This window comes from Nicotiana sylvestris, chromosome 9, assembly GCF_000393655.2.
Source record: "Nicotiana sylvestris chromosome 9, ASM39365v2, whole genome shotgun sequence".
NCBI lineage: Eukaryota > Viridiplantae > Streptophyta > Magnoliopsida > Solanales > Solanaceae > Nicotiana > Nicotiana sylvestris.
Window position 1 is genome coordinate 17,516,451 of NC_091065.1, and position 60,948 is coordinate 17,577,398.

The following is a 60,948-nucleotide window of genomic DNA, read 5'->3' on the forward strand; positions in this document are numbered from 1 at the left end:
CCCCCAGCTCCTCGCATCTTGCTGCAGAAACCCCTTAAGTGGGCTACTGGGTCGTCGTGCCCATTGTATAGGTCAAATTTGGGCATCTTGAAGCCAACTGGTAATTGTACATTTGGGAACAAGCACAAATCCTTGTATGCTACATTGACTTGCCCACCTAACCCTCGCATGTCTCGGAACGATTGTTCTAGGCTATTGACCTTCCTGAACATCTCTTCTTGTTCAGCATTTTTGGCTGGCTTGTCAATTTCAGTTGGGAGGTCAAAACGAGGAGTAGTTGAATGGATTTCATAGGCTTTGAGGGTGGGTTCTGGGGGGGAATATTGGTTGTCCTGGGCCTGGAATGTAGGCTTACTAGGAGATTTGTGGAGTGTAGCTGTGGGAGGTGTCACAAAGATAGGAGTTACAGGTGGAGGAAAGTATGGAACTGGTTTAGGAGGGGGAAACTGCGGTGTCTGAGAGGTGGTGCCTCGGTAGTGTTGGTAGATGGGGAAATTTGGGGATAATTCAGTGGTAAGATTATCCTGAGTTTGGGCCATTGATGGAGCAGGGTTAGTTGGATAAGATGGGGGTGACTGCCCTGTAGACCAGGCCCGGTACATCTCAGCCATTTGCTGCTTGAGTTTAAACATCTCTTCTTTCATTTTCCCAACATCCATCTCCTCTAGCTCAATACCTGTGTCAACATCTGGGATAGACATACTTTCGGGTATTGGTCCTTTTGATCTCGTGTGATAATGATAATATGCCAGTATACTCTTTAGAGAAACTAACTGCTTGAATTCTGGAAATGAGCAAACTTGTTAGTTTTGAGAGTTTAACACATATATAATTACACGTTGAGATGCAATGCTCCTAGACAAATAACTCATTTCTATTATGCATTTGCTCGGCTGCTTGTGTCATCCCAGCTTTTCTTGGTCTTTTATTGTTGTTCACTCTTATTTTATTTTATTTTTTATATATTTTTTATTGTGGTCGAATCTTATAGAGATTGCCTACGTATCATGCCCCCGCATGAATCATACCTTGCGTAGTTCGGATGTAAGGAAAACACTTTTATTTATTCTTGAAAATAATACAACGATGGAACAGACATTACATTTGAAAACATTATAAGAAAATGGTCTGAAACACACACACCCAAATCAAAATAAAAGACACAACTCTTAACATCCCTCATCATGCTCCACTTTCCACTTTTGTTGTCAATCATTGGATTATCTGCTCAATGTGGGGCTTGACCTGGATGACCTCCCAGCATACGACACATCCTTTCTAACTCCATTGCCAGATGACGGGCAAAAATAGGTGCATGCTCTGTAAAACTTTCATAATCCATTCCTTGGCAGTTTACATAACTTTGAGAGGTGTAGAACGCCAGGTCGTGGATTTGTGCCCTGAAATCTTGGAGACGTTGGTCTTGGTTCTGCAATTGCTGCTGGCGAGTGGTGGCTATATCTCTAATACGGTCTTCGCGATCTAGAGCTGACTCTAATAGAGCTTGGAGTCTGGCCTGCTCTAGTCTTGCCTGTGCTCTTTCTCTGTCGATGTTCGCGTGTTGATGTTCCCTGTTGTACCTTCTTGCTTCTTCTAACTGTGCATGAAGTTGGGCTTCTGAATGCATCCAACGGTCTTTCTCCTTCTTGAATTGTGCCCTGTCTTCTTCGGATTGCTTACTTGGCGTTCCTTATTAGATCTGGCCTCTTCGTTTAATTGTTGGACTCTTTCTTCAGCTTTGCTCAATGCCTTTTCAGTTTTAGCCAAAATGGAATCACCATCTTGCATTTTTTCCAAAAGATTGGCGATGATTTTTTTATCCTTCCAACTCCTCATTGGTGTTTCAGAAGCTTTCTTTATTTTTTGAAATTGAGCGTGAAGGTTTTTATTCTCACAGGCCAGACTCTTCTTCTCGCCTTCGGCTTCTTGTGCTTGCAAATCTTTCTCCAGACTGAGGCTCCTCAGATTTTCCTTTAGGGCATGGATAGTTGCTTTGTACCCTTTTTCCTTTTCTCCCCAAATCAACCGCTCTTGGATTTTATCATTAAAGGTTTGAACATGGGGTCTTTTTGTTGGCCTTCTTAGCTCGGGTTCTGGTACATCATCCACGCGAGACCGTTTCTCAAACCACCTTGCATATCCTGGATTTATCTCGCCCCTTGTAGTGTCTGGGACTTGAGTATCACTTTTCAAGTATCGACATCCATTCCACATCTGCTGAATTAGAGCCTCGGGAATAGTGGCTTCAGGGTGTAATTCGATTACTTGCATACTCAAATCTTCATCATCAGGAACTACTTGGTATCTCCCTAGTTGTCTTAGAACTCTTAGTGGCGCATATGGCTGGATGCTTCTCAATCCCAATAGTAGCAAATAACTATTTGAGGTTGACATGTGTATCACTTCCCTCATCGGGAGCCATCCCAAAGTCCACTCAATTTGATTTGCCGTTAAAGCCCTTAGATGAGATACCCAGGCTTCTATCCCTTCTGGGGACTTATAATCTTTTATTCTTTCCTCATAACTCTCGATGAAATTATCATTGTTTGGCCCATACTGTATGATGTTGGGCTGATGTTGGAGATGTTCAATCACCCACATTTGCAACAAAATTTTGCATCCTTCGAAGACTTTTTCCCCTGATTTACATAAAGTTAAAGCCCGATAAATGTCTGAGAGAATGATCGGGACAAGGGTGTGATTTTCCTTGGTGGTGAGGACCTGTACAATTTTCGCTGTGCGAATATCAATTGTTCGCTCTTTGTTTGGGAAGACCATGATTCCTAGAAAAGTCACCATGAAGGCGAAGCGACGGTGAATCTGCCAGGTGTCTTTGTTTTGCTTGTTAGTAAGGCCTTTCTCATGAATTTCAAATCCATCTGGCTTTCCGAACCTTGAATACAAGAAGTTGAAAGAACAACATCCGTTGATGACATTGCTTTTCCTGATTTGATTACTGATGTTCAGAAGACCGAAGAATCGATGTACCGAGGGAGCCTTTGTGAATATCAGGTTTTGATTTCTTAGACTTCCGTCAAAACCAGCATATCCAGCTATCTCTTCTAATGTAGGAGTAAGCTCGAAATCAGAGAAACGAAAGACATTGTGAACAGGGTCCCAAAAAGTTACTAACGCCGCAATCAGATCATCACGTGGTTTAACTTTCATAATATCTGTGATATTTCCCAAATGCTTAATGACCCATTTTTGACCATCTTCGCCTAACTCATACCACCACATTTGAAGCTGAAATAGAAACTCGTCTGTATTCGTGGACGGGGGTTTTGTGTGGTGCTCATTTTGTATCTGAAATTTAATTTTAACAAAATCAAGACTCATTTTGAAAATATACACTCAAAAAAAAAATCATTTTTATTTATTTAACACTTTTTTTCAAGATTTAAAACTATTTTTGGGAATTTTCTAAAACAACCCATTTTATTCCTCGGTTCTCACAATGATTTCAATTAAGCTGGTCAACAAGCATGTTCGAGGCAAATGAATGCACAGGTAGCAAGTAGGATGCATCAGGATGGTCTTTTTATTTCGGGTTCACCTGTCCTAGACAGACCCAACCCCTGTGTTGAGTCTCCAAGGCCAAATGTACATGATGCAAATAGACGTTCCTACTAGGGATCCGGTACATGGCTGAGTTATTCTAGGTGAAAAACCTGAGGCATATTGTTCTAAACCTGGCTCACCCAAACGGATAGTTTGAGCCGAAGTGGGGGCAACGTACCGGGAGCACGAAAGTCTACCCGGCCTAGTTACTTGTCCCAACTTCGTCTTATTTAGTATGACCTTTAACAGAAAGGTGGGCCACGCGCACGTGTGCACCATAAATTCAGAAGACTCAGAAAGAAGGGGGTTTCGTAGCAGTTGTATATATTCACAATTCAAATAATATTAAAGCGGTAAAAGCAACATTTAGCATATTAAGCATAAACGTGTGAAAATCATATAATAAATAAATCCAACTATAACAGTTATTTTAAGCTCGAATTCTTTAAACCCTGAACCAATGGTTCTGGGTTACAGTTTTCACTTTAGTGTCCCCAGCAGAGTCGTCAGAGCTGTCACACCTCCTTTTTCCGCCCCCGCTGGGGGTGTAGGGAGTTTTTCCAATTAAAGGACAATCGAAACGGGATTTATTTATTTATTTCAGAGTCGCCACTTGGGAGATTTAGGGTGTCCCAAGTCACCTATTTTAATCCCGAATCGAGGAAAAGAATGACTCTGTATTACAGTCTGCGCACTAGAAATCCGGATAAGGAATTCTGTTAACCCGGGAGAAGGTGTTAGGCATTCCCGAGTTCCGTGGTTCTAGCACGGTCGCTCAACTGTCATATCTGGCTTAAATATATGATTTTTATACAATTATGAGCTCATGTGCAAATTTTATCTTTTTATCGCTTTTACTATTGTTATTATTATTTTTACAAGAATGTGAACATTGTTTAAAACATGTCTTTGGATTACGTCACATGAAATGCTCCCGCAATCCGGAACACATTTTTATTCAATGTTTTGGGATTTGGATTTGGGTTGCATGAAATACGCACCCGAGTTTAAGAAGATAATATTATTAAATACGCGCCTAAAGCGACTAGCGTATCATTATTTTGGGTAGGGCCGAGAAATTTGCTAAACGGCTCCTCCCGAATTCTAAGCAATTAAATGTACATTTATTGAGGGCCCCGCAATCTATGCATTTTATTAAGCGAGGCTCATCTCATTTATTTTAAATGGACAAATCTTAAAGCGACTACATTTTTCTATAAAAATTAGTCTCTAAAATAAAGGAAGAAAATCCTAATTAATTACTAGCTTTTATTTTATTTATTTAGGAAAACATGACATACAAATTGCTAGATTAATACAAATATTGATGAAAAGGAATTTTATTTAAAAAATTCGAAATTATAAATAAAAATAAAAATTTGACAACTAATATTCAAAAGAATCAAATACAGCTAGATAAAAACTCAGCGTTGTTATAAAAAAAACTATTGAGATTAATTATTCACATCCATTTGAAACTAGATTTTAACCATAATTACTAAATCTTTTTAGAAAGTCTTTTAGACTTAAACGAAGTTTCTAATCTTGCCTGAACTCAAATGCCTTAATGCCTAATTTTCGAAAATTAATTCAAATTCATGCCTTAACTAAATTTATCTACTTATTCATGATTAACCTACTGTTGATAATTTTGAAACCTTCATAACTAGTGAATTAACTTGTTTTGCCAAACCGATTCATTAAAGACTAACTTATGTTATTTTTTTTTCAATTATTATTCAATAATAGATGAAATAGTTTAAATACAATCGATAAAAGGAAATAAAAATGATATTAAAACTTCAAAATTTCATTCTTCATATGTATTCATGCTTCCACATTATTAGCTTTGCAATAGCTAGTATTACAGTCGTGTACCTGGTATTGGAAACAAAAGAAGATGAGAATCAACAGCAGTAATAACAATACAGCACAGCAACAACAGTCCAGCAGCAGTAACAACCCAGGAACAGAGTTTGCAAACCAGTGGAGCAGTAATCCCAAAAAACAAAAGCTTCAAGCTTTGATGAAACAACAATTAATTCTGATTTCAAACAATGAAAGAAAGCAAAAGATTTTTTTTTAGTTTTTTTTATTTTGAAAGTGTAAATATTTTTCGGAATTTTCTCTTTCCTAAATGTTCAGCCCTTGTTTCTCTCTCTTATTTTCTTTCTGTTCTTCTCTATATTCAGATTAGTTCCTCTCTCTGTATATGTTCTGTCTGTTTTTTTCTTCTTTTAAAATCAGTCCCAACTCCTCTCTTATATAACTCTTTCCCCTAATGCTGCCCGGACCCCTTCTTTCTTTAAAAATCAGAAAATCCCACTGAAATTCTGTTTTTATTACTTTAAGTTCCATTAAGTAAAACTTTTTCTGATTTTCAGCACTCCCATTATCTTTTGTTTCCCATTATTTCATTAAATAATAGCCATTATCAATCCACTATCAGCACACTACTATTATCACATTACCCTACTGTTTCTATCCCAGAAATACCCCTTGAAATCCCACTGTTATTACTGCCCCAGACCAAAACTGCCTAAACCTTATCAAATTTATCTGAATTAAACTGTTTAGTAGCTAATAACCAATTCCTAAATCAAACAAACATTCTGTCCTTACAGACAAACATATTAACAATACACAACTCAACAGAACAAAAGTTGAATCGAAATTGAAGTCGGCATGAATGCAGGGGCATTGTCAGTATTGACATTGCCTAAAACTAACTGCCCAGAAATCAATACATACACAACATCCATTTGACGGACTCATTAATTTACAAACAAGCATGATTTAAAAGACGAGTATTAGTCAACTGACTATCTATAACATTTGCCAACAATCAATTTATAAACAGATAAACAGATTATTTCAATCAGCATTTTCAGAAACAGGATTTTATAATATAATTAATCGACGAACTTAATCGAGTCGATTACACACATTGTAAACAAACATAACCAACAGAAACAATTCACTTATTTGATCAAATAGACGAGTATGAGATAGAATCACAGAATTAAATAAACAAGATATGAAAAATTACACAGGTTATTGAAACAAACAACAATACATGTAGGAAACAAAAAGAAATAGGAAAAATACCTCTGAATCTTTAAATTTACACGGACTCAGACTCAACTTGGATTCGGACCTTTTTGAGGCTGAACAGACTTTATTCGAAGTATTCTCAATTGAGAATACCTCGATTAAAGTCTCTTAGACCTCAATCCTTCACTTGAATTGGAACAAATCCACGATTGGAAATTTTTTAGGGTTTCAGATTCTTTGATTTAGGGTTCGACCAATTCTGGGCAGATTCGAAGGGAACCAAAGATGACACGAGGGTGAGAGAGGCCTAGGGGTCATTTGGTGTTAGTTTGGAACGAATCTGGGTGAGTTCATGTTTGGCTCGAACCTTCAAAAGAAGATTCGAGAAGTCTCAGGAAGATTCAAGACAAACTATTGTTAGATCCATGGTGAGGGTGGTCAGGGGATGCTGTGGTGTTGATTTGGTAGCTATTGGAGAAGATAAGGTTTTCAGGCCAACCTTCGATTTAATATTCGAAGAGTTGGGGCCTGATTCGAAGGAAACCGACACCAGATCCGTAAAGAGGGGTTTGTGAGGAGTCAAGGGTGTTAAGGTGGGGTTGTTTGGACCACCGAAACCGCCGTGAGGCGATTTCCGGTGGGCGGTGTATGGTGGTGGACGGTGGTGTTCATCAGATCTCTTGAAAGAGATGATGAACAGGACAGAGGGGGGGTATTTGGTTTGGGGGCTGGGGTATGGATTCGGAGTTATATACGAGTGGGGTGGATTGATCTCATTCGTTGGATCAATTAAGATGCACGGTTGAGATTAATTCATTTAACCAAACGATGTCGTTTGGTTAAATGTTGGGGTCAGGCTGGATCGGAGCAGAGGGTCGGGTAAGGGTTACGGGTAAGGTCAAAATTCTAAGAGCCCTTGGATCAAAAACACTGAACAGACCTGATTATATATGATCATACGTTGCCGTTTGGTTTAGTGAAAGAGCTGAACTGGACCGTTAGATTAACTTGATCAACGGTTCAGATAAACATACCAATACGGTGTCGTTGATTGTCTGGGAATCATCTGAATGGATACCATCAAAACGACGTAGCTTCTGCCCTATACTACGTCGTTTGATGTCTTTTGGGTTGACAGATCTGGGCTGGGTAAATGCTTTGCTTTGGGCCTGAATTTTTTGTTAATTAAAACGGCCCAATCCGTTTTTCTTTACACCTTAATTCCTAATTTTAATTTATAAAAAATCTAAATTACCCTTAAAAATATTAATTACCTTTTATTAATACATAGACAAAACATTAATCACACAATGACATAATTAAATGACCAAAATAAGATAAATGCCTATTTTTGTGATTTTCTTTAAATTAACTTTTAAATGCATAATTAAATCCTAGATATGCATGCAACATGTATTTTTATTTTATTTTCGTTTAATTATATCAAAGCAAACATTTACGGACAAACACAAACAATTAATAAACGCTACATAAATTCTAAAAATTACATACTAAGAGAATTTTGTTTTATTTTTTGATTTATTTTAGAGTATTTTTCGTGAGGTAAAAATTACGTGCTCACAATGCTATCTAATAATCATACATAAGTAGACATGAGATCATGCAAAATAATTTAGTCAAACAATCATGTTTTTGAATAATGTGCAAGTAGAGCAAGTTAAGCAAGATAGCACGTAGACAGTATAAGCATGTTCCCTACCCTTTATGCAAGAACAAAGCACACCCATTCCCTGATTTTACTAACACCCCAATTATTCGTTATTACAAATTACATGACAAAAACGAAATAATACAAACTTAAAGATGACAAAATACAGACTGAAATAAATACAGACCCCATCAAACAGTACCGTCCCACTATAAAATAACCCAATGAATTTCTAGGCCTTCAGCAGTCTCACCAACCAATAGACCTAAATCTTAGGCTCCCAAAGACAATAGAATCTCCCTGAATCCAATGCCCAGGTCCAACAATACATATGGCCCAACAAATAACTTAATTAATCAAATGGATGCCAAACTCAACCATACAAGTGACAAACTATTCATGGAATTAATTAAACAACTTTTCACGCTTCAACTCCTAAGTTATAACTAACAACAGTTCTAGCCAAAGCATATAGACAAGATCACATGAAATATGACAACTTCACAAGGTAGGTTCATGCTTGTATTCTCAAAAACAAGATAAAGTAACAAGATTGACCATCATAGGATAGTGAACTATTCCAAAAGCATTTCAAAAGTAAAATGATTCAGAATTAGCCTAAAAGGAATTTAGACATAAGATTTAAACATGAAAATCTAATAGAGTCATAGACAAGAACAAGCAAAACATGGCCTTTACAAGAAAGCCTTAACAAGATGGCTGAGTGAAAACAACATAACAGAACAGATTCATGATCGAGCAATTACTTAATTGAGGATAAGTAAACTTGAACATGCTGAATATCAGTTACAATACCAGCAAAACTTATAGACATGTCAATTTTCAAATCAATAGGACAGACAAGCATCAAACCTTGTACTAGTTGGCACATATGAGCGAAAAACGTTGATCATGAGATTTACTCTGAAGGTATTAACTAATACTGAAGAGCACATGATTGAGCAAGTCGAGACAAGCGCACAATAGAGTTACAAATAGCATGAGAACAGGTCATAACCAATAGTAGAGTCCCATAAAGATAAAAGTTAGTCATGAATGTCTCAATAGTGATTAGAACACATTCAGGGCATTACTCAACTCATCCTAAGAGTACAGAACAAGGCAATATAATAAGCTCGAACTAAACAACAGTGATAACATTCGAGCACACACATTGGAGCAAATAGACTTAAGCAAAACAGAACCAAAGCAACAAGTAGGCAAGTTTGATTACTAGAAGGTATAGAGCCTTAAAAATAGCTTCAAAGCAGACAATAACATGTTGGTTCATAAAAATCTCAAGACTATAGATATATAGAGTAGGAATTCAAACAAGAAGAAAATGAAATTGCAAGAGTCATAGCTACATTACCAGTTATAGATGAACAAGTAAACAAGATGAGTAATTTCAGCAACACTTCAATGTCAATAGCAAAACGAATAGTAGAACCCAGTAATCTTAGTGCGTCAGAGTTCCTAAGGGTTTCAAATAAACCCCGAGCAGTGCTCACACTGATAATGGTTCGTGAATCAAATTTTGGTGGCCTTGGCTTTTAGTTGGCCATAAGATTAAGTCTCAAAATAGTATAAGACAAAAAAGAATAAGAGAACGACAGTAGTTTTTTTTAGCGATTCCTCCTCTGTCCAAATGGGAAATTGGGGAGGGGTTATATAGTGGTAGAATTAAGAAGGTAAACAAGGAAAGAAATCAAGTAAACACGAACACAAAGAGTAAAATATCGCATGCAATCAGAAAAGTTACTGGAAAGGAAAGAAATCAAACTCTAAACCATAGTTAGGGTTTAATACTCAAATATCGGCCAACTGGTATGAAGAATCAAGCATTTATTCATGTATATGGATGAGATATTGTCCAAATCTCCAAGATTGAGGCTGATTCCAGTCTGACAAAGAGATGGTATTTGCCAAAATTGGTCAAATACCAAAGTAATACCATAAACGTATGACCATTAACGGAGAAACAGAGATATGGTAAGCAAATAATGGTTGAATCCCATTATCAACGGGATTAGAAGATGGATCTAAGGGATAGACGGCTAGGGTTCTTCAGAAGAGAGAAGGGGAGAGTTGAGGGGATTTGGGGCAGCTATTAGGGGGGAATGAAGTAGGGTTTCCGGATTTGGTTAGTTAAAAATGCTTGGGTGAGCGAGGGCTATAGATCTTGAGAGTTCAACGATCATGATTTAAAAGATGAACGGGGCTGGTCATTTTAAACGGTTACTGACCAAGTTAATTAAAGGGGTTGTTTGGTTTGGGTTAGGGGATTGATCTTAGAGGATTTGGATGTTTGCGCCATTAAATTCGTCCGGAATTGGCTCCAAATTGGGCTACAAATTAAATATACAAAAAGTATAAAAAAAATATTTATAAAAATAATTAACAAACAATAAAAGTATTATTTATGTAGTAAGATGCTTTAAAATAATATTTTACATTATAAAATATAAAAAATCTATTTGAGCAAAAATAATGCAATAAAATGTAATTATGCACAACATATAGGCTATTACTGCAAAATTATGTAAAAAGCTTTAAAACGCAAATATAATTATATTAAAAAAAAAGTAAAATATTTTGAAACATATATATGGATGAAAATAATAAATTTGGATGATTAAGTCATCACAAAATAATTTAAAGGGATAACTAATACATATATAAATAATTTAGATACAGGAAAATCAATTTTAAAGCTTTTAAAAATTATGAAAAATTATAGAAAATTTCTATATGACTCATGTGAATTAGGTAATAATGCAAAAGATGATATTTTGAAAGTATATATGATATTTATAAAATATGAGGGCAAAATAGGGTATTAAGAGTTGAAGTTCTGGTGCCTCCTAGTTCTGGTTTCCTTTTATGCGATCGCAGAAGAGGGGTTGCGATCGTGAAGCTATGAGATTTAGTAGGCATAGATTGGTTCTATGCGATCGAGAAGCTTGGTATATTAGTGTATTGCGAACGCGTGGGTGGTGCCGCATTCGCGATGAAGGAATGGGAGGTTTGGGAGGTGAGTGCATTGCTTTATGCGGTCGCGATTTGGTTCACACATTTGCATAGCCTTAGAAATGTTTCTCACCGCATTCGCGAACAGTCTTCTGCGTTCGCATATAAGGTTTTTGAACTGCCGGAAATTTTGTTCTGCACGATTGTGAGGAAATTTTCACGATCGCGTAGTGTAAATAACTTGGCAACAAACTTAAGTTTCAAAATCGAGGGTTTATTTAATATTTCACAATTTGGACTTAGAGAGCTCGTTTTGAGACAAACTTTCGAGGAATATTTTAGAGGGATTGTTGGGGTAAGAGTTCTTAACTCATATTTATTAAATTCCATTAATCTATCTTCGATTTCATCATTTAATTAGGGATTTAGTTGAAATATTGGGAAAAAATAAAGGAAACTTCTTAAGCCCAATTTTGGGATTTGAGTGAGATTTTGGTATCGGATTTGTGTAATTTTTATATGGTTGGACTCGATATCAAACGAGTAGTAGAATTTATAATTTTGGTGGACTTTCGAGACGCGGCCCTGGGTTGACTTTTGGGGCAATTTTTTTATTCTTTGATAAGATCATTATTTCATTATTTAAATTAGGTTTCTATTGTTATATTTATAATATAAAATTAATTTGGCTAAGTTTGAGCTGTTCGAAGTCAGAAAATCGAGAGAAAGGCCTTCTAGTTGATTGATTTAGCATTGTTTGAGGTAAGTGATTTGTATAACCTTGTGTGGGAGAAATTTTCCTTTGGATTTTGTACTGTTCTAATAATTTGTGATATGTGAAAGCCATATGCGCAAGATGACGAATGTGTATGCTGGCTAAATGTTAATGTCACGATCCGAACTTCCCACCATCGGGAATCGTGATGGCGCCTACTCATGAAAGCTAGGCAAGCCGAGTGTTATAGATCTTATTACCCTTTTTCCTTAACCTTTTAACAATTTAAAATTAACATGTGATCAACAACGGAATAGTAATAATAATAATAAAAGAAATACGGAAGACGAAATCTGATAATCTAACCAAATACTAGTGCGAGAAATCCAAAATATGACTCTATCCAGAACTGGTGTCACAATATCACAGACCATCTACGAATACTACATACAGTGGTCTAAAAAGAAAAATACAAGTCTGTCTCTTAAGTAAATGAAAACAGAATATAAAAGATAGAAAGGGATGCCAAGGCCTGCGGACGTCTGCATGACTACCTCGGATCTCCGTTGGACTGAAGGCAGCAACCTCGCTATGGTGCAAAAGCTCCGGTACCGAGATCTACACACAGTGCAGAGTGTAGTATCAGTACAACCGACCTCATGTGCTGGTAAGTGTAGCCTAACCTCGGCGAAGTAATGACGAGACTAGGACAAGACTACCAAATAAACCTATGTAGTTAAAGTATATATGGCAAATAATAATAATGGGAACTAGCAGTTAAAGATGGGAAGGGGAAACATGCTGCGGGGAATATCAAGTACCAACAGAATCTCAGGAGAAAAGAATAAAGAACATCTTAAATTTCGCATCAGTAAGAATAAGGAAAACAGTAACGAATCAATATCCACTTTTATTCTTTATTGTTGTAGCGCGTAACCCGATCCAAATCGTATAATACTGTTGTGGCGTGCAACCCGATCCAAATCATAGAATGTTGTTGCGACGTGCAACCCGATCCAAATCATATATCATTGTTGCGGCGTGCAACCCGACCCCACCTATCCTCCCTTAATACTCCTTATTGCGACGTGCAACCCAATCCCATATAATATTATTGCAGGGTGCAATCCGATCCCAATATACAAATCAACACCAATCACAATAGAATCCCGGCAAGGGAACAATAAGGAAACAACAATATCCCAGCAAGGGAACAATAATAAAACAACAATATCCTGACAAGGGAAATAATATCATAATAATAACATCCCGGCAAGGGAACCAACTACAACCAATCCAGTTTCGACTGTAAATTCACAAAATAAACCTCGACCTGAGCCAATATTTGACAATTTCGTATTACTAAGAACTCATCAAAATTCTTGTACCACGGTTTCTAACCATCAAGTTAAGCATGATCAGTACTAATAAAATCACAAGAAATCTGAATATAAGACTCACGGGCATGCTTGACACCAACGTATATATATTCGTCACCTCACCTATACGTTGTACCTGACACCAACACATAACAAATAAAACACAACACCTATTTCCTCAAGCTAAGGTTAGGCCAAACACTTACCTTGAACTTCCACGGCCAACTCAAGCCTCAAATACCACTTTTACTTAGACTTCACCTCCAATTTACTTGTATATAGCCCAAATTAATTTAACAACATCAATAAATGCTAAAGAATTCATACCCAATGCTTAATTATAGGTTTTCCATCATTTTCCCAAAAAGTCAAAAATCGACCCCGGGCCCGCTTGGTCAAAACTCGAGGTTTGGACCAAAACCCGATCACCCATTCACCTACAAGCCCGAATATGCAATTAGTTTCGAAATTCGACCCCAAAACGAGGTCTAAATTCCAATTATTCAAAAAGCCCTAACTCTACCTAAATTCTCAATTTCTACCATGGAAAAACAATAGTTAAGCATAGAAATCTAACGGGTGTTGATGGAAAATGAAGGAGACGGGTTTAGGAGCACATACCTATGATTTGGTGTGGAATTTGCTCTTCAAAAATCGCCTAGGGTCTGCTTTTGGGGAAGAAGATATGAAAATATGGCTAAATTTACATTCTTGTTCTGTTTTAAATCGCTGGACAGACCTTCTTCATGTTTGCGAAGGGTCTATCGCGTTCGTGAAACTTTAGCTAGAAGAGCCTTCGCGTTCGCGAAGGATTACCCCCCGACCTTCGCGTTCCCGAGCCAATTGTTGCATTCGCATAGAGCATTTTCCTTTCCCCCAGTTCCCTGCCAAATAACCTTCACGCTCGCGATAGCATGTCCGCATTCGCCGAAGGGTAACACCCGCAAGGTTTCGCGTTCGCGACCTGTGTCTCGTGTTCGCATAGAAGGAATTTTCCTTCAGTCCCACTTTGTTCTTCGCGTTCGCGAGAATTCCTTCGCGAATGCGAAGAAAGAATTACCTTAGCACCTGTAATAGCTATGACAACAAAATTTCTAAGTTTCAAAATATCCTGAACTCCATCCGAAACTCACCCGAGCCCTTGGGGCTCCAAAACAAACATGCATACTAATCTAAAAACATCATACAAACTTACTCGTGCGATCAAATCGCCAAAATAACATCTTTAACAATACATTTAGCATCAAAATCTAAGAAAACTTTCAAGAACTCTTAAGTTCCAAATTTCACAATCGAGGGTCCAATTCACGTCATATGAATTCCATTTTTAACCAAATTTTATAGGCACAATTCAAATACCATATAATACATGTACTGAGCTCCGGAACCAAAATACGGGCCCAATACCGTCAAATTCAAACATCGTTAAATTTTCAAAAACTCTTATAATTTTAGTTAAACAATTTTCTTCAGAAATTCATTTCTCGGGCTTGGGACCTCGGAATTCAATTCCGGGTATATGCTTAAGTCCCATATTTTTCTACGGACACTCCGGGTTCGTTTACCCAAAATGTTGACCAAAGTCAACTTAAATTTAATTTTAAAGGCCAAATTAGCATTTTTATCAATTTTCACATAAAAGCGTTCCGGATATATGCCCAGACCCCGCATGCAAATTGAGGTGAGATAAAAGGAGGCTTTTAAGGCCTCGAAACATAGAATTAACTTGTAAATCAAGTGATGACCTTTTGGGTCATCATATCCTCCACCTCTAAAATAATCGTTCCTCCTCGAATGGATGCAGAAAAGAAGTACCTGAGTCGAGGAAAAGATGGGGATATCGGCCGCATATCGGACTCGGACTCCTAGGTAGCTGCCTCGGCAGGCTGACCTCTCCAGTGAACACTAACAGAAGGGTAACTCTTCGATCTCAACTGACAAACTTGCCAGTCCATATTGGCCACCAGCTCCTCCTCATAGGTCAGATGCTTGTCCAACTGGACAGTGCTGAAGTCTAACACGTGGGATGGATCGTCGTGATACTTCCGAAGTATGGACACATGAAACACTGGGGGCACGATTGATAAACTCGGCGGCAATGTAATTCTGTAAGCCACCTCTCCCACTCGATCCAGAATCTCAAAATGACTAATGAACCTAGGGCTTAGATTGCCCTTCTTCCCAAATATCATCACGCCCTTCATGGGCGACACCCAGAGCAACACTCGCTCTCTGACCATGAATGCCACATCACGAACTTTACGGTCGGCATAACTCTTTTTCTTGGACTGAGCTGTACGAAGCCTATCCTGAATTATCTTAACCTTGTCCAAGGAATCCTGAACTACATCTGTTCCCAACAACCAAGTCTCTCCCAGCTCAAATCATCCAATTGGCGACCGATACCGCCTACCATATAATGCCTCATAGGGAGCCATCTGAATGCTCGATTAGTAGATGTTGTTGTAGGCAAACTCTTCTAATGGAAAGAACTGATCCCACGAACTTCCAAAGTCCATAACACAAGCTCAGAGCATATCCTCCAAAATCTGAATAGTACGCTCTAACTGTCCATCCGTCTAGGGATGAAATGTTGTTCTCAACTCGACCCATATGCCCAACTCACACTGAACTGCCCTCTAGAAATGTGAGGTAAACTACGTACCTCAGTCAAAAATGATAGACACGGGCACACCATGAAGATAAACAATCTCCTGGATATAGATCTCAGCCAACCACTCCAAGGAATAGGAAACTGCCACAAGAATGAAATGCTCTGACTTGGTTAGCCTATCAACAATAACACATACTGCATCGAACTTCCTTCGTGTCTGTGGGAGTCCAACAATGAAGTCCATAGTGATACGCCCCCACTTCCACTCAGGAATCTCAATCTTCTAGAACAAACCACCAGGTCTTTGATGCTTGTACTTCACTTGCTGACAATTCAAAACCTGGCTACATAGGCAACAATGTCCTTCTTCATTCTCCTCCACCAATAATGTTGCCGCAAGTCCTGATACATCTTAGCGGCACCCGGATGAATAGAGTACTAGGAACTATGGGCCTCATCCAGAATCAACTCACGAAGCCCATCCACTTTAGGCACACAAATACGACCCTGCATCCTCAAAACTCCATCATCTCCAACTGTAACCTTCTTGGCACCTCTGTGTCGTACTGTGTCTCTAAGGACAAGCAAATGAGGATCATCATACTACCGATCTTGGATACGCTCAAATAATGAAAAATGAGCGACTGTGCAAGCTAGAACACAGCAGGGCTCAAAAATATCCTACCTCACGAACTGATTGGCTAAAGCCTAAACATCCAAAGCAAGGGGCCTCTCACCGACCGGAATATACGCAAGACTACCCATACTGGTTGACTTCCTACTCAAAGCATCGGCCGCTACATTGGCCTTCCCCGAATGATACAAGATGGTGATATCATAGTCTTTCAACAGTTCCAACCACCTCATTTGCCTCAAATTTAGCTCCTTCTTCTTGAACGGGTATTGCAAACTCTTGTGATCCGTGAACACCTCACATGACACGCCATATAAATAATGCCTCCAAATCTTCAGCACGTGAACAATGGCTGCTAACTCCAAATCATGAACTGGATAATTCTCCTCGTGGATCTTAAACTATCGCGAAACATATGTAATAACCTTGCCATTCTGCATCAACACTGCACCAAGTCCAATACTCGATGCATCACAATACACTGTATATGGCCCTGAACCTGTGGGTAATACTAACACTGGCGCCATAGTCAAAACTGTCTTGAGCTTCTGAAAGCTCGCCTCATACTCGTCCGACCACTTGAACTGGGCACCCTACTGGGTCAACCTGGTCATCAGGGCTGCAATAGATGAATACCTCTCCATAAACCGACGATAATAGCCTGCCAAACCCAAGAAACTCCGAATCTCTGTGGCTGATGTGGGTCTAGGCCAGTCCTTGACTATCACAATCTTCTTAGGATCCACCTGAATACCCTCTACTGATACAACTTGACCCAAGAATGCAACCAAACTCAACCAAAAATCACACTTTGAAAACTTAGCATACAACTGACTATCCCTCAGAGTTTGAAGAACGACTCGAAGATGCTGCTGGTGCTCCTCCCAGCTGCGGGAATAGATCAAAATATCATCAATGAAGACAATCACGAATGAATCCAAATAAGGCTTGAACACTTGGTTCATCAAGTCCATGAAAGCTGCTGGGGCATTCATCAACCCAAATGACATCACTAAGAACTCATAATGCTCGACCGAGTACAAAAAGCTATCTTAGGGACATCGGATGACCTAATCCTCAACTGATAGTAGCCAGATCTCAAATCAATCTTCGAAAACACTTTGACACCTTGAAGTTGATCAAACAAATCATCGATCCTCGACAATAGGTACTTATTCTTGATTGTGACCTTGTTCAACTGCCGATAATCTATACGCATCCCCATCAATCCATCCTTTTTCTTAAAAAACAACACTGGTGCACCCCAAGGTGAAATACTAGGTCTTATGAAGCCCTTATCAAGCAAGTCTTGCAACTGTTCTTTCAATTCTTTCAACTCTGGTGGGGCCATACGATACGGCGATATAGAAATAGGCTGGGTGCCCGGAGCCAAATCAATGCAAAAGTCAATATCCCTATCGGGCGGTATACCCGGTAGGTCTGCAGGAAATACTTCTGGAAACTCACAAACAACAGGCACAGAATCCACAAAAGGAACCTCGGCACTAGAATCAAAAACATACGCCAAATAGGCTAAACATCCCTTCTCAACTATACGCTGAGCCTTTATATATGAGATAACTCTACGGGTGGAATAACCAGGAGTCCCCCTCCACTTTAAACAAGGTAAACCCAGCAAAGCTAAGGTCACAGTGTCAGTATGATAGTCCAAGATAGCGTGGTAAGGTGATAACCAGTCCATCCTCAATATGACATCGAAATCCACCATATCCAAAAGTAGCAGATCTACTCGGGTCTCAAAACCCCCAATCACAACTATACATGAACGATAGACACGATCCACTATAATAAAATCACCTACCGCTGTAGACTCATATATAGGAGCATTCAAAGAATCACTAGGCATAACTAGATATGGGGAAAAATAAGATGACACATAGGAGTATGTAATCCCTGGATCAAATAAAACTAAAACATCTCTACTATAGACCAGAACAATACCTGTGATAACTGCATCGGAGGCCTCAACCTCGAGCCTGGCTAGAAGAGCATAACATCGGGGCTGGGGCCCACCACTCTGAGCTACGTCCCTGGGATGGCCTCCTGCTAGCTGGCCTCCACCTCTAGCGGCCTGACCTCTACCTCTAATACCTCTACCTCTACCTTTGACACCTCTACTCCCACCCCTACCTAGCTGAGTGGGTGGTAGAACACTCGGTGCCTGAACTATGGCACGGGAACCCTGCTGCTACGATTGAACACCCATTAATCTCGCACAAGCCCTCCAAATATGACCATACTCATCGCACTCAAAGCATCTACCTGAGTGTTGCAACTGAGGAAACTGAGACTGACCCTTGGCGGGCCAGTTAACCATGAGAATAGCTCTGAAGAGGAGGTTCTCTAATAAGAGTTGATGGTGCATGGTAGGACTGCTGATCAGAATATTGCACATGAGAACCACGACCACTTGGAGCACCATGAGAAGTCTGAAGTGTTGAGTGAAACGACCTAGGAGGATGGCCCCTACCAAAAGAATCCTTGCCTCCAGATGAGGCACTGCTGAACCTTCCTGAATGACGGGGCCTCTTGTCAGACCCTTAACCACTCCCCTATGATAGAACCATCTCAACTCTTCTGGCCACATCAGCCGCATCCTGAAAATAAATCTCGCTCCTAGTCTCCTTAGCCATCTGTAATCGAATCAGCTGAGCAAGTCCCTCAATGAACCTCATCACCCTCTCTCTCGGTGGGAAGTATAATAATAGCATGATGGTCCAAAGCAATGAATCTGGTCTCGTACTGGGTGACGGTCATAGAACCATACTGGAGATGCTCAAATTGCCTCTGATAGTCCTCCTTGCGAGTGATATGAAGAAACTTCACTAGAAATAGCTTAGAGAACTGATCCCAAGTCAAGACAGGCAACCCAACTGGCCTAGCCAAACAATAATCCATCTACCAAGTCTTGGTAGTAGTTGACAGACAAAAAGCAACAAAGTCGACCCCATTGGTGTCCACTATCCCATGTTCCGAAGAACCTCATGACAACTGTCTAAATAATCCTGGGATCCTCTGAAGATGTACCACCATAAGTAGTAGTGAACAGCTTGATGAACCTATCCAATCTCCACAAAGCATTGGCATACATAGCTACTCCATCATCGGTCTGAGCTACTACACCCAGCTGAACTACTCCAACTGGATGAGCTGCTGGAGTCTGAAACTGGGGAGCTATCTACTCTGGAGTACTGGTAGTGGGAGTTTGTGCTCCTTTCCCAGCCTGGGAGATGGCTAGTGCTACAGGAAGTAAGCTTGCCCGGGTGGCACTCTCCATTAGGCCTACTAGATGACCAGAGCATCCTGGAGTACTGGGGTAGCAATTAACCCCTCTGGGACCTGAGCTGGGCCCACCAAGACCGTTTGGGCCAAAACCTCATCATCAAACTCTACCTGAGGCTCCACTGCTGGTGCTGCTGCTCTGGGCTGAGCTCTACCCCTATCTCAGCCCCTAGCACGGCCTCGGCTTCGTCCTCTGCCCCTTGTGGGAACTACTGCTGGGGGGTCGACTACTGGTCAGAGGATGAAGAAGCACGTGTTCTCGCCATCTGCGAAAGAACAGAGTAGAATTTCAATTATCATTGAGAAACCAAACCGCATGACAAAGATGAATAGAAATGAAACTGTTCCTAACTCTGTAGCCTTTGGGAATAAGCACAGACGTCTCCGTACTGATCCCTCAGACTCTACCAAGCTTGTCCGTGAATTGTTAGACCTAAGAAACCTAGATCTCTGATACCAACTTGTCACAACCCGGATTTCCCACCCTCGGGAGTCATGATGGCGCCTACTCATGAAAGCTAGGCAAGCCGAGTGTTATAGATCTTATTGTCACACCTCCTTTTCTACCCATGGAAGGGGGTATATGGGAGTTTTTTCCATTTTAAGTGACTACCGAAATGAGATTATTTATATTAAATTCAGAGTCGCCACTTGGGATAATTTATGGTGTCCCAAGTCACCGGTTCAAATTCCAAATCGAGGAAAGATTGACTCTGTTTTATAGTCCGCGAATACAAAAATTCGGGTAAGGAATTTTGTTAACCCGAGAGAAGGTGTTAGGAATTCCCGGATTTCTTGATTTTAGCACGATCGCTCAACTATTATTATTGGCCTATTTATCTAATTTTAAAATATTTTTGAAACCTATTTGCATTTTATCCCTTTTAAACCACTTTTAGTAATCCAATTTTTATACAACTAATTATTTGATTACATGTTGTGAATCATGTCACGGGAACCGTACCCACGATGCACAACATGTTTTATTCTATTAGTATTCGAAATTGTGGTCGGGTCACGTGAAATGCACACCCGGATGAGATTTTACGTATCGTGACCACGCCACGGGAACCGTACCCATAGCCACGATGATTCATTAATCTCACATTAATAATCATAAAGTAGACAATGACTAATTCTCTTAATCATCTATAACAATGGAGTACTATATTAATGATTCCTCATTTCTGGCATAAGAGACAAAAGATATTCTTTTCTATTTCCTAATTCTATATCTTAGTTAGATCTTGGTTGAAGTTTAGAATGAGCAACAACCGCATGGCTGGAGCGAAAGAGACAAAAGATATTATGGTGCGGCTGCGCGGCTGGAGCGAATGAGCAATAGCCGCTGCTTAGGGGTCCCTTTGTCTTGTGTTGTCCTCCATGTCCAGGTTTTTGGGTGGTCAAGATCAGGGAAAACAGCTGTGTTTGGTTAAAAGGGTGGTGTTGTTAGGCTGATGGTGGTTATAGGGTGGCGTTAGTTTACTGTTTAAGAAGGTGGAGAGCTAGGCTAGGGTTTTTTGGTATTATTTTTGTTAGGAAGATAAAGGGTCTCCTGAAGAAGAAGAAGAGTCCTTAGGGTTTTGTTTTTGGTCTCCCTTGAAAATCACAAAAGCGGTTGCCCTCAATTGTGTAGTCTAGAGTTGCTTTTAAGTCTAAGTCTAGGGTTTTAGGGGTATTAGGCTTGGGTTATTATGGGTTAGGTCCGATAAAAAATGGGTTGTTTGAGCCCAAATTTTATTCTTTCTCTGTGAACAAGACTAAAATACTACCTTATTTACTAATTAATCCTACTTAAATAAAATAACTATTAAAATAAGATTAGCCGTTAAAACAAACCTTTTTTTTGGTATTTTTCAAATATCATACTAAAAGATAAAAATGGAGTTAGATTAAAATTATTGCAAAAATTAAAATAATATTCCTAAAAACAAAGTGGAACTATTTTTTTATTTTTGAATTTTATGTAAAGTAGATAAATTAAAAGTAACTAGATAAAAATGTTAATTAGCTAAATAAAAGAAAATATTTTTATAATTTTTATTTTTGTGATAAAACAAAGTAAAAGAGCCAAAACTATATTAAAATAGCGATATTAAACATAAGCTAAATATTTACGCTAAAAATGTGTAAAATCTTGGGAAGGGTCAAAAATCGCATGTTTACACTTGTTACCCTTTTTCCTTAACCTTTTAACAATTTCAAATTAACATGTGATCAACATCGAAATAATAATAACAATAAAAGAAATGCAGAAGACGAAATCAGATAACCTAACCAAATACTAGTGAGAGAAATCCAAAATACAACTCTACCCAGACCTGGTGTCACAATATCACGGATCATCTACGAACACTACAAACAGTGGTCTAAAAAGAAAGATACAAGTATGTATCTGAAGTAAATGAAAACAGAATATAAAAGATAGAAGGGGACGCCAAGGCCTGCGGACGTCTGCAGGACTACCACAGGTCTCCACTGGACTGAAGGCAGCAACCTCCTTATGGTCCAAAAGCTCTGGTACCGGGATCTCACACAGTGCAGAGTATAGTATCAGCACAACCGACCCCATGTGCTGGTAAGTGTCAAGCCTAGCCTCGACGAAGTAGTGATGAGGCTAGGACAAGACTACCAAATAAACCTATGCAGTTAAAGCATATACGGCAAATAACAATAACGAGAAGTAGCAGTTAAAGATGGGAAGTGAAAACATGCTGCGGAGAATATCAAGTACCAACAGAATCTCAAGCGAAAAGCATAAAGAACATCTTAAATTTCGCATCAGTAAGAATAAGGAAAACAATAATGAATCAATATCCACTTTTATTCTTTATTGTTGCAGCGCATAACCCGATCCAAATCGTATAATACTGTTGTGGCGTGCAACCCGATCCAAATCATAGAATATTGTTGCGGCGTGCAACCCAACCCAAATCATAGAATACTATTGCGGCGCGCAACCCGATCCAAATCATATATCACGGTTGCGGCATGCAACCCGACCCCACCTGTCCTCCCTTATTACTTCTTGTTGCGGCGTGCAACCCGATCCCAATATACAAATCAACACCAATCACAAAAGAATCCCGGCAAGGGAACAATAAGGAAACAACAATATACCGGCAAGGGAACAATAATAAAATAACAATATCCCGTCAAGGGAAACAATATCATAACAATAACATCCCGGCAAGGGAACCAACTACAACCAATCCAATTTTAACAGTAAATTCACAAAATAAACCTCGACCTGAGCCAATATTTGACAATTTCCAATTACTAAGAACTCATCAAAATTCTTGTACCACGGTTGCTAACCATCAAGTTAAGCATGATCAATACATAATAAAATCACAACAAATCCGAATATAAGACTCACGGGCATGCTTGACACCAACGTATAGATACTCGTCACCTCACCTATATGTCGTACTCAACACCAACACTTAACAAATAAGACACAACACATATTCCCTCAAGCTAAGGTTAGGTCAAATACTTACCTCGAACTTCCACGGCCAACTCAAGCCTCAAACACCGCTTTTCGTTTAGAATTCGCCTCCAATTTACTTGTATCTGGCCCAAAGTAATTTAACAACATCAATAAATGCTAAAGAATTCATACTCAATGCTTAATTATAGGTTTTCTATCATTTTTCCCAAAATACAAAAATCGACCCCGGGTCTGCTTGGTCAAAACTTGAGGTTCGGACCAAAATCCGATCACCCATTCACCCATGAGCCCGAATATGCAATTAGTTTCAAAATCTGACCCCAAAATGAGGTTTAAATTCCAATTATTCAAAGCCCTAACTCTACCCAAATTCTCAATTTTTAACATGGAAGAACAATATTTAAGCCTAGAAATCTAATGGGTGTTGATGGAAAATAAAGGAGATGCGATTAAGAGTACATATCTATAATTTGCTGTGGAATTTTCTCTTAAACAAAACTCCTAGGGTCTGATTTTGGGGAAGAAGAAATGAAAATATGGCTAAATTTACGTTCTGGTTCTGTTTTAAATCGCTGGACAGACCTTCTTCGCGTTCGCGAATGTTCTATCGCGTTCGCGAAGCTTTATCTAGAAGATCCTTCATGTTCGCGAGCTACTCTACGCGTTCGCGAAGGTTCACCCCCCGACCTTCGTGTTCGCGTGCCAATTGTCGTGTTCGCGCAGAGTATTTTCCCTTCCCCCAGTTCCCTGCCAAATGGCCTTCGCGTTCGTGATAGCAGGTCAAATTCACGTCATATGAATTCTGTTTTTAACCAAATTTTATAGGCACAACTCAAATACCATATAAGACCTATAATAGGCTCTAGAACCAAAAAACGGGCCTGATACCATCAAATTCAAACATCTTTAGATTTTCAAAAACTCTTATAATTTCAATTAAACAATTTTCTTCAAAAATTTATTTCTCGGGCTTGGGACCTCCGAATTCAATTCCGGGCATACGCCCCAGTCCCATATTTTTCTATGAACCCTCCGAGACCGTCAAATCATGGGTCCGTGTCCGTTTACCCAAAAGGTTGACCGAAGTCAACTTAAATACAATTTTAAGGCCAAATTAGCATTTTTATCAAATTTTCACATAAAAGCATTCCAGATATACGTCTGGACTGTGCACGTAAATCGAGGTGAGATAAAAGGAGGCTTTTAAGGTCTCGAAACATAGAATTAACTTGTAAATCAAGTGATGACCTTTTGGGTCATCAAAGTTAAATTTTCGGTTTTAGCTATGTAATTTTGTTTTCATGCCTTAATTGAGTTACTACAGCATGCTATAGTCACCATGATTAGCCTAAATTCACATGTCTACTTGTCTTATCTCTTATTTGCTTTTTGTATTACATGTTTAGTTAAATTTCTTGCTTCCTTAATTCTGTATTCATTATTTAACTGTGAAAATTTTTTTCTTGGAGTTTTTCTATCCTTGAAATATCTTGTTGTTGAGTTTAATGTTAAGTTGCAAAGACTATGCTTTTCTATTAAGGCAAGATGTAAGTTGTGAGATGTTATTTTATTTAGTTGTTATGTTTTGTCGTCCGTGTTATTATTGAGGTGATTGTTTGGTTGCGTCCACGAGGTTTCTGATGTGTACATGAGGTTTCTGTCGTGCTGTCGTTATTGTTTGCACGATGTTTCTATCGTATTGTTGTTACTATTTGCACGAGGTTTCTGTCATGCTATTGTGATTATTGATATGCATGTGGTGGTATTATGTCTAGGTGTTGAAACGCATGTGTTGAGATAAGATAGGCTCGATATGCATGGCTAGTAGGGAAACTACTAGAAGCCATATGGTGTGATAAGGCGGGCTATAATGAAGGGTGCTATTTTAGGAAAATAATTTTCAAAACAAAAATGTCAGGGCTCCTGCGATGAAATAAAGAGATACTGTGAGTTACTTTTATCATTTAGGACGATGAGGTGGTACCTTGGGAGTGCCCCTATTGATCTTCTCTATTTGTTGTTTTATTTGGTTGGTATTTCCTTAACATGTAAAGTCCTTATTTTCATTTCGTGTTTTATTAGCTCCCTTGATTTCGTGTTGTTACTTCTGTAAAATTCTTTATTGTTTTACTTCCTTGTCATTTTCATTATATCATTATATCTCATGTCTTGATTCTTATATCTCTAGTAAGGCCTTGATCTGACCTCGTCACTACTCTATCGAGGTTAGGCTTGGCACTTACTAGGAACCGTTGTGGTGTACTCATACTACACTTCTGCACATGTTTTTTTGCAGATCCAGGTACATCCTATAAGCCTTGGTATTAGCGCGCTGAGTTGCTTGCTTTTGGAGACTTCAAGGTGTATCTGCCCGCGTCCTTAAGACTCAGATTTGTCACGACCCAAAAATCCCTCCGAAGGAGTCGTGATGGCACCTAGTCTCTAAGCTAGGTAAGCCTAACATAAACTGAAATAACATTGATATTTACTAACTTCAAATTAAATTACTCTGAATAAATTACAATTCCCAAAACTGGTGGTACAAGTCATAAGCCTTTCTAAGAGTAGTTATACAAAATAAATACAACACTATTCTAGAACGAGAAGGAATCAATGGAATGTAAATACACACGAAGGTGAATCTGAGGCCTGCGAACGCAGAAACAGGTTACCGTGTGTCTCCACCACGACGACCCGCACAGCTACTATTGGTCAATACCTGGATCTGTACACAAAAAATGTACAGAAGTGTAAGTGTAGTATAAGCACACCACGAGGGTGCCCAGTAAGTAACAAGACTAACTTCGGTGGGGTAGTGACGAGGAACAGTCAAGACACATACTAGTCAAATGAATTGAACAAGATATGATAATAAAATAGCAAGTAAAGATAACGAGGTACTATCAACAATGGAGAAAAATCAAGATACAAACAGTAGAGACAATAAAGGGAGAACACGGGCAGTAACGAACGATAACTACGTAACTTAGATAACCAAGTAAATCAGCACTGACATAACAAGGATAGAGACAAGTAAGAATATATTCAAATAAAAAAGGTAACGCCAACTCAATCAATCAAATCATGTCTAATACACAATCCCAACCATCTCAATCCTCGGTTTCTCATATCATAATCTCAACTTCCGAACCTTCAGCACATATGGCACCTTGTGCCCACATATTTTTCATCTCACTTTCAAAAACAAAATCCACATGCTATACAATACATAATGTCCATACAAATGCACTCAAGATGTTCAACACGTCTCATTTACATAATATAAAGTAAATTACATTTCTAAACTAATTAGAAAAATCAACGAGAAAAGATGAATTTGTTTTTAGAAATTATTTCAGCAAAGAAAGTACCCCTTTTAATTAAAATACAATATCGAATGAATTATTACCTTTAACATGGGAGTTAATAACTTAAAACTTAGTAGAAATTCCATTTTAAGTAAAATACAATAGCTGGTTTAAGGGAATATAATTGAGAAACTAATTGAATTTAAGATGAAACAATTATTGAAATTTGAAGTATTGAAAAAATATGTATATATATAAATACGGCGAGGTATTGAAAATACTATAGGTTCCAACACAAAGGATCACAACAATAAAAGAATTTAAACAGTTAAAACACTTGAATTGGTAACAATAAATAAACACAGCAAACAAAAAGTACACGGCGTTCTTTCTTGTTGCGTTGTGCAACCCGATCCCAAATCATATAATACCATTGCGGCGTGCAACCCGATCCCATTTCATATAATAACGTTGCAGCTTGCAACCCGATCCCATTTCATATAATACCATTACAGCGTGCAACCCGATCCCATTTCATATAATACCATTGCAACGTGCAACCCGATTCCATTTCATATAATACTGTTGTGGCGTGCAACCCGATCCCATTTCATATAATACCATTACGGCGTGCAACCCGATCCCATTTCATATAACACCATTGCGGTATGCAACCTGATCCCATTATACAATTCAACATCAAGCATAAAAGAATCCCGGCGAGGGAACAAGAGTATAACAACTACATCCCGGCAAGGGAGACAATATCATAATCATCATACTAAGCATGAATAGTACATAATAAGGGTTACGGAAAAACCAAGAAGCACACTAACCTTACCAAAATAACAAGACCTAATAAGCACATGATAACTACACCGGTAACTACAACAATTGGACATGTATCACATTTGCACAAAGTCATAGAAGAACTCACAATCAAGAAGTATCAAAACAATAAGGAAGGCAATCAATTCAATTAAGGTAATTAGGGGCCAAGTAACATGTAAAAATTAGAGGAAAGTTAACAACAACATATGGAGCATATAGAGGTAATTTAAGCAATTAGAAAACTCAAGCATGACAGAATACATTGCACATAATGAACATAAGGAACTAAGAACCCAAGAAGCAAGTTTCCCACTAATAAGTTCAAGCACACACTCGTCACCTAGCATGCATGAACTGCAATTAGCATAGAAGACGCAAATCCTAAGGCGAAGTCCCCCACACAAGGTTAGGCAAGATACTTATCTCAATCCGGCCATTTCAATACTCAATTTAGCTTTTCCTTAACCAATTCATCAATGCTCAGCTCAATCTAGCCAAAAACGACTTGAATACATCTAACAATGCAAGAGAAAATAATTCAATTAACAAAACTATGATTCTTATACAATTTGCAAAAAGTCAACAAAAGTTAACTCCCCGGGTCCGCACCTCGGAACCCAACAAAATTTACAAAAACCGAATTCCCATTCCGATATGAGTTCACATATACAAAAATTATTCAATTCTGATACCATTTGTTCCTTCAAATCATCATTTTATATTTTTGAAAGATTTCACAATTTTTTCCAAATTCCATCCCAAATCACGAATCAAATGATGAATTCAATGATAGATTCATGTATTCTAGCCAAATCCGAGTTAAAATCACTTACCCCGATGAATTTCTTTAAAAAACCTTCAAAATATTGCCAAAAACCGAGATCTATAGGTCAAAATATGAAATAAAACCCTAAACCTCGTATTTATAGTGCACCTTCAAGATTTCCATCACCGCTGACCGTCGAAAAACCACCGCTGACCGCGGTAAATCCACCGCTATAGCGGAAAATGTTGGCTGCAGTGACATGCTTTAGTATTTTGGCCATATCTTTCTCTACAGATGTCCAAATTGTGATTTCTTGACCTTTCCGGAAACTAGACACGAAGACTACAACTTTCGTTTTTGAATCATCTCAAAATTCCTTATAGATAAAAAGATATAGGCTTCCAAATCAAACTAGTGAACCTACAGATTCTTCCTTATCGCGGACCATTTTTTGCTATAGCGAAAATTCCACTGCTGCAGGAAACTATCACCACTAACAGCAGTCCTTTTGTCTGCTGGTGTGATGATTTACCTCTGTCCACGGCCCCCCACGATCCGTAACAACTTCCGAGTGCCGAAATATCCAAACTCGCTCAAAACTCACCCCGAAACTCATCCGAGGCCCCCGGAACCTCAACAAAATGTACCAATACCTCCCATAACATCATACCAACTTAGCCTCACTCTCAAATCACTTCAAACATAGCTAACACCACGAATCAGATGCCCAAATGCATGAAAATCACTATGAACTTCAAGAACTTCTAGAATTGCAACCAAGCATCTGAACCATATCAAATCAACTCCAAACGACACCAAATTTTGCAGGCAAGTCCAAAATGACATAACAGAGCTGTTCTTACTTTCGGAATTGTATTCTGACTCCGATAAAATAAAAGTCAACTATGGGTCAAACCTCTCCATTTTCCAAACTTCAACTTTTTTCAACTTTCACCAAAATGTCACAAATTACCCTACGGGCCTCCAAACCCAAATCTGAACACACGCCTGAGTCCAAAATCACATGTGATGACCTGACCTATCGTCTTAAGAATTAACGCCCCGATCCCCTATTAACTGCTTTCCCCGAGTTTATTTCTACCATTTTGATTTGCTGGGATGTTCGGTTTTGAGTTTCAGAGAGTTTTGGGACACTTAGTCCCCAAATGAGAGATTAAGTGTTGAAAAGTTGACCGTAGTTGGAACAGTATAAAGATGGCCTCGGAATGGAAATTTGATGGTTCAGTTAGCTCCTTTAGGTGATTTCGGGGTTAGGGGCGTGCTCGGATTGTGTTTTGGAGGTCCGTAGCAAATTTAGGCTTGAAATACCGAAAGTTAAATTTTTGAAGTTTTCGGTCCGATAGTGAGATTTTGATCCAAGGGTCGGAATGGAATTTTGGAAGTTGGAGTAGCTCTGTAGTGTTGAATGCGATGTGTGAGCAAAATTTTAGGTCATTCGAACGAGGTTTGATAGACTTTTTGATCAAAAGCGTATTTTTGGAGTTTTTGGGATTCTTAGGCTTGAATCCGATGAAAAATAGGTGTTTTGATGTTGTTTTGAGCGTTCTGAAGGTTGTAACAAGTTTGAAGGGTGTTTTAGGATTGGGTGGAAGATTTGGTTGAGGTCCCGGGGGCCTCGGGTGTGTTTCAGATGCTCAACGGACCATTTTCGGACTTGGAAAGGCATCAGATTTTGGTGGTATGGGTTGCAGACATTTTCTTCATCACAATCGCATGGAGAGTATCGCGATTACGAAGGCTTAGGCGAGGCTGAGGGAATTTTTCCCTTCGCGTTCGAGTGAAAGGGGATGCGAACAATTAGATATGAGGAATGTTGAATCGCGAACGAATGGGCTAGGCCGCATTCGCGAAGAAGAAATAAGGCAGCAGAGGTTTGTCAAATGTTTCTCTACGCGGTCGCGTGGAGTCAACCGCAATCGCGTAGGTTGGGGGAGTTAGAGCATCCCGTTCACGGACAGGGTTCCGCATTCACATAGAGTAACCTAAGGCGTGTGCTATTTTGTTCTTCGCGATCGCGACTGGGCTTCCGCGATCGCGATTAAGGGAAGACCTGGGCAGAATTTAAAGCCAAAATCGAGGGTTTAGACCATAATTCATATTTTGGATTTGGGAGCTCGGGATATTGCAATTTTTGAAGGGATTTTCACCTGGGCGTTTTGGGTAAGTGATTCTTACTCGGTTTAGACTAATTTCCATGAATCTACACTTAAATTCATCCTTTAATTTCGGAATTTTGGTAGAAATTGGGGAAAAAGTTCTTAGCCCAAGAGATTGGGTTTTGATTAGGTATTTGACATCGGAGTGAGATAATTTTGATATGGTTAGACTCATAAGAGTATGAGGATTCTGAAAATATAAATTTTACCCGATTCCGAGACGTGAGCCCGAGGGGCGTTTTGGTTATTTTACATAATTTCGCAGATTAGCTTAGAGTTTAATTGTAGAATTAGTTACCTGAAATGTTATTTACATAATGCAATTGAATTGAATAGATTTGGGCCATTTGGAGTTGAGTACTCGTGGCAAGAACATGGCCTCGGGTTAATTTTTAGCCGGTTCGAAGTAAGTGGCTTGTCTAAGCTTGTATGGGGGACCTTTCCCGTAAATTGAAATGCCTTGTACGTGAGGTGATGAGTGCGTACTTGTGCAAATTGTTGGAAATTCAATTTTCTTTAAGTACTTGTTAGTATGTTTTTTCTCTTGCTTTTATTACTTGTACTATTAAGCCTGTTGTTAGCTTAGGAAAGTATGTCTAAGTGATTTAATTGCTTTCATTATTCAATCTGTTTACCTGAACTCTGTGCAACATGCTAGACTAGAATTAGTTGTTGTCTTAATATGAAATTTCCCTTCTCTGAATATTTTCTTGTTGCTGCTGTGTATTTACATTGGGACTACGAATGTGGGATTCCATTAGGTCCCCCTTGATGTTTACTTTGGGACTACGGGTTAGATTCCCGGTAGATCCCCCTGCACATTTACTTTGGGGATACATGTTATATTCCCGTAGATCCCCCTGCATAGTTATATGGAACTAGGGTATGCACCCAGTAGATTCCCCCAGTACTGGGTATTTATATTTGGGGACTACGGATCGGGAATCCGGTAGATCCCCCATGCACTTATAGTTGGACTACGGGACGAGATCCCGGGAGATTCTTTGGATATATATATTATGGACTACGGAACGATATCACGGGAGATCCTCTGGATAGTGGTAATTGGGACTACAGGATGGTATCCTGAAAGATGCCCTGACTATTATCTCTGTGTTGAGCTGTATTTCTTTCCAGTGATTTATTTTGTCTCTGTTACAGTTGTTGTCGTTCTTTCAATCCTATGTTATTTCTTGTTATTGCTCTTATTTATACTATTTTATTCCACACTGCTAACCCTTATATCTTATTTAATATCAGTAAGGCCCTGACCTTCCTCGTCACTACCCGATCGAGGTTAGGCTTGGCACTTACTGAGTACCAGTATGGTATACTCATGCGCTTTCTGTGCATGTTTTTCATGTGCAGATCAAGTACTTTCACTCAGTTGTATCATCCTTGAGGCAACGCACTTCTGTAGTGACTTCGAGGTACATCTGCCGCATTCGCAGACCGAGGAGTCCCTTTCTATTCTAGCTTTTAAACATTTGCCCTTCTTTATTTATTTTCCTTGTTAGATATTCTAAAGTTAGACATTATTAGATATGCAAAGGCTTGTGTTTCCGTAAGTTTCCGGGTTTTGGGATAGTGTACTTGAATTTAAGAATGTTTTGTTGTATATGCCGAGCGGCATTACAACTATAGTTCCCATTCAGTTATTTTGGCTTTTAATTATTTCTTCTGCAAGTTTCATTATGTTCCACATTTGTTAGGCTTACTTAGTCGTAGAGACTAGGTGACATCATGACAGTTCATGGAGGGCGAACTGGGGTCGTGACAAGTTGGTATCAGAGATCTAGGTTCATAGGAGTCATGGATCACAAGATGGTTTATTAGAGTCTCGCTGATCGGTATAAAGACGTCTGTACTTATCTACAAGAGGCTATGTAATTGTTAGGAAAAAAATTCCACTTCATCTGATTTCCCTGTCGTGCGGGATTTTTGACCACAATCCTAAACTTTTGTCTTCTATTCTCACACAGATGGTGAGGACACGTGCTACCAGAGATGATCAGACACTCGCGCCCCTTACGAGAGCCATCAGAGGTCGGGGCCGGGGTAGAGGCCAAGGACATGCACGTGGTGCAGCCAGAGCACCCGCGCGATCTACCACCGAAGAGTCACCAGCAGTTCCAGCCAGAGACCAGGCATCGGATACGCCTACTACTACTACTCCTCCAGCACTTCAGGAGATATTAGCACAGTTCCTAAGCATGTTTGGTACATTAGTTCAGGCGGGGTTGATTCAGGTTGTATCAACTACTTCACAGATCGGGGGAGGGACCCAGACTCCTACATCCCCCTCTCCAGAGTAGTGAGTTCCCATTGGTCAGGTTCCAGGTGTCATAGCGACACATCCTGTGGTCCCAGTTCAGCGGGTGGTAAGGACCTCTCGCCGAGTAGAGGATAGGTAGGTATAGGAGAGAGAGGACAGACGAGGTCAGGAGGGAGAGTATAGGGGAGTGATTAGACCTCGTAAATTAGGGAGACTCACTGGTCCTTATTTTGGAGAAAGTGTACGGCATGGTAGAGGTTTTGTGGATTAGCTAGCTCAGTTTTCAATCTCAAAATTTACACAATATTTCAGGTGTTCAGGGGTCTTGGAGTACCCGTACCGCACAGTTCCCACTACCACATCAGCCACGAGGTTGCTTTGAGTGTGGTGACATACGCCATGTGGTAAGGTATTGCCCTAGACTTGGGAGGAGTGCACCTTCACAGACTTCTCAGCCACAGCGTGCCCGTCAGAGTTCTCAGGCTATGGTTACAGGCCCAATTGCTACTCCACCTACTCAGCCAGCTAGAGGTGGAGGTCGGGAAGGTAGAGGTCGCCCTCGAGGGGAAGGCCAGGCCAGATACTATGCCCCTCCTACCCGTACCGAGGCTGTTGCCTCTGATTATGTCATCACAGGTATTATACTGGTTTGTCACAGAGATGCATCGCTTCTATTCAATCCAGGCTCCACTTACCCTTATGTGTCTTCTTATTTTGGTGTACCGTGGGATTCTTTGAGTTTTCCCATTTATGTTTCTACTCCTACAGGAGATTTTCTTATTGTGGACCACATTTATTGGTCGTGTTTGGTTGCTCTTAGTGGTTTTGAGACTAGAGCCAATTTATTGTTACTCAGTCTAGTTGACTTTGATATTATCTTGGGCATGGACTGGTTGTCGCCCCATTAAGCTATTCTTGATTGTCACGCCAAAACCATGACACTGGCTATGCCAGGTGTACCGAGTGTTGAGTGGAGGGGTGCTTTAGGTCACACTCCCACTAGAGTTATTTTTTTTCTTAAAGCTTAGTGTATGGTTGAGAAGGGGTGTGACGCGTATTTAGCTTATGTGAGAGATGTCATTATTGATACCCCTTCAGTTGATTCAGTCCCAGTAGTACATGATTTTCCCGATGTGTTTCCAGCTGATCTTCCAGGTATGCCGCCTGATAGAGATATTGATTTTGGCATTGATCTATTTCCAGGCACTCAACCCATTTCTATTCCTCCGTATTGTATAGCCCCTCCTGAGTTGAAAGAGTTGAAGGATCAGTTACAGAAATTGCTTGATAAAGGTTTCATTAGGCCCAGTGTATCACCTTAGGGTGCTCCTGTCTTGTTTATGAAGAAAAAGGATGGTTCTATGCGTATGTGTATTGATTATCGCCAGTTGAACAAGGTTATAGTGAAGATCTATTATCCTTTGCCTCGTATTGATGATCTGTTTGACCAGCTTCAGGGTGCACGTTTTCTAAGATTGATTTGCGCTCAGGTTAACATCAGTTGAAGATTCAGGAGCCAGATATCCCAAATAGTGTTTTCAGGACTCAATATGGTCATTACGAGTTCCTTGTCATGTCATTTGGGTTGACCAATGCCCCAGCAGCAGTATAGTCACAGTATGTTCCGGCTGTATCTTGATTCATTCGTTATTGTCTTTATTGATGACATTCTAATGTATTCCTAGAGTTGGGAAGATCATGAACAGCACCTGAGGACTATGCTTCAGACTTTGAGAAAGAACAAGTTATATGCTAAGTTCTTGAAATATGAGTTTTGGTTGGATTCAGTGGCATTCTTAGGTCACATGATATTGAGTGAGGGTATTCTGGTGGATCCGAAGAGATAGAGGTCGTGTAGAGTTGGCCTATACCATCCTCAGCTACAGAGATCCGTAGTTTCCTTGGTTTGGTGGGTTACTACAGTCGTTTTGTGGAGGGGCTTTCACCGATTGCAGCCCCTATGACTAGATTGACCTAGAAGGGTGCTCCATTTAGTGGACAGAGGAGTGCGAGGCGAGCTTTTAGAAGCTCAAGACGGCTTTGACCACAGCCCCAATTCTGATACTACCTATAGCTTCGGGGTCTTATACGGTCTATTGTGATGCCTCAAGGATTGGCCTCAGAGTGGTGTTGATGTAGGACGGTAGGGTGATTGCCTATGCATCCAGACAGTTGAAGATTCATAAGAAGAACTACCTTGTCCACGACCTTGAGTTAGCTGCCATTGTTCACGCCCTGAAGATTTGGCGCCATTATTTATACGGGGTTCCCTGTGAGATTTATATTGAGCATCAGAGCTTGCAGCACTTGTTCAAGCAAAAGTATCTAATTTGCGCCAGAGAAGGTGGTTAGAGTTGCTGAAGGACTATGATATCACTATTTTGTATCACCCGGGCAAGGCCAATGTGGTGGCAGATGCCTTGAGTCGCCAGGCGGAGAGTTTGGGGAGTTTGGCATATTTACCAGCATCGAAGAGGCCTATGGCAATGGATGTTCATGCCTTAGCCAGCCAGTTTGTGAGATTGGACCTTTCAGAGCCCAGTTGAGTTCTAGCTTGCGTGGTTTCTCGTTCTTCCTTACTTGATCGTATCAGGGAGCGGCAGTATGATGACCCTCATTTGCTTGTACTCAAGGATAAGGTTCAGCACAGTGATGCTAGAGATGTGACTATTGGTGATGATGGGGTATTGAGGATGCAGGGTCAGATTTGTGTACCCAATGTTGATGGGGTGCATGAGTTGATTCTAGAGGAGGCCTATAGTTTGCGGTATTCCATCCATCCGGGTGCCGCGAAGATGTATCAAGATTTGAGGCAGCACTATTGGTGGAGGCGGATGAAGAAGGATATAGTTGGATTTGTAGCTCGGTGCCTCACTGTCAGCAGGTGAAGTATGAGCACCAGAGACCGGGTGGGTTACTTTAGCAGATAGAGATTCCAAAGTGGAAGTGGGAGCGGATCATTATGGACTTTGTAGTTGGGCTCCCATGGACTTTGAGGAAATTTGATGCTATTTGGGTAATTATGGATCGGCTGACCAAGTTCGCGCATTTCATTCCTGTGTATACTACTTATTTTTCGGAGCAGTTAGCGTAGATTTACCTCCGGGAGATTGTTCATCTGTATGGTATTCCATTTTCCATCATTTCAGATAGAGGTACTCAGTTCACATCCCAATTCTGGAGAGTCGTTCAGTATGAGTTAGGTACTCAAGTGGAGTTGAGCACAACATTTCTCCCTCAGAAGGACAGACAGTCCGAGCGCGCTATTCAGATTCTTGAGGATATGCTCTGTGTGTGTGTGTGATTGAGTTTGGAGGGTCTTGGGATCAGTTCTTGCCATTGGCGGAGTTTTCTTACAACAACAGTTATCAGTCCAGCATTCAGATGGCACCATATAAGGCTTTATATGGTAGGCGATGTAGATCTTCGGTGGGTTGGTTTGAGCTGGGTGAGGCTAGATTATTGGGCAGAGACTTAGTCTAGGATGCTTTGGAGAAGGTTAAGGTGATTCAGGATAGACTTCGTACAGCCCAGTCCAGACAAAAGAGCTACGTGGATCGAAAGGCTCGTAATGTTTCCTATATGGTTAGAGAGCGGGTTCTGCTTCGGGTTTCGCCTATGAAGGGCGTTATGAGATTTGGGAAGAAAGGGAAGTTGAGTCCGAGGTTTATTGGCCCTTTTGAGATATTGAGGTGTGTTGCGGAGGTTGCTTATGAGCTTGCCTTACCCCCAAGCTTGGCAGGAGTTCATCCGGTATTTCATGTTTCGATGCTCTGGAGCTATCACGATGATCCATCGCACGTGTTGGATTTCAGTTCAGTCCAGTTGGACAAGGATCTATCCTATGTTGAGGAGCCAGTGGCAATATTGGACAGTCTAATTAGAAAGCTGAGGTCAAAGAACATTGCATCAGTAAAGGTTTAGTGGCAGGGCTAGCCGGTCGAGGAGGCGATCTGGTAGACCGAGTAGGATATGCGCAGCCGTTAGCCTTATCTTTTCACTACTTCAGGTATGTCTCTATGCCCGTTCGAGGACGAATGAATGTTTAAGTGTAGGAGGATGTGACGACCCAGCCGATCGTCTTAAAAATTAACGCCCCAATCCCCTATTAACTGCTTTCCCCGAGTTTATTTCTACCATTTTGATTTGTCAGGATATTCGGTTTTGAGTTTCGGAGAGTTTTGGAACACTTAGTCCCTAAATGAGAGCTTAAGTGTTGGAAAGTTGACCATAGTTGGAATAGTATGAAGACGGCCTCGAAATGGAAATCTGATGGTTTTGTTAGCTCCGTTGGGTGATATCGGGCTTAGGGGTGTGTTCGGATTGTGTTTTGGAGGTCCGTAGAAAATTTAGGCCTGAAATGCCGAAAGTTGAATTTTTGAAGTTTCCAGTCCGGTAGTAAGATTTTGATCCGAGGGTCGGGATGGAATTCCTGAAGTTAGAGTTGCTCCGTAGTGTTGAATGTGATGTGTGTGTAAAATTTCAGGTCATTCGGACGAGGTTTGATAGATTGTTTGATGAAAAGCCTATTTTTAGAGTTTTTGGGATTCTTAGGCTTGAATCCGATGAAAAATAAGTGTTTTGATGTTGTTTTGAGCGTTTCGAAGGTTGGAACAAGTTTGAATGGTGTTTTAGGATTGGGTGGCAGGTTTGGTTGAGGTCCCGGGGGCCTCGGGTATATTTCGGATGCTCAACGGACCATTTTTGGACATGGAAAAGCATTAGATTTTGCTGGTATGGGTTGCAGACATTTTCCTCATCGCGATCGCGTAGAGAGTATCGCGATCGCGAAGGCATAGGCGAGGCTGAGGGAATTTTGCCCTTTGCGTTCATATGAAAGGGGATGCAAACGCGTAGATATGAGAAAGGTCGAATCGCGAACGCGTGGGCTAGGTCGCGTTTGCGAAGAAGAAATAAGGCAGCAGAGGTTTGTCAATTGTTTCTCTACGCGGTCGCGTGGAGTCAACCGCGTCGCGTAAGTTGAGGGAGTTATAGCATCACATTCGCGGACGTGGTTCCGAATTCGCATATAGTAACCTAAGGCGCGTGCTATTTTGTTCTTCGCAATCACGACTGGGCTTCCTCAATCGCGATTAAGGGAAGACCTAGGCAGAATTTAAAACCCAAAATCAAGGGTTTAGACCATAATTCATATTTTGGACTTGGGAGCTCGGGACATTGCGATTTTTGAAGGCATTTTCACCTGGGAGTTTTGGGTTTGTGATTCTTACTCGGTATAGACTAATTTCCATGAATCTACACTTAAATCCATCCTTTAATTTCGAAATTTTGGTAGAAATTGGGGGAAAAGTTCTTAGACCAAGAGATTGGGTTTTGATTGGGTATTTGACATCGGATTGGGATAATTTTGATATGGTTAGACTCGTGAGAGTGTGAGGATTCTGAAATTATAAATTTTACCCGATTCTGAGACATGGGCTTGAGGGCTGTTTTGGTCATTTTACATAATTTTGCGTATTAGCTTAGAGTTTAATTGTAAAATCAGATACTTGAAGTGTTATTTATATTATGCAATTTAATTGAATAGATTTGGGCCATTTGGAGTCGAGTACTCGTGGCAAGAACGTGGTCTCGGGTTGATTTTGAGTCGGTTCGAGGTAAGTGGCTTGTCTAACCTTGTGTGGGGGACCTTTCCCCTTAAGTTTGATATATTTGGTAATTGAAATACCTTATACGTGAGGTGACGAGTGCGTACTTGGGCAAATTGTTGGAAATCCAATTTTCTTTAAGTAATTACTACTATGTTTCTTCTCTTGCTTTTATTACTTGTACTATTAAGCCTCTTGTTAGCTTAGGAAAGCATGTCTCAGTGATTTAATTACTTTCATTGTTCAGTCTGTTTACCTGAACTCTATGCAGCATGCTAGGCTAGAATTACTTGTTGTATTAATATGAAATTTCCCTTCTCTGAATATTTTCTTGTTGTTGCTGTGTATTTACATTTGGACTACAGATGTGGGATTCCGGTAGCTCCTCCTTGTCTGTTTACTTTGGGACTACGGGTTAGATTCCCGGTAGATCCCCCTACATATTTACTTTGGGACTACGGGTTAGATTTCTGGTAGATCCCCTGCACAGTTATATGGAACTATGGGAATGCACCCGGTAGATTCTCCCAGTACTGGGTATTTATATTTGGGGACTATGGATTGGGATTCCGGTAGATCCCCCGCGCACTTATAGTTAGACTACGGGTTGGGATCCCGGGAGATCCTTCGGATATATATATATATATGATGGACTACGGGAAGGTATCCCGGGTGATCCACTGGATAGTTGTAATTGGGACTATAGGACGGTATCCTAGAAGATGCCCCGACTGTTATCTCTGTGTTGAGCTGTATTTGTTTCCCGTGATTTATTTTGTCTCTATTATAGTCGTTATCGTTCTTTCAATCCTATTTTATTTCTTAATGTTGCACTTATTTATACTGTTTTATCCAACACTACTAACCCTTATATCTTATTTAATCTCAGTAGGGCCCTGACCTTCCTCGTCACTACCCGACCGAGGTTAGGCTTGGCACTTATTGAGTATCATTGTGGTGTACTCATGCCCTTTCTGCGCATGTTTTTCATGTGCAGATCCAGGTACTTTCACTCAGTCGTACCATCTTTGATGCGACGCGCTTCTGTAGAGACTTCTAGGTACATCTGCAGCGTCCGTAGACCGAGGAGTCCTTTTCTATTCCAGCTTTTAAACATTTGCCCTTCTGTATTTATTTTCCTTGTTAGATATTCTGGAGTTAGACATTATTAGATATCCAAAGTCTTGTGTTTCCCTGAGTTTCCTGGTTTTGGGATAATGTACTTGATTTTGAGAATGTTATGTTGTATATGCCGAGCGACATTACAACTATTGTTCTGATTCAGTTATTTGGCTTTTGATTATTTCTTCTGCAAGTTTCGTTATGTTCCGCATTTGTTAAGCTTACCTAGTCGTAGTGCCATCACGACAGTTCACGGAGGGCGAACTGGGGTCGTGACATCACCATATAAATCTACTGACATCATCCAAAACTCATTCCGGAGCCGTTTACTCAAAAGTCAAATTCTGGTCAAATTCTCTCCGCTTATGCTTCAAGAACTATATTCCTTCTTTCTAATTAGACTCCGATTCATCTGAAAACTGAATCCAACTAGGCACACAAATCGATATACATAATGTGAAGCTGCTCTTGACCTCAAACTGCCAAACCGGGCGCATTTTCTCAAAACGACCAGTCAGGTCGTTACAGGAGTCCTCCACTTAAACATACGTTCGTCCTCGAACGTTCCCAGAGTCATTCCAAAGCCATCAAACAACTGCATGAGCTCCTCATACATACACTCGGGGGTGATTCCCCATCATCCAACACATGCAAAACTGACAATGCCACTTAACTGAAGGTCTCATCTCCTCCTTAGTCCATAACCTTAGAACAGAACCCAAACCTCAACATCTGAATTTCATCATAGGACCCGAATTCCACATCATCACACTGAATACACCCGAACAAGCTGAATCGAGCGAAAAATTACAATCCAGAATAGAATCACATGTTGATCCACGCAGCTCAAATACTCGAAACAATAACCTCTGACCTCCATAGCTGCTCAAATAACACTCTGGATGCAGGCAATATGCTTCACATTGAATACAACCTTATTCCAGACTTCCACAATACTGCCCATGATAAAGAAACATGTAAAAACTCATAGCCACTCATGAAGTCAACAAGTCAAGAAACTCTTTCGCCCGCCAATGGCCATTAACCAACTCTTAGCAGAAGCAACCATATACTTTCAAACACTCCTCACCCCCAATTCCATAGTATGACCCTCAGGTATTAAAACCTCATCTCATCCAATAGAAGCAACCCAACTAACAGCTCTTCATGGAGCCACACAGATTCTCACTACACAGTTTGTACACCAAGCCAGCAATAACTCAATTATGCAACACAAATAAAGGAAAGCAAAGTATAAGAATTATCTAGCAAGTACAACATGTGTAACAACAAAAGTATAATACTTGTTTTTTTTAATTCGTCCCATAGAGGGAAAACACGACACCAGATAAACATAAGGAAAGGGTATCCCACATAACATCCGCTGCAGCATGCAGCCTGCTCCTAAATACTCATCGAGCCAAAATGCTCGGGCTAACTTATCATATGAATATTGATATCAAGTACAATAAAGCGAACAAATAAAACTGTGGGAAAAAGTGAATAGAAGTAATAAGACATAAAAGAAACAAGTACAACTGCGGTGCAATGAGCAAATTAACACCACGAGGGCTATCTCACCTGCATCGCCATAAGGCCTGAGCCGAAATTTAGCATGCGCGGGGAATAATAATACAAACTTACCGCCTAACAATATAAAAGACTATCACATAACACAGGCTAGAGGCACCAAAAATGTCCATTCTGCCTGATAACATAACCAAAATGACAATCTCACATGAGCACACAAACTTAACCTGGTACAAGATACATATTCTCATTGAGCTTTCACATAGCCCCCAACCCAAATCCTGAGTATTTTCCAAATAGGTAAATATCCTTTCCAAAAATCCACAGCGACCTATCAATAATTCATGCTATTAACTATCTCATTCTCAACATTTCTTCAAAATCCGCAAACAGGAAATAGTCCATATATGAGGGCATCTAGCCCCAAACATTAGGAATACCAAAATTTTACATACCCGACTCAACTACGCAAATCAAATAGCTGATATCTCGCTCACATCCTATCATTCTGCTGAGGCACCAAAATAAAATTTATGGCCGCGTAACAAAACATGAACCTCGAAAGCCTCAAAACGCAGTAATCACCATGCTACTAGCCACGCACCCGCAAACCGAAACTCAAAGTCCTTTCCAAAAAAATGCACATTCTTCACACATGATAGCCAACAAGGTCAACTCTCTATTAATTTCTGATACCTATTCAGGGGGAAGCTACAATGTACCACATATTCCTTGTGTCCATTGTAGACAGCCAACTCAAGCCATTGCCAAACCATCGAGAACCCTCCGAGATATGCCCGCACGCACTAGGCCATCAGGACCACACCTTCCCAACTCAACCGAATCACATAAACCGTCCAATCCAAGAGTGCTGACACAAATGCCAGTAGAGAATTCCTATTTCAAGGACCAATTACTTATCGCTATGTTGACCCAACACTAGAGGGCTGACCCATTTCCTTCATATAGTATATATGTAATAATCCCAATCAAAGTCCCAAATATAGATGATCCTAACATGAACCACGTAGCCAGAAGCTCATAAACTACTGCATTTACTCTGAAGCACCTCGTTCCGCCGCAACAACAATACCCACACTGAATAGACCTCCTGTGAATCTGAAGTTGTTCCTCCGACTCCCCTTAATGTTGAAATGTATATCCATTATTGACGTAGAAATATTGTAAGCCACAACATCATCTCGTGCAAGACCTCAGACCCTGGTCATACCCCAAATCTGGGAACCTACCAATACTACATATACACATACCTCAGGCTAAAACTGATATAAATCTGACTCTGCAATATGAATGCTACTGATGGACTCCTCCACTTGGCGCGAAGCCATAGAAAACAACGTCTGATGATCTACAGAGCTAACCTTCATAGCTCGTACAACACAAATCACAAGGTACTCCAATACTGCCAACTATCCTCAATAAACACCCACCACGCTTCCGCTGCGCCTCCATCTAATCAACTAAATAGTCTCTCAATACCTTTATATCTCCAATCTAGATGATACGTTGAGACAATGCTTGAGCATCCCTGACTCCTTCGTAGCCCATTTTCAGCATCACGAACCACTGGCGCATAGCAGACACTGAGAGCATAATATCACACACGAGTGGATGTAGAGGAACATAAGTTATATACTTCGAGCTGAATCAATATCGCATGATAAGGAATGAAAGAAGTGGAATTTTCTAACAGTTCTGTAGCTTCTCAAAGATAAGTACAGATGTCTTTGTACCGATCCGCAAGACTCTACTAAACTTGCTTGTGACTCGTAGCACCTAGAGCTCTGATACCAACTTGTCACGACCTAAAAATCCCTACGAAGGAGTCGTGATGGCACCTAGTCTCTAAGCTAGGTAAGCCTAACATAAACTAAAATAACATTTACTAACTTTAAATTAAATTACTCTAAACAAATTAAAATTCCCCAAACCGGTGGTACAAGTCATAAGCCTTTCTAAGAGTAGTTATACAAAATAAATACAACATTGTTCCAGAATGAGAAGGAATCAATGGAACGTAAATACAAACGAAGGTGACTCCGAGGCTTGCGAATGTAGAAACAGGTTACCGTGAGTCTCCACCGCGACGACCCGCACAACTACAATCGGTCAATACCTGGATCTGTAGACAAAAAAATGTACAAAAGTGTAGTATAAGCACACCACGGCGGTGCCCAGTAAGTATCAAGACTAACCTCGGTCGGGTAGTGACGAGGAACAGTCAATACACATACTGGTCAAATGAAATGAACTGGATATGATAATAAAATATCAAGATAAAGTTAATGAGGTACTATCAACAGTGGAGAAAAATCAAAATACAAACAGTATGGACAATAAAGGGAGAACATGGGTAGTAACGAATGATAACTACATAACTAAGATAACCAACTAAATCAGATAACCAAGTAAATCAGCATTGACATAAGAGGGACAGAGACAAGTAAGAATGTATTCAAATAAAGAAGGTAATTCCAACTCAATCGATCACATCATGTCAAATACACAATCTCAACAATCTCAATCCTCAGTTTCTCATATCATAATCTCAACTTCCAAACCTTCAGCACATATGGCACCTTGTGCCCACATATTTTCCATCTCACTTTCAACAACAAAATCCACATGTTATACACTACATAATTCCTGTACAAATGCACTCAAGATGTTCAGCACGTCTCATTTATATAATATAAAGTACATTACATTTCTAAACTAATTAGGAAAATCAATGAGAAAAGGTGAAGTTATTTTTAGAAATCATTTGAGTAAAGAAAGTACTCCTTTTAATTAAAATACAACATCGAATGAATTATTACCTTTAACATGGGAGTTAATAACTTAAAACTTATTAGAAATTCCTTTTTAAGTAAAATACAACTTCAGCCGGTTTAAGGAAATATAATTGAGAAACTAATTGAATTTAAGATGAAACAATTATTGAAATTTGAAGTATTGAAAAAATATGTATATATATAAATACGGCGAGGTATTGAAAACATTGTAGGTTCCAACACAAAGGATCACTGCAATAAAGGAATTTAAACATATAATACCGTTGCGGCGTGCAACCCGATCCTATTTCATATAATACCGTTGCAGCGTGCAACCCGATCCCATTTCATATAATACCGTTGCGGTGTGCAAACCGATCTCATTTCATATAATACCGTTGCAGCGTGCAACCCGATCCCATTTCATATAATACTGTTGCGGCGTGTAACCTGATCTCATTTCATATAATACTGTTGCGGCATGCAACCCAATCCCATTTCATATAATACTGTTGCGGTATGCAACCCGATCCCAATATAAAATTCAACATCAAGCATAAAAAAATCCCGGAGATGGAACAAAAGTATAACAACAACATCCCGACAAGGGAGACAATATCATAATCATCATACTAAGCATGAATAGTACATAATAAGGGTCACGAAAAAACCAAGAAGCACACTAACCTTAATAAAACAACAAGACCTAATAAGCACGTGATTACTGCACCAGTAACCACAACAAATGGACATGTATCACATTTGCACGAAGTCATAGAAGAACTCACAATAAAGAAGTACCAAAACAATAAGGAAGGCAATCACTTCAATTAAGACAATTAGGGGCCAAGTAACACGTAAGAATTAGAGGAAAGCTAGCAACATCATATGAAGCATATAGAGGTAATTTAATCAATTAGGAAACTCAAGCATGATGGAATACTTTGCACATAATGAACATAAGGAACTAAGAACCCAATTAACAAAACTATGATTGTTATACAATTTGCAAAAGGTCAACAAAAGTCAACTCCTCGGGACCGCACCTCAGAACACGACAAAATTTATGAAAACCGAATACCCATTCCGATACATGTTCACCCATACAAAAATTATCCAATTCCGATACCATTTGGTCCTTCAAATCATCATTTTACATTTTTGAAAGATTTTACAATTTTTCCCAAATTCCATCCCAAATCACGAATCAAATGATTAATTCAATGATAAATTCATGTATTTTAGCCAAATCCGAGTAGAATCACCTCCCAGATTTCCATCACCGCTGACCGCGTAAAAACCACTGCTGACCGCGGTAAATCCATCGCTACAGCGGAAAATGTTGACTGCAAAGACATGCTTTAGTATTTTGGCCATAACTTTCTCTACAGATGTCTAAATTGTGATTTCTTTACTTTTCTGGAAACTAGACACAAAGGCTAAAACTTTCATTATTTGAATTATCTTAAAAATCCTTGTAGATCAAAAGATATAGGCTTCCGAAGTCAGACCAGTGAACCTGCAGATTCTTCCTTACCACGGACCACAGACCATTTTCTGCTACAGCAAAATTTCCACTGCTGCAGCCAAATATCACTGGTAACAGCGGTCCTTTTGGCTTCTAGGGTGATGAGTTACTGCTGTCCGCAGCCCCCCCCCCCCCCCACGATCCGTAACAACTTCCGAGTGACGAAATGTCCGAACTAGCTCAAAACTCACCCCGAAACTCATCCGAGACCCCCGAAACCTCAACCAAATGTACCAATACCTCCCATAACATCATACGAACATAGACCCACTCTCAAATAACTTCAAACATCGCTAATACCACGAATCAGATGCCCAAACGGATGAAAATCACTATGAACTTCAAGAACCTCTAGAATTGCAACCAAGCATCCGAACCATATCAAATCAACTCCAAACGATACTAAATTTTGCAGGCAAGTCCCAAATGACATAACGGAGCTGTTCCAACTTTCAGAATTGCATTCTGACTTCGATAACATAAAAGTCAACTATGGGTCAAACCTTTCCATTTTCCAAACTTCAACTTTTTCCAACTTGCACCAAAATGCCACAAATTACCCTACGGACCTCCAAACCCAAATTCGAACACACGCCCTAGTCTAAAATCACTATACGAAGCTACTGACATCATTCAAAACTCATTCTGGAGCCGTTTACTCAAAAGTCAAATTCCGGTCAAATTCTCTCCGCTTAAGCTTCTAGAACTATATTCCTTCTTTCTAATTCGACTCCGATTCATCTGAAAACTGAATCCAACCATGCACACAAGTTTATACACATAATGTGAAGCTACTCTTCACCTCAAACTACCAAATTGGGCGCATTTTCTCAATACGACCAGTCGGGTCGTTATAGGAGTCCCCTTTTATCCTATTCTTTCTTATTTCTTTACATCTTTATAGGCAGTTATGTATAGGAGTGTTCAATACTATTTCTAGAGCTTGTGACTTATATTTCAACGAATTTTGGGAGTTGTACATGTGGAGTTGCAGATTTTTTTCTATATAGTTGTTAAATGTTTTGAGATTTTAAATTATTATTTCAGTTATTCCGCGTGTTTGTTAGGCTTACCTAGTCTTAGAGACTAGGTTCCGTTACGATATCCTACTAAGAAAAATTGGGTCATGACATTTAAAATAATACGCTAAAAGATAAAATTATGAAATTGTTTAAGAAATATTTATAAACTATATTACAATAAATATTTTTATGTATTAAATATATTTAAAAATTCTATACATGTAATGTCGGGTTAGTTTGGTTCGGTCTCACTTTTTTTAGTTAAAATCAAGCCAAACCAATTATGGTCGGGTTTTTTTTCCAACACCAAACCATAGTCGGGTTTTTTTTCTCGGTTTGATTTGGATTATCGATTTATTGCGGTTTGTCGGTTTCCTTTGTACACCCCGACTTCTTAGGTATATACATATCACCTGAGTCTCCAGTATTCGTTAAATAGAAAGATTTCAGTTTGAGGCAGCGGAGATGGTTGGAGCTGCTGAAGGACTATGATATGACCATTCTTTATTATTCGAAGAAGCTAATATAGTAGCTGACGCCTTGTGTTGAAAGGTGGAGAGCATGGAGAGTTTGACATTTATTCGGTTGTTGAGAGACCGTTAGTTGTGGATGTTCAGGCTTTGGTCAACAAATTTGTGAGGTTGGATATCTTGGAGCCCAGTAGGATACTTGCTTGTGTTGTGTCACAATCGTCTTTGTTTGAGCGCATTAAAGCGCACTAGTATGATGATTCCCACTTTCTTGTCCTTAAGGACACAATACATCAAGGTGTACCAAGAAGGTTACTATTGGAGATGATGGGGTGTTGAGGCTTTAAGGTTGGATCTGTGTTCCTAAGGTGGATGGCTTGAGGGAGTTGATTCTTAAGGAGGCTCACAATTTGTGGTATTCTATTCACCTAGGTACTACGAAGATGTATCATAATTTTAAGCAGCATTATTGTGGGAGAAGGATGAAGAAGGACATTATTAACCATGTTGCATGGAGTTTGAACTATCAGAAGGTCAAGTATGAGGAACAGAGACCAAATGGTTTGCTTCAGAGGTTAGATATACCGAAGTGAAAGTGGCACTATATCACTATGGATATTTTGGTTGGGTTGCCACAAGCCTAGAGGAGATTGTATAATGTGTGGGTCATTGTGGATAGACTTACCAGTATGCAAATTTTAGTTTGTTTATGACTTCCTACACCTTTGAGCAGTTGGCTCGTATTTATTTTAGAGAGATTGTTTACCTGCATAGTGTGCTTGTGTCTATCTTTTCGGATCGAGGCACTCAGTTTATATCCTATTTTTGGAGAGTGGTGCAGTGTGAGCTGGGCATGCAGGTTGAGTTAAGTATGACATTTCACCTTTAGACAGACGGGCAATTCAAGTGTACCATTCAGATCTTGGAGAATATGCCGAGAGCTTGTGTCATTAATTTTGGAGGCCAGCGGGATCAGTTTCTACCATTAGCAGAGTTTTCCAATTGGTTGGGGGCAAGACCTAGAACTAAGAGATATTATGCAAAGCATAGCTATGATCAAAGGAAAATATGTACTAGAAAAGATACAAGAAGAAAATAGTGGTTGTTGCACTTGGAGCTTTGATTTGTCACACGTGAATAGCAAGAAATTGGATGTTAGAGTTATCTAGTTGTATTATTAATAGTAGCAGGACTACTTAAATTTATCCTTGTACTTATCTTTTATCCTTATATTTATCTTTTATGTACACATGATATTGTATCATTCTCTATATAAACAGATGAATACAGAGTGAGTATAACTCATGTTTTTACCATTCAACCTTTCTATTTCATCTTAGTATCAAAAGCTATTCATGATCCCTTAATCACTCATTTGTCGCAAACAGTATCCCTGAATCATTTGCTGCAATGACTTTAGAGGAGGTTCAACCAACGGTTTGGAATTCGGACTTTGGAGCATTTGCGTGCATGACAAATGATCCATCTAACCTTAATTCCCACGCTCCCTACAGTGGTTCTTCTCAAGTTTATGGTTGGCGATGGTACCCTTCTCTCCATTAACTCGGTTCCTCTACCATTCCTACAGCTTCTAGGCCTCTTCTTTTAAACAACATTCTAAACGTTCCTTCTCATGCTAAAAATCTACTCTATTCAACGTTTTATGTGTTGATAATACATATTTGTTTACCTTAAAAATGGTAATTACAATTAGATTTGATTTTGTGGTTCTAAAAATACGTGATCTATTTTAGTACCAGTTGTTAAGCAATATATGCTAAGTGGGAGCTAAGAAAAAGAGATAAGAGCTTGAAGATAATATGTTATGCAAACCGAATTGCGGGAAATCGGGGCCTCGAGCTAGCCTACGCCGGACCTCGAGGTCGAGCTATACGCTAGCCTGGGGCTGACCGATGAAGGACTAATAGTTGTGAGAGCCTTGATGATGGCTCTTTAGGATCAGTGATGAACAATAAATAAAGAACAATCAATGAAACGAAATAAATGTAAGCAATAAATCAAAGTAGAGACAATGGAGAATGTTTAAGTTAGCAAGCAGAGAATGTTCTTGTATTATATATCATGTGTGAAAAAATGACAAGGGTCCCCTTTATATAGGAAGGGGAATCCAACATAGTACATATGCATTTATTACAAGGATACACAGCTGGTACATCTATTTAATGTTGTGGTACGGACTTATACTATGTTGCAGTCGTTGTCAGCTTTGAGCACGCGCCTTGAGAATTTCCCGCTTATCCAAGATAGTCATCGGTTTATGTTGCACCGAGGTCGGGCATTGGGAACCCTTAGGATTCAACCCCGAGCTGTTCCTCGGGCCTTCTGAAGATGAGCTGTGGAATGTCATAACAATCATAAAATCAGACTCTCTGATTTTAGCCGTATACAAATAGTCCCCGCATTTCTTAAAGTGAAATGATAAGAAACGGTCTTGAATCTTTGCCTCCTCGATACTCCAATTATGACTTCAGCCCATCAGAGCATTAAATTCCATGACTCAAAGGTTGCGTAGAGGTCACCATCAACATGTTTATCGAGAAGCCCATGAATCGCTATTGACTCGACTCTTTCGCTTCCAAAACACTGCCTAAATGGATTCTATAAATACTTCAATTTGTCTTGCCATTCACTCTTTTACAACATCTTCAAGTCTTTAGGGCTAAGTTCACAACTTTCTGCATTTAACTTCTTTTTGTGCTTGTTTCTTCATCTTTTTTCTTTGAAATCAAGTTATAATCATGGCCAAAACTTCAAAATCGGTACCTCAGAAAGAGGGTACAACTTCTTCATCATGCCCATCCAAGGGAAAACCAAAAACTCCCCTAAGTATTGAGCAATGTACCCCTGGCCACTTCGATACGATCTCCAATTTTACCATCGAAAACCCACCTTCTACAACAAGCCGATGCGAGCCCATGTCTCGGTACATCAGTGTGGTGACCGATACAAAAAGAGTAAAGGTAGACTGCCGATGGGAGGAGGCAGTACAAGTAGATATCCCCATGGCTGAGGAAAGCATAGTTACACACAAACCTGGCTTCCTCAGTGTATACACATACCCTTTCACTCTAGGCCCCGTAGATTCTTCTTATCCACCGGTGGATCCGGTGATTCTGGACTTTTGCCATCAATATCGAGTTACACTTTGTCTGATCTATCCTTCTTTCTAGAGGATTGTTTATATACTCAGATATTTTTCCAAACAGGTCGAGGGGTCGACCTTCACCCTCAAACATTTAATCGGATTGTACATCCACGTCTCTTCCGAGGGGGTTTAATCAAGCTTTATGATCGGTCTGCCAAGACATTCTTTGCTAACACTGATGAGGACAAGGACCGGTGGTGGATGAGCTGGTTTGTCAGAGTGAGAACCTCTGACATCATCCCTGCCGATAGGATGCCATTCTCAGAGGAATAGAACATGAAGCGTAAATGTTATTACATCGAGCACATTTTACTGTCCCTTATCCTTCTTCTGAATTGATTTTCTTTTGATTATGTAGCCACCGCTTGGTTCCCCGGTGTGGTCCAGGACCTCCCAGGGTGGATTAGAAGTTTAGACTCTATTTTTTCATGTGGTAAGCGCTTTTGGCGTGATTTGTCCAAGACACTGTGGCAAGCTAAGAACTATGGTAAGCCCTTCTTGCTGCTATTGCCAAATTTCATATAAGTATTCTTTGTGGTGGTAAGTATAATACATCATGACAGTGCAGGAATAGGAGATGGCGTGTTGATGAGGCCGCCTCCTCCTGAGGAAGAACAAACCTCGAAACCCTACAAGGTTAAAAAAAGGAAGAAGGAGGCATCGGTCGAGTCCCCATAATCAAAGAAACCAAGGTCCGCAAGCCTAAGACTGATGCCATAGTCTTGACTTTGACTGCTAAAGCCACCCTTCGTGAAGATGATGATGATGATCGCCCTCTGGTACAAAGGGTAAGACAGAGTACTGATGATCTACGAGCTATCGGTTAGAAGGCAGCTGAGGTGGAGGCGGCCGATGTAGACCAAATTCATACTGAGGAGACCCTTGAGGAGGTTTCGGACACAGTCCCTGAGCCTCAAGTCGGACATGGTATAGTCTGTGCTGGTGCTCCTTGGCTGGCAAGCTCGGAGAGCCTGAATCCGAGATCATTTGGGGTCGAGAAGAGACACTTATAGAAATTGATATCGTGGGAGGCTTTAAATTAGGCCCTTCATTTTCTCCAGGGGAAATAAGGGATTCCCAGAACCAGGGTGCTACCAATGCAGGGAACTCTCTGGAGAGGATGAAACATTCAAGGACTACTTCGTCGGTGTCGACGAGGATACATATCTTGATGCCTCTGTTGCTCTCGAAGAGGCTGAAAGGCTTCAGAAGCACGTGAATTTCTTGACATACCATTTGTGCTTTAGACTTTTGCCCATGTCTATCTCTTTGTTGTAGGCCAAGAAAATGTATGACCACACCTTTTCAAAGCTTCAAGATGAGCTCTCGTGCCGTGCGGAGGAGCTCAAGAAGCTCACCTCGAAGCAGAATGAGTTGAAGGCTTCCTCTGCCCGAAAAGAAGAGGAGTTGTATGAGCTTTGGGCAAGTCTGGAGGGAGTCCACCAGGAATGGACCAGCTTTGCTGAGTAGGTAACACAGCATTCTCGTGTTCATCTCTTTATTCTTGTAACTTGATGCTCACTATTTTGTTTTGCCTTTGCAGATTGGGCAAAATGATGCCTTGGTGGGGCAACTTCAGGAAGAGGTTGCAGCAATGGACGCGGAGATCCTCGAGCTGAAGAGGCAAAATGAAGTCATGACCTCAGAGAAAGATCTTTTACAAGGGGAGTTAGCCTCGACCCAGGGTATTCTTCAAGGTGCTCAGGAGGAAGTCACTGCATTATCTATGGGCAAGGCTGAGACCGATGAATATGTGTCCTCGTACAAGAGAGATGCCGCCATTACAAATGATCGAGCTAGGAAGATATCCGAAAAGGCCGAGCAGAAGCTGGCTCAGGCTGTTGCTTATGCTCGTCTACAAGCTAGGAGGCAGGCCTTCGAGGAAGCAAGAGCCGAAGGCATCGATCTCTCTGTTGAGATCGAGAAAGCCAGAACCTTGGAGGAATAATCAACACCTTCAACTACTTCAGATGAGGATTCTGGAAGTGATTCAGATGGTAGTGAAGGTGATAAATAGTCTTGTGTCGTCCTCTCTGCTTCTTCTTCTCTTCCTTTTGTGTATGGGCCCTTCGGGAGAGTTTTGTAAAGACATATTCTGTAAATATATTTCAGGAAATGTAAAAAGACTTCTTTGCCTCATGTCTTCAAATTTTACTTTCCAGTGCTCATGCAAATTCAATCTTTGAATTTTGACGTCGGCTCTTTGGAGCCCATACTTGGAGTAACCGAAGTCCTCGAGATCAGGTACCATCTCGAGGCTAGATTGTTAGCTTTTTTTTAGAGCCCATTTGTAGTGATAGAGATCCTCGAGATCGGGCACCATCTCGAGGCTAGATTGATGTTGATGGCTCCTTAGAACCTATTTTTATATTGATAAAGACCCTCGAGATCGGGCACCATCTCGAGGCCAGAATGATATCGATGGCTCCTTAGAGCCCATAGTTATAGTAATGGAGATCCTCGAGATCAGGCACCATCTCGAGGCTAGATCAATATAGGAATCTTGGCCCCCCAAACGTTGTATGACGGCGTCATTCATATGGAATGGTCATGAAGTGACCGAGGTGGTCCCACCGGTACACTTCCCCAAAAGTGATAATGGCCTAGTTAGAATTAATTGGCCTTCAGAGTAGGCGAACAGTTGCCGCTTGCTCTGTATATGAGTTTTTTTTCCTCTCATTTGGGGATATTGCTATTTTGATTAACTATCCTTTTTGTGGAGCTTTTATTCCTTGTGTCAGTTCTTTCACTATTTTAATTCGAAGCTCTCGGTCAGCCCCAGGCTAGCGTATAGCTCGACCTCGAGGCTCGGTGTAGGCTAGCTCGAGGCCCCGATTCCCCGTCATTCAGTTTGCATAACATATTCTCTTCAAGCTCTTATCTCTTTTTCTCAGCTCACACTTAACATCTATTGCTTAACAACAGGTACTAAAGTAGATCAAGTTTTTTTAGAACCACAAAATCAAATCTAATTGTAATTACCATTTTCAAGGTAAACAGTTTGGCGCCCGCCGTGGGGCTAAAAATAATAGTGATTGTTTTTGTGTTGTTTTACTGAAAACACAAGTTATTCTATACATTTTTTCCTGCCCAAGAATCTTTGATTTCAGGTCAAAATGTCTAACTTAGTGAATGCAGATGGAAACCACGGTCTTGAGGACCATGGAGAGAATGGTATAGTTGTTCCAAGCGTCGGTGTGCCACCACAAAACCCTAAGTACACGCCAGTACCCATTCCAATGGATGTGGTCCCACGCAATGCACAACACATCGATATAAGATCCCACACTAATATGAGTATACACCAAGAAAACCAACAGAGAGATCGGAAAGCTCCAGCCCTGAAAGAAAGAGAGACAAACGGGAGGAACGGAAAAAAAAAACCTCAGCACATCATTCATATGATCATTGGAGGGACCGATGTTCCTCAAGACCCATGATCAAGCAGACAAAAATTTCCACTGCAGTAGAAGGGCAAATTCAGGGCCGTATGACCGAGGACATCCTTGTATTCAGCGAAGAGAACTTCGAGACCTTATCTCATCCACACAACGATGCGCTGGTAATTTCATTTCTCTTGAATAACATTCAAGTTTAACGTATACTCGTAGATCCAGGTAGCTCGGCCAAAGGTGGTAGAACAGCTCGGACTGCTCGACTAAATCATACCTACCTCCCGAGTCCTCAACGACTTCAACATGGCCGTCGAAGCAATAAAAGGGGAGATCACCCTCCCCATTAACATGTCCGATATAGTTCAGGATACCAAATTTCACGTCGTCAAAGGTGACATGAGGTATAATGCATTGCTTGAAAGACCATGGATACACAATATGAGGGTAGTACCATCAACTCTTCATTATATGATGAAATTTCCAACAAAAGACTGCAGGAAAATGGTATATGGGGAACAACATGCGGCGAAGGAGATGTTCATGGTTCATGAGAAGATACCAACTTCTATATCCTCCGCCTCGAAGGAGCCGGTAAACAAACAGGCCTTCGAGGACGATGAAGATGACTTCTTCACTCCCCGAACCTTCATTGCCCCTGGATAATCGGATGCAACAAAGTCAACGATTGAAGAACTAGAGCAAGCTGCCTTGATCAAGCATCTCCCAGATCGGAAGGTATACCTAGGAACAGGACTAACCCCCAAACTCAGGAAAAAACTCATTCAATTTCTTATTAATAACATTGATTGCTTTGCTTGGTCCCATTTAGACATGACAGGGATCCCAGCGGAAATAACCACCCATCGGCTAAGTGTCGACCCCAGGTTCAAATCGGTGAAGCAAAAAAGAAGACCTCAGTCTGAGGTAAAACACGCATTCATCAAGGATGAGGTAACAAAACTCCTCAAAATAGGGTCTATTATGGAGGTAAAATATCTCGAATGGCTGTCTAATGTGGTGGTAGTTCACACAAATGGGAACAAGTTAAGAATGTGCGTAGATTATAAAGACTTGAATAAAGCGTGCCCCAAAGATTCATTCCCGCTGCCCAACATCTACCGCCTGATCGATGCCACGGCCGGCCACGAGATCCTCACCTTTCTCGATGCCTACTCGGGGTATAATCAAATCCAAATTAACCTCGAGGATAGGGAGAAGACTTCGTTCATCACGAAGTACGGTATATACTGTTACAATGTTATGCCCTTCGGGCTAAAAACGTGGGAGTCATGTACCAACACCTAGTTAATAAAATGTTCGAATATCAAATAGGAAAATCTATGGAAGTTTACATTGATGATTTGCTAGTTAAGTCCCTATGCGCAGAGGACCATTTGAATCATTTGCGGGAAATATTCGACATCCTCAGAAGCTACAGCGTGAAACTCAATCCCGAGAAATGTGCGTTAAAAGTGGGTTCGGGCAAATTCTTAGGCTTCATGGTGTCAAACAGGGGGATTGAGATCAAACCCAAAAAAATCAAAGCCATCGAAGAAATCACGGTGGTAAACAATGTGAAGGTCCTACAACAGCTGACCGAGCGGATAGCAGCCTTGGGCCGATTCATATCGAGGTCATCAGACATAAGTCATCACTTCTTCTCCTTGCTCAAAAAGAAAAACAACATCGAATATAATCCATAATGCTAACGCGCCTTAGAGGAGTTGAAGTGATATCTAACAAGCCCACCTTTACTCCACACCCAAAGGAGGGTGAAACGCTATATTTGTACCTGACCGTATTTGAGGTAGTTCTAAGTGGTGTGTTGGTTCAAGAAGAGCAAGGTATGAAATTCCTTGTTTATTATGTAAGTTGGACCTTGGGAAATGCTGAAACCAGGTATCTGAACCTAGAAAAATTGGCTCTTGCATTGATAAGCGCATCTCGAAAATTATTCTTGAAAAGACCGCTATGCACCTTGACTTTTGGCTTTTCGTTCTTTCTGCTGCAGCTGTTTAGCTATATTCGTCTCCTTTGCCATCATGTTTTTGTTTTAACACATATCCTCTTCGAAGCATATTGCATAAGCCCAAATTATCAGGCCGACTGGCCAAATGGGCCATCGAGCTCAGGGGGTATGATATCAAGTATCAACCCCGAACGGCTATCAAGTCCCAAATTTTGGCAGATTTTGTCGGTGACATTACGCCCACCCTCGTGCCCGAGGTGGAGAAAGAACTCATGATGAAAATGGGCACATCTTCAGGGGTATGGACCTTATTCACTGATGGTGCCTCGAACATGAAAGGGTTTGGGCTCGGTATAGTTCTGAAGCCACCTATAAAAACCGCAAGGTTGACTAACAATGAAGCTGAGTATGAGGCTATGACTGTAGGTATGGAATTGGCCAAAGGCCTAGGAGCGGAAGTAATCGAAGCAAAATGTGATTCCCTTCTGATGGTAAATCAGGTAAATAGGAGCATTGAGGTTCGGGAAGACAGGATGCAAAGATACTTAGACAAAATTCAAGTCACATTGTATCATTTCAAAGAATGGACTCTGGTCCACATAGCTCGGGAGCAGAATAGCGAGGTCGATGCCATCGCAAACCTGGGATCATCAGTCAAGGAAGATGACATACTCCATGGGGCTGTTGTTCAACTATCCAAATTAGTGATCCAAGAAGGCCATGCCGAGATCAACTCCACTAGCCTGAAATGGGATTGGAAAAATAAATATATCGACTATCTGGAAAGTGGAAAGCCACCCACAGACCCAAAAGAGTCGAGGGCTCTATGGACCAAAGCAGCCCGGTTCTCGCTCGATGAAAATAGAACTCTATTTAGAAGAACCTTTGATGGGGCCCTAGCAGTATGTCTGGGACCGGGGGACACAAATTACGTGCTCTGAGAAATCCACGAGGGCACCTGCAGAAATCACTCCAGTACTGACTCCTTAGTCCGAAAAGTAATCAGAGCAAGCTACTATTGGGACAGCATGGAGAAGGACACCAAAGAATTCGTCTGAAAATGCGACAAATGCCAAAGATTTGCATCAATGATTCACCAACATGGTGAACAGATGCATTTATTCTTGTCACCATGGTTGTTCATGAAGTGGGGGATGGACATCGTTGGACCCCTGTTGACAGCACCAGGTAAAGCTAGATTTATTTTATTTATGACTGACTACTTATAAAAATAGGTGGAAGCATAGGCCTTTGAGAAGATAAGGGAAAAAGAAGTCATTAACTTCATCTAGGACAATATCATGTGTCGATTCAGGATTCCCTCCGAGATAACATGTGATAATGAGAAGCAGTTCATCGGGAGCAAAGTAACGAAGTTCCTCGAGGATCATAAAATCAAAAAGATCCTGTCAACACCCTACCACCCATGTGCAAATGGCTAGACCGAGTACACACCATCATTAAAAACTTGTAAAAGAAGTTGGAAAACGCAAAAGTAAAATGGAGATAAATGTTTCTCGAGGTGCTATGGGCATATCGAACAACTCAAAAATCGAGCACAGGAGAAACACCTTTCTTTTTGGTATATGGCTTCGAGGCATTAATACCGGTCAAGGTCGGGGAACCAAGTGCTAGATTTCGGCATGCCACCGAGAGCTCAAATGAGGAGGCTATGACAGCAGCCCTCAAACTATTAGATGAAAAGCGAGAAGCTTCACTGGTCCGAATGGCCACCCTAAAACAAAGAATCGAAAGGTATTATGATAGGAGAACCAATCTCCGACATTTTGGAGTCGGGGACTTAGTCCTGAGAAAAGTTACCCTCAACACTCAAAACCCCAATGAAGGGAAGCTAGGCCCAAACTGGGAAAGACCGTACCACATCCTCGGAGTTATCGATAAAGGATCGTACAAGCTCAGTACCATGGAAGGCGAACAGCTTCCAAGCAATTGGAACATATCAATGCTTAAACGCTATTACTATTAAAGTGTCCGATGGAAGATGCCAAAACCTCCTCCGACTCAAAAACTTTGCGTTTTAAATCATGCATTGCACTATTTTCCTTCGATCGGATTTTATCCCAAAAAGGGTTTTACCAGCAAGGTTTTTAACGAGGCAACATCTATATGCCACCTAAGGAGAACTTAACAAGTATTCAAGGCACCTCTTCAATCAACCTCGAATATTGGGGGGCATCCCCCCGGGAGATCATCTCCTCAAAGAAATCAAGACAAGCCAAAGAAGGTCTCGATAGAAAGATGATGTATCGGACCAAACGCTCGAAAGAACCGTGTCCGCACAAAACAATCGAACCTGCAAATGGTGAAAACTATGTATACTTGTACCAAGTAATAAAAGAATATTTTTGTTCGTTTTTTCCATCAAAATACTTTGCGCTTCAAAGAAGTTTGCTATGTTCACAAAAAATAACTCTAGTGCCAGAAGTTTTCCAAACGCTCGGGAATTGACATTAAAAGACTCAAAGTCATAAGACCTCCAGCCCGAAAACTTCAAGCTCGTAAGTCCTCATTAAGGCAATATCAAGCTTACAAGAACGGCTCAAAGGCCAAAAACTTTCGATGTCTCGGGGACTGTCGCCCCATCAAGCTATCAAAAACCCGAGGTCGTAAGACCCCGAGCAGACAATCTCGAGCCCGAAAAGCCCTCCATGAGGCATTATCAACAATATAAGCCCTCCATGAGGCATCATTGACGCTATAAGACCTCCGGGCATGCCCAAATCTGTAAGACCTCAAACCAGGTATGAATTGTGCTTGTACCAAGTAACCTACCTGTAAAACCTCAAGCCAGGCATGAATCATACTTGTACCCACAAATTGTAAGACCTCAAGCAAGGCATGAATTATACTTGTGCCAAGTAACCTATCTGTAAGATCTCAAGTAAGGCATGTTCATAATTATAAGACCTTACAAAAGGCATAATCTCGATCTTAAAGTTAAGGCTATATATTAGAACTTGTAAGACCCCTAAAAAGGCATACCCTCGATATAGACTCCGAAGCTACTTCACTCGGGGACTAAAAGGCTACGACCAAACATAACGACTATGGTCATAGGGCTCCGGCCAAACTAACGCGAATCAAGGATGCCCGACCGTTGCCATAAAATCACAAGCCTTCAATTACTTCGAAAAGAATCGGTTAATCAGGATACCCTCGACATAAGAAAAAGAGCTTCGATCATATCACCTCCAAACAATAGGCTTTGAAAACAATTCAGCCATCGAGCGAAACCTCCCGATGTGCTCATTCATCGCTACATAACAGCTTACAATCGAGGTTCTTATCGAACCGTCGAAGAGTCGGGCGAACACAAAAACTTCAAAAAGTCTTTAATGAGGGAAAACAAAGCCTACATCAGAGGTCGCACTGACCCAATACGTAAGAGCCACTGTCCCTGGCCTAAATTAAAGGTCCTACCGACCCAATGCGTAAGAGCTACTATTGCCAGCCTAAATTAAAGGTCGTACCAACCCAATGCGTAAGAGCTACTATCGTCAGCCTAAATTAAAGGTCATACCAACCCAATGCATAAAAGCCACTGTCACCAGCTTAAATTAAAGGTCGTACCGTCACCAGCTTTTATTAAAGGTCGTACCGACCCAATGCGTAAAAGCCACTGTCACTAGCTTAAATTAAAGGTCGTACCGACCCAATGCATAAGAGCCACTAATCCCATATTAAATTAAAGGTCGTACCGACCCAATGTGTAAGAGCCATTATCACCAGCTTAAAAGAGCCTCAGGGCCAATTAGAAGTCACACCAACCCAACGGCCGGCCTAAATAATCTCAGGGCCAGTTTCTAGACCTAAAGGTCGATAAACTCGAGTCAAGAACCTGACTCGATGACTAAGTCCCAAATGGTCAATTTTCGACCATCACAAATCGCCCAGCAATGGCAAGAACCCAAGGGTTTAATCCGAGGTCCAAATTTTTGGGCCAATCATCAAAGCAAAGGAAAACTTCAAATGATGAAAAACGAAAGTCTTTTTATATATATTGCTCATAAGGGTACATTTACAAGGCCTATAAAGCCCTTACTAGGGAAAGAACAAATAAAACCCTAATCTACCACCAGGTCTATGCCTTCGACGGCTTCCTCAGAGGTTATGCCCCCACCTGCTCCGGTCACGGTCGTAGGGTATTCAATGGCCTCTTCCCCATTGGGGATTTTGCCTTCATCCTCATTATCTTCTGATCCACTACTCGACTCATTTTCAGAAGCAAGCAAGCCCGAAGCCTTTTTTTCTAGGGTCTTCACCATCTCGAGATCGGCAGACAGATCAATGCCCCCTGCATGTATATCCTCGAGAGTCCGCCTCCGAGATTCTAACCGAGCATGTTCCATGGATCGAGTCAATTATAGCTCAGCCCCTTTGGGCACTCTCCTGGCCTGAGCATTTGCAGCAACAACATCCTCTTTGTGCGAGGATATAAGCGCCTCGGCTTCAACTTTTATCCCGAATAGCACAGCAACTAACTCAGTATGAAGATCTTTATACTTATTACTCTCCGCCCTCGCATCATGAAGTTGATGCCCGACTAAGACCACCTTCCACCCGAGGGTATCTCCCTCGGAAACTATCTCACTCTTGTACCGTTTGAGTTCAAGAATTTTGGAGTCTCTAGCTCGAAGCTCCTCCCTCACTAGGACATACTTTTTCTCAAGCTACGTTTATCATCCCAAAGGTGTTAAAACGCTGAAATCAGGTAAACATTTAGACAAAGCAAATGGAAACTACATAACCTACTCAGTGAGATGAGTTTTCTCACAAGACACCGCCTCCAAACAGTCTCGAAGACCACGGAGTTCCTCCTCCTTCTTGGTGAAAAGAGCTCTAAGCTCATCAACTTTAGAGGTGAGCTTTTTGTGCTCACCCTCGTAGCGAGTCAACTCAGCCTGAAACCGGGCAAAGGTCTGATGATAAAGCACTTTGGCCTGGAACCACGAAAGACAGAGTTAGAAAGACAAAGATCAGGACGCCAAGCAGAATTTACAAAAATTACATACTCATAGAGCCTATCAATCTCACTAAAAATAAGTGATGCATCGAGCTCAGTGTTTTCCTTAGGCGCAGCAAGAAGCTTCTTAAACGCATCTTTATCTCCGACGGGCACCCCTACATCGGAAGATTCCTTATTTTGGGCATCTTGCATCTCCCTTGGAAGGAAAGTCAGTATCGGAGGTGAATTGCTAACTTCAATAGCCCTGACTGGATCAATCGGGGCCATCTATTTTTTCAGGAAAGCTTCAGAACTAGGCTTCCCCAGACCGCCTACCAAATGCACCTCAGGTCGATGAATATTTTGGTCGTCAACCAGCTCGACGACATTACCCGATACACCCTCGAATGCCTTTTCAGCCCGACACAGGACAACAACAGCACCAAGTTCCAACTTGGAAGCCACTGTCTCAGCAGTATAAGGGGCAATCAAGTTTTTCCCTTCTTCAAATGCTACCAGGGAATAGTCTTTCTCCTCACCTTCAGCTCGGGGACTCCCCGCTACTCCTAGAGTTAAGGCTGCTGACTCAGTCTTAAATTCTTCCACTTTGGCTTTCTTGGATTTCGTAGGCTCAGTCGACGATTCCATTCATCGTTTCTCCTCTTT

The 60,948-nt window shown here is 40.6% G+C and overlaps 1 protein-coding gene across 1 annotated transcript; it reads left to right on the forward strand.

Annotated features, from left to right (window-relative positions):
• Positions 1 to 55,597: 55,597 nt before the first annotated feature.
• On the forward strand, positions 55,598 to 56,257 carry LOC138877278 (uncharacterized). The gene has a single exon (XM_070156874.1). The coding sequence runs from the start codon at positions 55,598 to 55,600 to the stop codon at positions 56,255 to 56,257; it is 660 nt and encodes a 219-aa protein (XP_070012975.1).
• The last annotated feature ends 4,691 nt before the right edge of the window (positions 56,258 to 60,948 follow it).

Coding starts and splice junctions, on each gene's coding strand:
- LOC138877278 (XM_070156874.1), top strand. CDS start 55,598: ATGGGCACATCTTCAGGGGTATGGACCTTATTCACTGATGGTGCCTCG.